At 36.8% G+C, this 72,089-nt stretch overlaps 6 protein-coding genes and 1 pseudogene across 6 annotated transcripts; 5 read left to right on the forward strand and 2 right to left on the reverse strand.

Annotated features, from left to right (window-relative positions):
* Positions 1-2,748: 2,748 nt before the first annotated feature.
* LOC126587802 (9-cis-epoxycarotenoid dioxygenase NCED2, chloroplastic-like) lies at positions 2,749-5,785 on the reverse strand. The gene is made up of 2 exons (XM_050252877.1): positions 3,680-5,785; positions 2,749-2,961 (listed from the first exon to the last, which is right to left on the reverse strand). Exon 1 carries the CDS (start codon positions 5,661-5,663, stop codon positions 3,852-3,854), a length of 1,812 nt encoding a protein of 603 aa, XP_050108834.1. The 5' UTR covers positions 5,664-5,785; the 3' UTR covers positions 2,749-2,961; positions 3,680-3,851.
* A 13,293-nt stretch (positions 5,786-19,078) lies between these two features.
* On the forward strand, positions 19,079-21,553 carry LOC126587803 (uncharacterized; annotated as a pseudogene).
* Positions 21,554-21,691: 138 nt separating this feature from the next.
* On the forward strand, positions 21,692-25,087 carry LOC126587808 (uncharacterized). Its single transcript, XM_050252881.1, has 2 exons — positions 21,692-23,601; positions 23,788-25,087. Exons 1-2 carry the CDS (start codon positions 23,544-23,546, stop codon positions 24,624-24,626), a joined length of 897 nt encoding a protein of 298 aa, XP_050108838.1. The 5' UTR covers positions 21,692-23,543; the 3' UTR covers positions 24,627-25,087.
* Positions 25,088-28,702: 3,615 nt separating this feature from the next.
* On the forward strand, positions 28,703-30,863 carry LOC126587804 (F-box/kelch-repeat protein At1g30090-like). The gene has a single exon (XM_050252878.1). It carries the CDS (start codon positions 29,488-29,490, stop codon positions 30,703-30,705), a length of 1,218 nt encoding a protein of 405 aa, XP_050108835.1. The 5' UTR covers positions 28,703-29,487; the 3' UTR covers positions 30,706-30,863.
* A 5,203-nt stretch (positions 30,864-36,066) lies between these two features.
* LOC126587812 (outer envelope membrane protein 7) lies at positions 36,067-36,772 on the forward strand. Its single transcript, XM_050252886.1, has one exon. It carries the CDS (start codon positions 36,349-36,351, stop codon positions 36,616-36,618), a length of 270 nt encoding a protein of 89 aa, XP_050108843.1. The 5' UTR covers positions 36,067-36,348; the 3' UTR covers positions 36,619-36,772.
* Positions 36,773-37,602: 830 nt separating this feature from the next.
* On the reverse strand, positions 37,603-46,050 carry LOC126587800 (cullin-4-like). Its single transcript, XM_050252876.1, has 17 exons — positions 45,581-46,050; positions 44,392-44,507; positions 43,960-44,306; positions 43,118-43,298; positions 42,809-42,931; positions 42,426-42,713; positions 41,957-42,082; positions 41,692-41,793; positions 41,549-41,602; positions 39,747-39,853; positions 39,370-39,430; positions 39,148-39,279; positions 38,892-39,029; positions 38,693-38,773; positions 38,376-38,456; positions 38,187-38,267; positions 37,603-38,045 (listed from the first exon to the last, which is right to left on the reverse strand). Exons 1-17 carry the CDS (start codon positions 45,951-45,953, stop codon positions 37,932-37,934), a joined length of 2,505 nt encoding a protein of 834 aa, XP_050108833.1. The 5' UTR covers positions 45,954-46,050; the 3' UTR covers positions 37,603-37,931.
* Positions 46,051-58,920: 12,870 nt separating this feature from the next.
* LOC126584851 (glucan endo-1,3-beta-glucosidase 14-like) lies at positions 58,921-61,589 on the forward strand. The gene is made up of 3 exons (XM_050249219.1): positions 58,921-59,512; positions 59,617-60,698; positions 61,143-61,589. The coding sequence occupies exons 1-3, from the start codon at positions 59,446-59,448 to the stop codon at positions 61,230-61,232; spliced, it is 1,239 nt and encodes a 412-aa protein (XP_050105176.1). The 5' UTR covers positions 58,921-59,445; the 3' UTR covers positions 61,233-61,589.
* The last annotated feature ends 10,500 nt before the right edge of the window (positions 61,590-72,089 follow it).

Here is a 72,089-nt window from a genome sequence, read left to right on the forward strand (position 1 = left end):
CTACTAACATAATTTTCTTGTAAATTGAATCATTATTCATCCATATTAGTTATATCATGACTCATTTGGAAGTGTTACTCTATAAAGCGCTTTTATTCACCAACGCTTTTTATTTGTAGCACTTTTCAGTACAACTTTTACAAATTCATCTTTTATTTGATTTTTAAACTTTTTTTGTATGGCGTAGGTCGCAAGAATGCTTTCATGAAACCAATGTCGTATAAAAGCAACATGAAATTCAAGAAATCGAGAATGTTTACTAGTATAGAACAATTAGCCAAGTATTTAAAGTATTTTAAAATATGATAGATCTATCTTGTTTTCATACATGATGCTTTGAAATTAAAAAGTGAAAAAATGTGCGTATATTGACCAAACCTTTACGAGGTGTTCGATGTTATTATGTTCAATGTTACTTTAACTTAACTACATTCTTGATTCTTCCATGCAACAATGTTCAATGTTATTAAGTAAAACCGTAAGGCTATGTTTAGTTAAGAAGTCAATATTAGAAAAATTGTTCAAGAAACATGACGATATTTTTGGATTTTTTTAGTACAAAATGATATTTGACACTAATTTATATATTTTAAAAAAATGAGAAAATTTATACCCAAAATGAGTTTCTTGTATCCTAAATTTGTCACTCTCTTACTAAAGATAAGGCGTCAATTATGTTGGCTTTGACCGTGGTTAATTGGTCATGGCACAGGTTGGGAAAAAGCTTTGCAAGCGACCGTGGATGGGCATATAAGAGCAAGTCCACCCCTCCTTTTCAAGGGGCAACCCAAACAAGCTGAGCTAAGTAAAAAGAAGGAGGTCCGACTGCTCATTTGGGCCAGAATCGCTGAACTCAGCGCCTGAGGGAGTGTCACGTCAGAATGACTCTAAAATTGCACCCACAGTCCCCATTTTTTCGAGTATTATTACTATAGCTAATTGAATTCCAAACTTACAGATTTACGCTATTAGTATGAATTTTCCTTTTGTCAAGGGACATACTCATACTATTGTGTACAAGTAAATCAATCCATAGATGGATAGATTACAATGTTTGTATAAATTATGTTCTTTTTTCCTTGAGGTAATCGAGCCTTTCAATTCTTGATAGCTTTGACAAACTAATGAACCATTCTTCGTGGGCGCAAATAAAGTATGCATGTTGCTTTACCTAGTTTGTACCGAAATTTACTTTAGTTCCTTAGACCATCTCCAATACTTGGGTTAAAATCTAAAATTTTTAGCCCAGAAAATTTAGGATTTTAGGTTTTAGCCCAGAAACAGTCCTAAATTTTTTAGCCTAAAATTATTAAAGAATAAATTTAGGCTAATTTTTTCTTTTAAAGTAATTTTAAAAAAAAATTATGTACAGTATCATAATTTAATTTTATGAACATTTTAACCCAAAAATATTTAAATTCCGATAAATATTGAAAAATCATTAAATTTGGGTGAATTTTGAGTTAAATAATTTTTTTTATTATTTTAGCCATTGGATTTAAATTTGAGCCGTTACATCTTTTTTTTACTATTAGATTTGATTATATTCGATATCAGCCGTTGAATTTAATAAATCTTGGAAGACATGCCCATGTGGGTGAGGTCCTGCTGGTGGTGCCCACACCATTTTTTGGGCTAAATCTTGGGGGAAATTTGGCTTTTGTTTGGCTTTTAGCTTTTAGCCAACACATTTAGCATGGGTTGAGTTGGGGGGGGGGGAATAAAACCTAAAAAATAGCATTTAGCCCAAGTTGGGTTTGGTCTCAGAGACCTCTTACTGATAAAAGAATGTTCGGGAGAACTGGAGAAGTTGTTCATCTTGATAGAGAAGTGGTACAATGTGGTCTACCAAAATGTACTCTACAAACACTTTACTAAAACACAGTAGGAACTTTAAATAACATTTTGTATAACAGCAATGAAAAATAAGGAGAATTGGATTCATATGGCTTGTATGTTGTACATTGAATAGCAATGATTAATTCGTAAGAGTATAAGCATTCAGAGTATATAAAAAGGACATAATTATTTCCACATATTAAAGGAAAAATTGTTTGAGTGTTACTATTTGGACACGTAAAATTAACTTATTTATTATTTATTAACATACTGTCCAACCAAATTATATTAGACAGTGTGTCGACAAAGTGTACGTACATGCTAGTTTATGTTTCTCAATATTCTTTTTGAAATTATTTTAGCTCTTGAATTTTCTTAATTTTTAATGTATGACATTTTTTTTTAAATTTTCACAATTCTTATTTTGAATGTATCACGTTTTTCTTAATTTCCACAATTCTATTTTGAGCTTAGAAAGACACTTAAATAGATTCGAAACTTCCAACATGTTAGTCAACCTAGTTAATTAGTATTGGAAACATTTCCAGAAATAATAGGAATAAGCACGTTAATTAAACTTAATCACTAATTTAATCATTAACAAACATGTCATATGATTTACAAGGTTTAAAAATTTAGTTATCTTAACATTATCCAAACTATAAATGTATATTTATCACATCATTGAGAACAAGAAAGGATCCTCGCCAGATCCCTTTTCTGAGGATCCGAGGATGCTCCAATGACATCCGTTCATATTACATCGTGCAGCCAATTTTTATCAGGTACTGTTTATATTTAATTTTAAATAAAAAAATTACAATGATAACAGTACGATTTATGATAAACATATGTGATTGAAGATCCCCACAGGAAGGATCCTCCTGGATTTAGAACAGAGAGAAGACAAGATAAAACACAGATCGAACTTCTGCATTAAAAATATTTCACAGAGTGAAGAAAGATAGAAGAAACATAAACCAGCTGAGCTCGAAGGGCTACCTACACTCCAAAAGCTACAAGCTGATCTCCGATCATCATCATCATCAAAACCTAATTACCGTACCCAAAGGATGACCGTAAAAAAAAACAAAAACAAAAACAAAAAAAAAAAAAGGGAGACTTTGGATGCGGTCCCTAGTTATGAACAGTCTTTGATTGAAACCTTATTAGTTTTTAATTTTTGATCCAAGTCCCTGAAATTAATTGATAATTTAGTTCTATGTACGTTACTATATTTTTTAAATTAAAAATTAAAATTTATAGTTGTTTATAGTAATGAGATTTTAAATAAAAAACCATAATTTGTGGGATTAAAAATATTAAAATATAAATATACTATTGTGTGTGTGTGTGTGTGTAAACATGGGCACATTCATAAAAATAACCAAAAAATTATTGTATCAAAACATGGGTACATTCTTCAAAATGGGTACATTTAGCAAAAATAAAAATGGGTACAAATAAATAAAAAAATATGGGTACAATACAAATAAAACTTTAAAAAATATGGGCACAAAAAGAAATTAATATATGGGTACAAATTAAAACTGAAAGGAAAATTGGTACAAATTAAAAAAGGGTTGCAAATTAAAAATGGGTACAAACTAAAAATAAAAATATATGATAAAAAATTTAGCCATAAATATAAATATACTAATTGTAATATTTTTAATATTAAATGAATATATTTAGAAATAAAAAATATTTTATTATTGAAATAATTAATGATATTATTAATACAAAGGACCTTGATCAAAAATTGAAAAGTAATAAGGTTTTAATCAATAGAGTAGTAAAAATAAGGATGAAAACCTAATTACTCCAAAAAAAAATCTACCCATCTGCTTAGCAAAACCAAGAAAGTTTTTAGGGTTTAAAAATATTCCAGGAGAAAATCCGGGGACATTGTCTGCTTCTCTACAAATCCCTCTGGTAATGTCTCCCTTCCCTATTTTCACCCATCCCTAACAACACTGTCACCACTTTGCTTCTTTTTTTCACCGTTCTATCTATGCCTGATTTACCAAGTCCTTCGATTCTATAAACGTCCCATGAAACCCGTAGGGTACCCTTGAAGGTAACTTTACCGTAGCCTCCAACTTCATATTTACCGCGTTAACAATCTGAAGCTCCGACTTCCATTTCTTCTCGTCGTGAACGAACGTCAGAATGTAACCTTCGTCCTCCGACGCGCCCTCGGCCGTGCTCGGCACGAAAAACGGCTCACCACCGTACTTCTTATCGCCGTAAAAAAACTTTTTCACCTCCCCGGTGAAAAGATCTACTTTGGCAAAACCCGAAACTTTCGGCCACGGTTCGGCAATTGCGAGGTAAGCGAACCGAGTTTTCCTACCAAGTCGGTTCCTGTTCACCATTCCCGCCTCCAAATTCACGTCGTCCGACTCAGACAAAATCGCCCGCCGAGTCGACTCGCCGGTTTTCAAATTGAGCCGGATTTCGGACAGCACGCTTTTGAGGTTCTCATCGCACTCGTTGAAGATTGAGTCGGGGGGAGTCATGCAGGATCCAATCACAACGACCTCGTCCGACTCGGGCTCCTCCCACGCGTTCCAGAGGTGGAAGCAGAACGTGTCGGGAGAGTCAACCCAGATGATGTCGTCGGCGTTCTCCTCATTCTTCTTAAGAATTCCGAACCGCGACATCTTGGTCTTGTCGTAGATCACAGGAGACCCACCCGTGATCATCTCTCCGAGCTTGAACACCACCTGCTGGTCCGGGATCACGACGTAGTTCTCGGTGATCGCGAAGTCATGCATCATGGTGGGCCCTGCCAATGGGATCTCCACGTCCGGGGATTTCGCGCCATTGGGGGAGAAGTGGAAGTATTTTAAATACGGCTTCTGAACGACGTCGTAGCTGAGGGAGTGGAGAGAGCCGGACTCCGGGTCGACCTTTGGGTGTGCGATCATTGTTGACCCCAGCTGGCTGTCGAAATCGTAACGACCGACCGTTTCGAGGTCCCCGGATTTAGTGACCCGGACCTGGTACGGCAAGTCGTCTTCCGACATGGCTAAGAGGCGGCCGTTGTGGTAGACTAGGCCGGCGTTTGCGACGCCTGTGCCCTGGTTTTTATCGAGGAGGCCTAAAGCCCCACGTGCGAAAAATAAGAGGAGGCGAGCGATGCCGGAGTGGCCGTGGAGCTCGCCGATGGCTTTGGGGAAAACTGGTCGCCCCATTTCCCTTTCTTGGACGAGCCTCTGAGTCTCGGTGAACCGGCAGGCGTAGCTGGCAGAACCGGAATCGATGCTGACGGCGTGAACCATGCCGTCGCCGTCGAAAAGGTGGTGCCCGGCCACGGGCTCGTGTAATGGGTTGGCGCCGTTGCGGACGTAGACGCCGTTAATGCAGTCGGGTATGGTGCCGGTAACGGGTAAGGAGTGGCGGACGGCTTGCTCCGGCACAGGAGCGTAATTTCCGGCCATTTGGACACGTGGGTCTGAGGTTTTGGGAAGTGGGTTTTGGCGCTCACGTGAGACTAATGCTCCTTCGACCACGTCGATCGCCATGGCAGCTGCTTTCTGTAGTAAATTCCACTGTGGAAGCTGACGTGTTTTGGGTTTTGCTGGAGTGGCTTCCTTGGTAATTACTGGTGTGTTGTAGGGTGGTTTTGGGAAGTGAAGAACTGAGGGAGATCGTAAAGCACAGTGAATGATACTCGAATTTCTACGGTTTTTGCTGCTCTTCAAGGAGATGGACCTTTTGGAGAAGCCCATAGGATCCACTACTGATGAAGAAGAAGAGAAAGAGAGATGCATTTGTGCCCAACTATTAGAGTTAGGTGCTTTTGGAAGAGTTGACATAGCTTTGTGTATGCTTACGGAGGTTTTTGTGTTTTTGCTTTCGTTAAAACCTCTGGGTGAAAGCAAAGAGAAGAGAGAGAGAGAGAGAGAGAGAGAGGAAGTGAGAGGTTTGGGGAGAAAGGAAGTAGGAAATGTGGAGTATAAATAGAGTTGGGAGGGGAGGTGAAAAGAGAAGTTGTTTATTTGTGAAGGAGGTGCAGTCCACCTCAGACATCTTGAGAGAAGACCACGTATTGTGTTGGATTGGTGGGAAGGACGTTTGTACCACATTTTTATATCACTTTAGGTGGCATTTGATGTGGATAGCCACATCATTTGAATTAATCAAAATTTTTAATTTAGTTCATTATTTAATAAACTAATAATTAAGAAACTAGTTAATTAAATGATGATTGTGGTATACGAGAAGTCTTTCTCCTTCATTTCCTTGGGTTTTGCAAATTTTTCAAATAATGTGGCTGTTCACATCAGATGCCACCTAAGGTGATATAAAAATGTAGTATGAAAATATGGTATGGATAACATTACTCTTTGGGAATTGACATTTGAATTAAGACTATGAGAGGGTGCAATTCCAATTTTTTCTTCTTTTTCTTCCTCAAACAAAACGAAAATGAAAAAAAATGGGTGATACGACATAATTTTAACCATACATCAAGACGAGAGCAAAACTTACATGATATGAAGCGTTATAGTAGGCGATGCACTATTGTTACTAAAATAATACTAGAGAGACTAAATTTGTAAATAAATTTTTGTAAACTAAATGATATAGAAGTTGATGATTTGATTATTCCTTAAGTATTGATAAATGTTCACATTTCCTATTGGTGACAAATCATTTGATTTGCAAATTTTATCTACAAATTTATCTCCATAGCATTACTCTTGTTATTAAGTTTAGTCTTTTCTTAAAAAGAGAGTCAAACACAAAATATCAGTGAATGTAGATTCTAACAAAATTCTATTCTTACCACACATTTGTATCATCCCTCTAATAGAGATAAGATCCATATGTGCAGGTGAGTCCTACATGTCTTAAATGATACAAATAATGGTACATATATGTAATAAGGGTGGCATTACTTTGATTCTAATAATGAACTGAACTACAAAAGACCAGATGGGTTTTACTTTGAAGCAAAACGAATGAATAATTGGGTTATTTTTTATTGGGTCCTAGAATTAGGGACCAATAAAATAAGAGTAAGAGAGAGGAAACACAATGACACATGCATGCCCACAAAAAAGGAAAGGATGATCAAGGAGATAGGATGGAGTGTGAAGATTACAGAAATCGTGACCATGTCCGGCACCAGTCTCCACCGCAAGTCCAAGTGATGCCCTTTTTTATGCAACTCCGCGTCCCTCCCTCTTCAGGCCCTCATGGTAAGGTCACCCCACCCCACGTGGCCGTTTTTTACTCTCTTTCCACCACTAAAATCGTGGTCAAATCGTTGCCCCCACACCTCCCTCTCATCCCTCCCACTGTCCCACGTCACACGTACATATATTATACCAAAGTAACACATAAGTGATCGCATTTTTAGTTACATAAGTTAATCACAATACATGATAAGTGATATATGATGTAGCAGTTGGTTTATATGACACGAGCTTCTTAAGAATGCACTAAAAAGATACTTATATAACTTACAAACGCTTTCGTCATTGAGAAACATTTTGGTTGTTTTAAAAATATTGTCAAATAGAATTTGAGTGTGATAACTTACAGAGTAGTTGAAAATCAAGCGAAAAAGAACATGTATATGATCTGTTTAGCCATTTCCACTATCCATTTGGTTATGGAAACATCTTCCTTGCAAAGCAAGAGTAAGACTGTGTACAATAGATGTTCAGATTCTCGCAAGCTGAGAACCTTATTGGTTTGAGATCGCACATATTATTATGAAATGAAACCATGTCATGGTCTATATCAACATCCATGGCCCCCCTATGTGACTATAGCACGTTCCCGACCCTTTTTTTTTATTGTAAATGTTGTGTCCAATTGATTTAATTCAAAACTTTCTTTTTGTCTAGATATGGTAATTGTTGCGACCATAGTGTTGTCTTTTTTATTGTCATATTTATACCATATAGGTTGTGTTTCTTTGCATTAAAAATCGCAACCAAATTTTTCCATCATATCTCAACCGCTATCATGGAAAAGCAATAAAAAATAAATAAAAATGGATCGATCTTTCTTGACCTCTTATCATGATACACTGCTTAATCAAGGTTACAAATACTAATTAAATCATGCATGCACTTTTAAGGTTTAGGATGGTATAAACATATATATATATATGTATGTATGTATGTATGTATTTATTGTTCACATCATGTATATAGCTTGACAAGATTGAAGAATGAATGGTTATTTATTTTCTGTTTTATTTGCTTTTTTTTTTTATCACTGTATTTATTTGCTGAAAATTATATATGAAAGAGAGTTGCATCATGCATGAGTTTACATATATAATTATAAATTTTAAGAGACTCCAAACTCAAGTGGTTAAGATGATTTATCATTATATATCCGAGGTGCTGCGTCCCCAAAATGCGAATGGTTATCTTCTTAGTATTGGGAGGTCCCTAGGGATTTGAGTAATGATGGGATCGAAGGTCGAAATTTGGTGTGTGATTTGTAGTTTGGTGAACATATCCAGGACCCCAAGATGGGCTTCTGGTTGCTGTCCAATATCAAAGCTACCGGAGGCACTTGCCAGGGACACCGGAGGCACTTTCGAGGGCCACTGGACAAAGACGGATGATAAAGATGGCTGATGGTGTATGATCTTCATCTCTCCATTATCCATAACATATCTTCAATTTGTTTAAGCAACTGTTCTTGTATTTTGCCTGTTGGAGAAGACTTATAAAAATTCACCTAGGTTAGAGTTGGGACTTCCTTCTTTAATTTTAATTAACAGGATAACCTAACTGAAGTAATGTACTTGATTTTCAAAGTATCTCGAATGCTTCTCCTCTTTTTCGTTGCATGCATAGCAAGAAAAGTCTATTACTCACAATTAACAGCAGTTTACAAGAGTCTATATCATCATTTTTCACTGGATTTATCATTTTTGTCAGACACTTGAAAAAATTAAAAAGAATACAAGGATGATGCATCCAACAACAAGCAGAGACTCAGAGTCATTTTCATTTTACACACGGTAAAAGCTCAAATGAAACAAAAGAAGGAACCACATGTACTGCTTTATTTACTGGGTTCGTTTTAGATCCTATTTCTTAACAAAGTTTGTTACCTTAAAAATCAGTTAGAACCCTATCATGGTTAACCAAAATGCTCTAATTAATAGTAGTTTAATTACCTGATTTTCAAGTGAATATTTCAATATCAGTAACCAATAAATGGCATGACACGTGTATTCACTTTTGAAAATTACGTTGTAAATTAATTGCATGCCTTGTTAAGCTTGGGATAATGCTAGGGTTTGCCAAATTTGATCTCCCTAGCATTAACTTTAAGCTTGAACTCTGCAATCTACGGGCTAGTAATTAGGAGGCAATAATATATTTTCCAGAACAAATATTTATAAAATCTCCTTCCTATTATGACCATAGATTTCGGGAAAAAAAAGCTCATTTCATTTGCAAACAAGAACTATAAACATATAGTTTTTTTTTTTTCTGAGTCGAGTGATAATGTTAGTAAGTTAAATGTTAGATTAACCACCGACAGAGTTCGAACCCACGCTGTCATGCAAAGACACAACATTTTTCCACCATTGTGGTAAAAGAGCCACATTCAACAATAAACATATAGTTAACTTTAACGTAATCAAACGTACATGATTTCTTCCTTATAATTTCAAATAGAGCAGTGCAAAATGATTTTTATTTTTTCTTTTAACTATCAAGTGTTATCAATGTCAAGGACTTCTCTTTCGCATGAGCTACTATGGTAGGAAATAGTCACTCCATTTCCAGCCTTACTACTGTGGACCTTGATAGTAATTTTGTCATGGGTCTTCCTCTGTCCTTGTACTGGACTTAGAGAGTTTTGTAATTCATTCTGTTAAGAAGGATAGAGAGGATAAGATTTAGTTTTAGGTTCTGTTATATTGTTAAGTGTAAAATGATCTCTCTTTCCCTCTCTTCTTTACGAAATCTTTCTCCAAATATTCATCAATGAAAGTCATTTTTTTTCTTCATCTTTTCGCTATAGAGTAATGCTAGAGACCAAATCTTTAAACCAAATTTGCAAATTATATGATATGTCACAAATAATAAATAAACATGTTAATCAACACTTAAGTAATAATTCGATTATCTTTAACCACATCATTTGGTTTTCAAAATTTTGTTTAAAAATTTGGATTGTCTAATATTACCCTTTCGCTATATATCTCAACAACATGGAACATGCGATACACGTTTAATTACTACGTACGTCGACCGCCCATGACAAAAAACATCAAAGTGAGTAGGAAAATTTTGAAGGCGACAAGATCGGATAGCATCATCGACACCATGAGTGCTTGGTGAAATGATGAAAGGGTAATTGCATGGCAATACTAGTAGCATCCAACATACAACTTGCAAAAATCTTTTAGGAAAAATGTTGCAGTCTTAAGCAATTTGTGAAGAGCCATGACACTTCACTGTCCTAGCTCATATGATCTGATTGGCTTTGACAAATGACAATGACAAACCACCCAATTACTTGCTTCACAATTCGGGGACAAATGGTACCAAAGCACAGCATTAAACGGATTTGTAGCTTGCATTGTATGCCGTCCATATATAAGAGCCACCGGATGCCTATAGGAAAATGAAAATTGGGCCAAGTAAGTTAAATGAAAATAATCTCTCATGAAAACCCTAGCACCAACTCCCCGACCAACTTGCAAACTTTGCAGTGCTTAATTTGGTCATTATTTGATAGAATTAAACCCAACATATCGAAAGAAAAAAAACCCAACATAAGTTAGATTCTTTATTTTACAAGAATTGTATTTTAATGTATTTTAAATTTCCTACATTTTAAGGAATTTTAATCCTTAAAGTTCAAGGCTTGTGATGTTTATATGAAGGGATTACCCTATGAATAAAATCACCCATTCAATCTAATATTTCTTCATGATATCAATTTAATATTTCTTAGTTATAATGCATATGATTGGGCGTAAACATATGTAAGTGATTTTTAAGTCCGCTGTCAAATCTCATGACTCGAACATTGTTTCTAAGCAACTTTTTAATTACTTAGGCCAAAAAGTAAAAAAAATAGAATTGGACAATGGTTTTAATCGTTCAAACAACCGAGACTAGTCAAGGAAAATGTTGCAGTCCACTAGTAAAAAGAAAGACACTTAATTTTCGTTGGCCATGCAAATAGATATAGGCCCTGTCCACATCTCATCCGACTGGCTTTGGCATGGACAAACCACACAAATCGCTTCACAATACGTACGGGGACAGAAAGTACTACTACAGGGAAGCACTTATAGTGACAGACACATCTACCTTGGCGGAAATGAATGGTTTGTGCTCAGTTCAAATTTTGCTTCCAGTTTACAGTTATGTTTTCATAACATTCGATTTTGGATTCTCCTTTGACATCCTCACACAAAATTTAGGTGCGGCTATTATTATTATTATTATTATTATTATTAAAAATAGTCTATTTGCAAAGTAAGAATAATCTGAGTACAATAGATGTTTCTCTTCCGATACTCGCAGAGCGAAAAATCTAATTAGCTTATGACGTTTTTATTATAATTATTATTGTCCAATTTAGAAACTTGAGTGCCAACTTTTGTGCGTGGAATTTGAACTCATAGCATCTCAACTCAAAAGTGGGTATTCTTCTTTTGGCCCACTAATTCTGGAATAGTATATAATCAAAACTCGTTTTGTGTGTCGGTTTTGGTTTCTCCGTGTTACTTGTATATAACATTTATTTTTTCGCTATGTTCTTCCCTTTATTTAGTAGTAGTAGATGTATCAATATATTATTAACCTGAAAACGCACCACCTAGCTTGGGTAAGGCCTTAAACGCGTATGTCTTAAAATTAATTATTTAGTAGAGTGGATTACCCAAAATCATGAAAAACTTAGGATAACTAAGTTAGCGCTCCACGAAGCCGGGCAAATCACATGTTAGCACCCAAAAGTTTAATTATTTAAACCATATAAACTAAACCAAAGTACTATAATTATAACATGAACCAATAATGAATTAACGGATGGATTAAAGCACAGAAACCTGATTATTTCAAATGGAGAAGTTGGTTATTGTGGTAGTTAGCAGTTGGCACATGAAAACACAAGAAAGCGAATGACTATAATTTAGAGCAATAATAGTTGATTAGTGCAGTCATTAATTGAGATTTTAGAAAGTGGTTTCTGATGATGACAAATTATTAGCAATATTAATCAAGCTGCAATTAATTGGATTCATGGACGGTACCACCAACTCTTGATAGTTGAAACTATGCAAATATGATCAATACAAATTAAGTAAAAGCAAGTTAAACCATTATTTTAAAAGATAAGAAAAAGGAAAGGTGAGGAACAAATATGTATATATATATGTGTGTGTGTGTGTGTGTGTGTGTGTGTGTGTTTAGATGCTACCAGTTTCAATCGCAGAAGGTATGATGTTCCTTGTGAGGTCTGATAACCAATGAATTTAGTGGTTAAAGATTGGAAAAGATCATATAGGAATTTAATCAAGAACTTGGTTGTAATTGCTGTTATACAAATTTCCATACGAGGGAGAAACAATTGACACCCATGTTTTATGATTAAACATAGCCTGTCAATCGTAGTGTTCAACAACCCTAATGACTGAGACAACATATGCAGTACGTAGTTTATGATACTATATGGCCAAAAAAAAATATTATAATGATTTATATTAGTGATGAATCATATATTGAAGATTTTGGATGCAAATAAGGAACTTAAAACTAATTACTACTATGATGAACTGTTTGAGATAATAGAGGGTTTTTTTATATATTTTTTTATATAGGCGATAGTTTGCATTAAGTTAATTTAAATTACGGAAAAAGATACTTAAACTTGAGTGTCATAAAAGAATATATACATTGGGTTAACTAATTTAACTAAGCCTAATTCTACAAGGATTATATAATATGAATTTTGTTATATTGTATATAACTATATATATTAAGAAGGCAAGAGATCAAAACCCCCACGAATCTACGAGGTTACTAGTCAGTGACCTCCAAGGAAGGGTTGGCTGAAAAGCACATCATGTAGTGTTCGGTTCCATTCTTCCCACGTGCACACACGGTTGCACATGTGCACACGCACATTAGAGAAACCCTAGTCTTTGATTTGTTACACTATTAAAGTGTTCAACTTTGTTGATCCATCGTAACTCTAACTCATTATATGACTTCTGGTTAGAGGTTGTAAGAATGTGGAACTCTTTTTACCTTCGCATGTAGACAATCAAATTGAGTGACGTGAAACACGTGTGGTCGTTGAGCTTCATATGTGAGCCAACCTCCTTTGATATCATGAAGGAAATTGAGGTTCTACCTTAAAACCAATTAGCAATATGGTGAGTAGCCTAACTTTTTATAAGCCCTTTCAAGATTTCACCTTTCACCGATGTGTGAGACTCTTTAACCTTGTTTAGTATTGATGTATAAGAATGCATGATTACATTCTCCATTAGATTAATTAATGTTTGTCATCTTTTTTTTTTTTGTCAAACAATAAATTTGTTAAATTAGATGTTATATTAGAAAGCCAACAGGGTTTGAGCCCACGTCGTAGTGTAAGGGTAATACTCTTCTCCATCACTGTGGTAGAGAACCATTTGCGTTTGTGATACATTTGTTTTAAGCTTTTTTCTATTTTAACCAACGCAATTAAGGAAGACTTATGTGTCCTCTTTCGCTATATCGTTGAATGATATCCCATGTTAATTAGTTATTTTATACAAAAAGTGGGATAATGAAGATTGACTAAAAAGTTTAAAGTAATATCGCACACCAAGTAAGTTTTATAGGTATCAAGAAAAGCCCCTTGCCTTTTGACCCAACCCCTTTAGTTTCCTAATTTTTTTTCTTAATATTTTGGTAGGTCGAGATTATGCATATCAATGTTTAGGTATGTGGAGAACAGTACCCCCGCCAAACTCTCCTTTCCGAGCTTTCTAGTTTTTACGTACCAAACACTGCTCACTGGAGCACAGTGTATGCAGATTGGGATGCGAATCATGTGTTCCGCTTTGTCTTTCTTTTTTCTGATAGAATAATTGACTGCATGGAGAAGGCCCACATGGATGAATTTACAAAACATATTCCCGCAACTGATCTGAATAAACTACCAACTGCCAAGACCTGCCAAACTTTACCACTCTTTGATTAATTAACTAATACTTAATGCCATAGAACAGAATTAATACTTAAGTTCGTTTTCTCTTCTCTCTCTCTCTCTCTCTCTCTCTCTCTAGTAGACTGTTCTATGTCTTGCCCTTTGACCAAGGTCTAACAAGTGGCTTGTGGAATAAGCACTTTGACTACCTTTTTACGCAGAACAAATTTACATACTCGAGAGGGAGGATTGAATTTCGAAGCAGTGAGATGTATGACGAAAAGGAATGTATGACGAAAAGGAATATGAAGGTGAAGTGGTTGGAAATTTTGATATCAAAAAAAGCATCTTATCTTATGTTTGTGGAAATTGACTCTTTCTTAAGAAAAACTCTCATGGTGTGTTTTTCCAGTTAGGACTGATTGCAACACAAAATATTCGAATGATATATGTCAGACTCTTGTTCTGTACGTAGGTGTTTGAGCAAATCACATATTCAATATACAGGACTTGTTACTTTTCCACCGCCCTTTTTCTATGCCTCTCTTAAAAGTTCTTAGCCTTCTCGATCAGTTTGCTAAATTTCCAATTTAATTAACTTTTCCTTTCTGTTTTTTCTTTTGTGCTTGCTTACTTATGTGTATTTCTATATAATCACTAGGACTTGTCAAGGTGCATGAACCAGACCAATGAGATCTGACTATATCTGGGAATGGAAAACGCTAAAGCATCTTAATATTAAAGTTAGGCAGGTGGGGTTAGAAGACATAAATCATGAGTCAAGATATGTAGGGCCGACTGCCCCCCTACACTTTATGCAACCTAACGATGCAACTAACTTTACTTTCTTATTAAAATTAACCTAATTAGTGTAAGAGCATCTTCAAAGGACATCTCAAATGAGTTCTTAGCTAAATTTTAAAGAGAATTTGGAAAAATTCATCTCCAATCACACTCCTTATTCACCTTCTAAATCTAAGGGACAAGACAAGAGCTCCTAGCATTAATTGCTAATTTTAACTAAAAACTCTATTCTTATTAGTCCACAATCATTATGACTCCCTAAACTAAAGAGTATCATTGGAGCATAATTTTTTTAGAGAGCTTCTAAGGTAACTTTCTAGTTTTTAGCTAAAATTGAACTAAAAATAAGAGAGAATGATTAGAGATGCTCTAAGACACTGTTTATACTTCTTTATATAGTTCCGACATATTTGAATATATGTATGCATATCATTAACTTATATACATGTGTGGGTAATATCTCTTGTCAGCATACTTATATTATCGGACAAATGTGTTATATTGTCAATATGTGAATTTGAACCTGTCAATATTTTTTAACAATAGAATGTGGCATGCATGTTTGCTTTGGATCGTATATATGCAAGTAGTTGGCAGAAAATTTTCACCAGAAGAGTGCGACCAATAACTTGCTTGTGCTATTGCCAAGCTGAATGGACAAGGCGTGTTGGTGATTGTATATATTTCCAATTGGATCCGAGCATTCTGGAGCAACCAAGTTGGGGCGTATAAACGTCAAAGAAATCCCACATCAACATCTTAAGTGGCTGCAGCATATAACTGGCAAAAACAGTGACAAAGCACACACCCAACAGGCTGCCTAGCTAGGGCAGGGCAGCCACATATATAATCCTATATAAACACCCATGTCACTTGTCATGCTGTCACCACTCTAGCTGATTAATGAGATCGATAGTCCTCTCCACTTGCACAAAGGAAAATGATTTATGCACTTTCTCTTTTTGATACATTTTATCTATAATTATCTCTTGAATTTTTTATATTTTATTGATATAAAGACCATAATTAAACGCAAATGTCCAAAGAGAGAAAAAAAAATGTGGGAAAATTATTTTCCTTGGTCATGTTGTCACCACACTCGCATCTAGTTGATCATTGAGATTGATAGTCCTCTCTCCACTTGTAGAAACTTCAATTCTTGCAACTTATTTCGACAAAGAAATTCTTTATCCTTTACAAAAATGATGGAACTTTCTACTCCTTTTTTAAGAAATTACACGTACTTTGCCAAATCATTGAACTTAGAGTAAATTACATTTTCATACCTCAGGTTTGGGGTCTATTTCAATTCCTTACAATATCTTTAAAACATTTCACTTTCATACCTTAAGTACTATTTTATTTCAAAATAATACATCCATTACATTTTCCATCCATTGATCTGTTAAATGCTGACATAGCTGCCACATATATGCCACGTGGCTGCCAAATGTCTGCCATGTGGCAAATAAAATAATTTTTAATTTTTTTTTAAAAACTTGAATTTTCTCAAAAAAAAAAAAAAACAAATTTGAAACCCACATCTACAAGAAGAAGAAGAGGAGGGAGGAAGAAAGAAAAAGAAAAAAAAAATAGAAACCCACTGCAAGAAGAAGAAGAAGAGGAAAAAGAGGAAGAGGAAGAAGAGATCGGGGTGGGGGGAGGGTCGCTGGGCGCGGGGGGGACGGGAGGAGGGTCGTTGGAGGAAGAAAATAAAAAATAAAATAAAATAGAAACCCAGATCTGCAAGAAGAAGAAGAAGAAGAAGAAGAGGGAGGAAGGGAGCAGGGTCGGGGTGGGGGGAGGGTTGCTGGGCGCAGGGGGGACGGGAGCAGGGTCGTCGGAGGAAGAAAATAAAAAAAATAAAAAAAAACCCAGATCTGCAAGAAGAAGAAGAAGAAGAAGAAGAAGAAGGAAGGGAGCTGGGTCGGGGTGGGGGGAGGGTTGCTGGGCGCGGGGGGGGGGGGGACTGGAGGGGGGTTCTTCTTCTTTCTTCTTCTGGTCGCTGGGGGAGGGACAAATATTTTTTTTTCTTTTCCTCCTTCTGATCGCTGGTTGTAGATGTGGGTTTCAATTAATTTTTTTTTTGGTTGAGAAAATTCAGGTTTTTTTTTAAAAAATTAAAAAAAAATTTGCCACGTGGCACAAATGTGGCAACCACGTCAGCATTTAACGAATTAATTGATGGAAAATCTAACGGATGTATTATATTGAAATAAAATAGTACTTGAGGTATGAAAGTGAAATGTTTTAAAGTTGTCGTATGGGGTTGTAATAAACCTCAAAACCTGAGAGGCTACTGTGTAATTTACCCTTGAACTTATTACTATATTTTACAGAAGCACTATTTGATGTGATCATGATCATGAATTGCATTATGTAATTGATTCGTTGAAACCCAAAACCCTAAAACAGTGGATAAATTGACCCAATGGTCTCCATTGCAATGACCCTAGCTAGACCCTAATGCCAAAGAGATCCAGAAGGGAATTCGATCTGGTTCTTCTAGGGCTTTGCATACCTAATAGGTTGTATAATCTGCATGCAAGCAGTTTATATCTAATTAATATTAGGAGAAGTTGCTGCTAAAAATGAGTCATTCATGAGTTGCATTTGCCTTGGAATTCAGGGTTAGGACTTGGAGGTATTGGATAGGAGATCTACCGATTCAGGACTCGAAGCAATAAAGGGCAAATCATATAAGGTGAAATTGACTTCCATTTAGCAAGTGACCACTTGCCAGATTTGACAAAATGCAGCAAGTTATGAACAATTATTTAGAGGAGATGTCATAGAGTTTAGCGGAAAGCTAGTTCAGTTGTACCGAATCTGAATTTAGATATTCATAGAGGTACATAATTGACAGAACTTGTCTTTATTGTAAAGTATATTTGACGTATTATATTTTCTGAGTCGGAAAGAAGAACAAATATGGGTTGACAAAACCTCATGCTGGTATTTGTCATCACTAGTTTGAAAGGACGTTTTTGAATTGTTGTAAATATGATTTGGATGCAACAAAAATATATAAATATCCACATAGTGTGGTCTCAGATCGCTTCTCAAATCATTTCAACCAGATTTTGATCTTGGTAAATGATTGCCATAATATTAAGTTAATTATGAAGAACCAACACCTAAACTATCTATTAACAAAATCCTCTTCGTCAATTAAAATAGTGTAAAACAATCAAACAACTCTATCAACAAAATTAAAGAAAAATAACCAAAATAAAAGTTAGGAGCAATATTTCAATTGCTCATAAGAGCATGCATCATTTTATATTCTCTCTTTATAAATTTTATTTATAAAACTTTCATAAGCACATGCATAACACGTGTACAATTGCTAATAATTATTAATTAATTATAGAGCTAACACATATGTATCACATTGAATTGATCACGATAGTATGAGAACACTCGACTACTATGGTGGGCTGACAAGACTGAGCTCTAGGAGTGCAATAGCATCACTTGGGGCCTAGTTTGGTCTTGGAGTAACTGAAACAAACAAACAAAGAATCAACTTGTGTTTCCAATGGCCTACCCAACTGGACAAACCTGGAGCCACTCTCAACCACTTAAAAAAAGCAATTGGTCCTCCACCCAAAATCCTTGTCCTTGAGAGTCCTAAATTCAAGTATTCTTTCAACCCTACACCAACAAAATATGCTAATTATTATTAGAGGGCCTACTCTACATTTGGGGTTGTGTTTGTATGGTTCATGTTTTGGTGATTTGATAAAAAAGGGCAATGGTGGAACTATCAAATTCCTAATAGGCGATTTTTCACTCTTGTTTTCTCTTTCTGTGTGAAAGTCAATCACTTATTTTCTTCAAATCAATCCAACGTTGCGACATCATTTCACAAACAAGAGTACTTTTTCTCAAGTATTTATTTGTACAATCTAAGCCACTAGGATTAGACTATTGGTGAGGAGGGGGAGATTTTTCAATGTACTCGGGACCTAGTCTGGTACATCACTTTGGAGGAACACTTGAAAATAAAAATTTCTCCAATTATTTTATGACGTGGTGTACCAGGTTGTGTTATGGTAACATAGAAAATATGTTGCGAGGATAAGTAGTGTGGTGGACAGGAGTAAGACATAGGGTTCGAAATCCTTTAATATAATAAAATGAAGATTACTTCTACAGTCCAATTGAGGTCGTTTGCACCGATGGAATATAACAAGTAAGCTTTCTAGAGAGAGGGGTGTTGAGTAATTCTATAGGCTTTTATAAATGGGCCTTGAAAGAATTTGTGATCCAATTTCACATGGCCAGGCCCAAGGCCCAAAACCGATACCACCGAGGTTCAATATCCATTTTCAACCACTTATCACCACGCCCGTCGTACAACAGCTTGGTCCATACCCAAAGCTCTCCAAACGACTCCGTTGGCTCCGCCGCGGGCGCCACCGTGCCCATCGTCAGCAACACTCTGTAGCATTCGCCGTTGGTAAAATTCATACTCTTTATTGATTATATCTTGATTTTGTTGGATTAAATTATGCAATTGATTTGCTTTAGCGATTTTGCCCCCTTTCTGCACCAAAACAGATGAAACGCTATGCTGTAGATTCAGTTAGGGTTTAGGGTTTATGACGCAGAAATCACAAGCTACATTGTTTCCAAAGCATCAACTTTGTTTGCAAAAGGTAGCCCATGATGGAAGAACTTACCCGGTTGTAGCCAATGACAATTCTCTCTTTGTTTTTGCACATCTAAGAGCTGGTAGGCCGTTATCGGTAGATTGTTGAACATAAGTCCGCATTCTTTTGTACCCTTGTGCATTGATATTGTGTATTTATTTGTGTGCAACATTTTAATCCCAGTTAGCAACTTATTCATCTACAAATCTTATTACTGTATAGACTAAATGAGTTATGTATTTGGGTTTTGACACTTGCATTGTACTCGTTTTGTTAGGCTGCTGACCAGGCTGATCCTGGCTCAGATTGGTAAAGAGAGCCTTTTAATCACTTAACTGTCCAATCAAATCATAGAATTGTTGAACTGCTTATGGAGTGTTGTTAGATGCCCCTTCGAGTACCTACTAGAACGTAGAAGCCATCTCGAGCACGTAGTTCTGAAAATTGTGTTTTGAAATTGTTTTGTTAAGTATTACTTTTATATGATTGTTAAAGATTGTTTACTTTCAGGAAAATGACTAATTTGACAATTTTGATCAAGTATGATGGGAAGTGGGTGAATTCCTCATATAAGGGTGGCAAAACTAAGGCATTAGTTGTTTCTGAAAAACTTACTTATGAGGAGCTTCGAGATAGACTGTATGGTCTCATGAAGGTCGACCCAAATGAATATGGAATTATAATGAAAGCTGTATATAGTGGAAAGTCTCATCCGTATCCTGCGGAAGTAGTAGATGATAATGACGTGGCTGCATTTATTTGTGAGAGTGTTGCACGGGACTGGAAAATTCCATTGTGCGTTACTCTTGAATGCAGGGTATTAGCTTCTGGAAGTGGAAGTAATCAACAAGCTCCAATCGGCCTTGCAACTCATACTACAAAATCTCATTCATTAGATCCCCACACTCAACATGAAGAACAAAATTCCTTTGACTTCATTTCCAGTCCAATGCCAATGGACTTCAGTTCAGGGACTCAAGCAAATTCGGATTGTGTTGATGGATTGATTCATGATGATTTCGAAAATGATAAGGAGCATGATAATATAGAAGTTGATGTGGAACAAAACAACCTGCAACATGATGATGTGCCTTGTGACAAGCTGCAACTTTCTGAGGTGCCTCAGCCAAACTTGCAATTTGATGATTTGCCTCATGACAGCAGGCAATTTGATAATATGTATCATGAAAATATGCAATTTTGCGATCATCATCTCAATCCTCCTAAATCTCTACCTCGAGCTCGGTCTTGGCGTAAACTCACAGAAGAAATGGTTAATAGGATGCTGAATTCGGGGTTGAAAGCAGGGGGAGATATGGAACTAGGTTCAGTGTACAAGAGCAAAAAGGATTTACAGAAGATGTTAGCCCTTGCTGCAATTAAAAGAAGTTTTGAGTTCAAAGTTAAGAGGTCCACGAGAAAGAGATTTTCTGTTGAATGTGTGAATGACAACTGCGTGTGGAAAGTCCATGCAACCAAGTCGCCAGACTCTGATTATTTCATGATAACAAAATATGATAGTCGCCACTCTTGTTCATCAGATGCTAAAAATCTCAGTTCGTTAGATGCAAAAAATGGCAGTCACCGACAAGCAAGCAGCTTGCTCATTGGTGAGTTTGTAAAGTCAAAATACAAGGGTGTTTTGTGCCAATGCAAGCCGAAAAATATCATTGAGGATGTGCAGAAAGATCTTGGAGTGAATATAAGTTATTCGACAGCTAAGAGGGTTTTGGATTGTGCATTGAAAGATGTTGGGGTATCATCACCAGAACTTTCTTCTAAACAGGGGTCAAGTGAAAGGTGCAAGAAGGAAAGAACTCCGTCTCAACCAAAAAAAAAGTCCCGTGGAGAAGAGCAGTCTACACGGAATTGTGGAAAATGTGGCTCAACTGGTCATTACCGTAAAACCTGCAAGAACCCTATTACTCTTCATCTTAATTCCGAAAGTGAGTTTGCTGCCTAGAACTGGGGCGTGGATAGCCCTAAACTGTAGTAAATTATTATCTAGAGACAATGCATTTTTCATCTTTTCTACTGTTGTAAACTTTTCATGTTTTCATTGACACTTTTTATTAAGCTTTGGAACTAGCTTGACATAACTTCAAGTGATGTAGCTGAAACAAAAAGTTTTGAAGTACTTTACTTGAAGCCTTCTGAGCCTGCTGGAAAAGATTTCAAGTATGGTACATGAAACCATTTGAACATTCAAAATGGTTATGAAAAGACTACTGAAAACAAGTTGAGTCCAACCCAAAATGGTTCAAGCTTAGCATTTTGAACGATGTTGAAGAGAACTACATAAAACCCAACTGCTTGGGCTTGTTATGGTTTGGAGTAAGATTTTGACATCCTTTGTATGTCGTATATTCTTACCCTCAAAAGGAGCAGTGCAGAAAAGGGGTATGATGCTTACTATTCATGTGAAAATGATGTTATTTTGGCTTAATACTCCAGCAGTGAAGAATGGTGTGAAACAAGGGGCTTTATGGCTTCTCTAGATCCACTGGTGAAGCAAAGGTATGTGTAGTTTTTAATTATAATTTACGGGTTTTTAAATTTTTTTACAAGAGTATGGTCTTTATTGTGGCCTTCGGTTTCCACAGATTTTAAAGATTTATCATTTTCAGTTATTTGGCTTAATTGGAAAGCTGCTATCAGTTAGCTTTATGAGTTTCCATAGCAAGGGGGTTTGCAATTTGCAGTTGTCTCGCTGATTTTTTTTTAGTTTTCTTTATGGACGTCTACATGAAGAAGAGTCATTAATGCTTAAGAAAAATAAAATTGATTTGTTAAAAAAAATAAAATAATAAAATAATAAAATTACATGAGCAGCAAACACGTCGCAGAATAACTGTCATAGAACTGCAATTATTACCCTATGTATAACAAGGTCTATGCCATTTATTCTGCACTGAGTTCACTACTCATGTAATTTTATTTTCCTTATGCATTAGAGCGGATGATTTGTCATCTTGGATCTATCTTGCAAAAGAATAGAGAATTAGATGGAGATCTCAACCATAGAATACAAGTTGGATGGATGAAGTGGAAGAGTGCATCGAGTTTGTTGTGCGATCTTCATATGCTGCTAATGCTCTAGGAAATTTTTTACTGGACGATAATAAGGCTAGCAATGCTTTATGACATGGAGTGTTGGGCGGTCTAAAGTCAATATGTGCAAAAGGGTGAGTGTAGTGCATATGAGAATGCTTATGGATGTGTAGGCATGCAAGAAACATAGGATTAAGAATGATGATATCTGAGGTAAAGTAGGAGTGACCGCAATTGAAGATAAGATGAGAGAAAATCGGTTAAGGTGGTTTGGACTCTTGAACCGAAGACCTGTAGATGCTTTGGTTAGAAGATGCGACTATGAGACGGAAGCTTAGGGCAAAAGAGGTAGTAAGACCTAGGAAGACTTGGAAATAGACTTTAAGACAAGATATGGAGTACTTGGAGCTAAAGGGAAGACATGGCGCAAAATCGAGCGCAATAGCATTCTCGAATTCATACAACCGACGCTACTTAGTGGGATTAGGCTTGGTTGTTGGTTTGTTGGGTATTAATGGCTCTCCTTTATATATATCCATGCTGATAGGATTGATTTAATGTTTCCAACGCATGAGCTGTATGTGGCAACTTTTTTTTATTGTATTTGTGTAACGTGTCTTCTATTCTTAAATGAGTTTTATGAGGATTTGTCATTTTCCAAATATCTCCTTTATCAATAGGTTTTGTAGCATCCCGACACACTAATATAACAGAGAAAAGAAGCAAGGCTTCTTCCTCACCGCTTCATTGTTTTTGCTTATACTTCTATCTTCTTCTTCTTCTTCTTCTCAAAGGCCCTGTTAAGGGTTGCCGTTTTCACTTCAACAATGAATTTCCGTTTAACCCCTAAGAAAGAAAAGGCAGAGAAACATGTGGGCGTCCATTGCTTCTATTGCAAAAGGGTGTTACAAAATCGCCAGGCTCTAGGGGGTTCATCTTAAGGTTCATAAGGAAGAGATCAATGCAAAGAGGAGCCAGAGGTATGATAGCCATTTCAGCAACTCAGAAATTACGACTCACAATGCTCGTCCTTTCAGCATGCTTCATCCTGAAATTTTTTCTGGAGTTGCTGGGAGCAATCCAAGTAATCTCATTGGTAAGTTAACCTCTCCTTTGAATTTCTCCAAGAGATTCTACTCCAATCAAAATAGCCAGGTGAATGTGAGGTTTGTGAGCAAGTCCTATGAGAACAATACGAGCACCATGCCTCCAAAATTTTCATCTAGCAGTGGTCATGCCAAAATCCCAGATTCTAAACCTTTATCCTTTATGGCTGCATCAGGTTGTACCGCAGTACCAACTGGTATCCCTTCCGGCCTGTCATTCTCTTTTGTCATAAATGGTGTTTGTGAGCTTAATAATGATCAATTTCAATCTTTTACCAATGGTATGCCATACCTTCGGGCTCACATTGATGGTATAATTTCATATCATGTGAAAGCTGTAACTGATCTTGATTCAGATCTCCGCTCAAATCAGTCAGCTTGCTTCAAGGAACGTAGTACTGGTGGTTCCTTGCCTCCACATCCCAGTCAATCTTCTGGCCAAGGCGAAATCGGTCGGTGTAAGACAGAGACTGTCTTAACCTCTAAGAAAAGGAAGCGGTGCTCCTTACATGAAGCCAGAGGAAGTGCTGAGATGATGAATGCACTAAAAAGGCCTAAGATCAACTCTGAGCTGTCAATGGAAACAGATAAGCCTCCACATCTCAGTCAATCTTCAGGCCAAGGTGAAATTGGTCTGTATAAGACACAAACTGCATTAAACTCTATAGGAGGTAAGAGACACTGCTTTGGTGAAGGAGGTGGAAATGCTGAGATCATGAATGCACCGTCAATGGAAAGAGATAAGCCTCCACATCTCAGTCAATCTTCAGGCCAAGGTGAAATTGGTCTGTATAAGACACAAACTGCATTAAACTCTATAGGAGGTAAAAGACACTGCTTTGGTGAAGGAGGTGGAAATGCTGAGATCATGAATGCACCGTCAATGGAAAGAGATAAGCCTCCAAAGAGAGAGCTTCTTCTTTTTAAAGATTCAGAGAACTGCTTTTCAGGATCAGGAATAGCTTCAAATGTGGAGGAAAACCAAACAAATCTTGATCTCTCTCTACATCTGTAGCTTTGTATGAGCTATATTACAAAACTCTGAGCGAGCATGGACCAGATAAGCCTCCAAAGAGCTTTCTAGAGATGAAACTCCTTTTTCTGGGTCACAAATAACTTTTATGCGAAAGAGGAGGGCCAAATAAGTCTAGACCGGTCTCTAATTTGTAGCTTTATCTATGCAATGTGTTTGTAAGTAGTGAATATTATAAATAGATATGGGTTTGATAAAAGGGCATTAGCTCTCTCTCTCTCTCTCTCTCTCCAAATAAGTCTAGACCGGTCTCTAATTTGTAGCTTTATCTATGCAATGTGTTTGTAAGCAGTGAATATTATAAATAGATATGGGTTTGATAAAAGGGCATTAGCTCTCTCTCTCTCTCCAAATAAGTCTAGACCGGTCTCTAATTTGTATCTTTATCTATGCAATGTGTTTGTAAGCAGTGAATATTATAAATAGATATGGGTTTGATAAAAGGACATTAGCTCTCTCTCTCTCTCTCTCTCTCTCTCTCTGAAAATGAAAAGAAATCTTTTCTGTTTTTATTTTTCATTTATGACTTCATACTTTTCTGATTCTATATCTGCACATCTGGTTGTCTTTCTGTTTCTTTTTCATCCTCGAAGTAAATGTATTGCGTTTAGGAAATAGACTGATATGGTTATTGTGGTGTGCCTCTTTACTTTACTACTATTTATATAAAGTCTACACCTTCAGTTTGGTTTATAAGTTTGGTGGAGTTACCGATCCACTTAAACTTGTTTACGTCTTAAGATCATCTTGGATTATTGTTCTTATACATTATTATCCTGAATACGATAAGGTTTTCAAGTCTTGGTGTCCCTCTTTCTGTACTATCTTTACTATGCATATAATTGTCTGATTTACCTTACATGATTAGTAAGCAACAAAGTTATCACAACAATTTTATTTCTGTTATTCAATAGGGTTGCACAGTAGAGATAAGTACCTTGTCGGTAATTGACATATGGTCCTTGCACTCTCAGAACTACTTGTTATTTTTTATTCTTAAACATTTTGCAGTTGTGTGCGCACAGAGCATTTGGTGCGACTATTACCTGTGATCCTGCCGGTGTAATTGGATCTGTCAGTGATACACATCTATGGGGGACACTTGAAATGTTCACTTTAGCGTTTGCATATGGCCTCTTCTTTGAAGGTGGCAAACGGCCTGGCTCTTGCTGGAGCTTCTGTGGGAAAATTGCTGTATGCCAATTATGGCATTGACCCGTTGAATCTATATTTCATATATTGAGAGAGATTGCAGCAGAGCTCAAAGCATTTGGGAGACATCAGAGTGCCAAGCCAGCTTGTTACTCCTTTTATTGGATTATATGGCCTCAATGCTGGCTAATCCTTAAAGAAAAACACCTGTAGTGTGATAATCTTGAAGGGAGTAGCCTGTTGATCTTCACATGGTATCTGTGGGAGGTTGGCTGGAAGCCAGTTCCCCTATTCTCCAAAACCAACTGGAAGTACAGGTCTTTCTTGCTTAGGAGCCTCCTGAAATGGAATGGCAGAATATGAATGTTGATGGGCCGAGGAGAATGGCATCTGGCGGAATTAGAGCAGGGAAAGTAATTTAAACCAATCTTGGCACGGGATATTGAAGTAGAAATCTGGGGATTACAGTTTAAGCTTGCAGTTTGCAATTTAGAAGAAGGCACTAAAAGATGTATTCAGATTTCAGACGGACTTGGCTATTATTGCAAAATTGATGAAACAAGGTAATGTTATCCACCGTCGCCCCTTTTGAAGTGCAGATTTTTTATGCAGCAATTTGAACACTATACATTACTGCATGTCTATAGAGAGAAGAATGCAGTGGCACACGGGATGGCAAATGGAGCTACAACCCTGATTTGGAGTGACCACGCTAAGCATCTTAGGGCTGTTTGTTTTTCTTCCCCCCCTTTAGAGAATCGTGTTTAGACCTTCGTTGCATTATTTTTATGGAGTCATTGCTGGAAACTTACTGCTGCTTTTCTTTTTCTTTCTTGGTCGATTGGACGTTGTTCTGTTTATGTGCAGATTGCAGATCATGATCAAGGATGTTAATGAGCAGTTGCAGTCATCTGTCAAGAGAAGCTATAGCTTCTTATTGGAAATTTATCCTATGCTGCTGAGTACGGTGAGAAATGGTAAATTATGCTCTCTCTATCTCTCTCGTCGCACGACATGTTAGGTGATGAGAGAGACATAAAACGTGAGTGTTTGAACCCACGAAGCCAAGTTTTTTTCTTGCTAATAAGACTGGTTGCTTTGATAGTTAATTGTTCTTTTCTGACCAAAGCCAGATTATTAACAATGTGGTTTGGGGTTTGGTGACAGTCTCTATCTTTCACTGTTATCTTCCTAAATTCAGCTGAAAAACCCAACTTGTATTTTTCTTTGAAATTGTCTGCAAACTTGGTATAAAGGGATTTTTAAGTAAAATAACACAGCTTTCCCTAATAAAAATTAAAAAAGGAGTTTTGGGGTGGTAGGTGGTAGGTGGAAGGTGTTGTGAGCAAGCACGCTTTGTGTGGATTCGGTTTCATTCCCACTTGTATTTCTTTCGTTTTCAGTATCATCTCTAAAAGAGTAAAGACAAAACGTATCTCTAAAGTTTATTCCTCACCAACATATTTGATATTTGTAGCCTTTTATTTATAGGAAAACTAATGAAAAGAGCTTGAAAACTTTGAGTTTTAACGATAAAGATAAAATAAAGCGTAAAGTAAATAGTATCATGATTGACTTTTTAGTCTAAAAGTGTGGTTTTTTGTTAAAATGAACAGTACCGTAGACTTTTCGTTAAAACTCTCTTTATTTATTGGGTTAGGACTCGGGAACACACGTTTTTGACATGCATTTTTATAGGGTTTACTTCGTAATGTATTTTAATGATCCAAACAATCTCTTTCGTGTTTCTTTATAGAATCGTATTCATTCATTTTTTTTTCATTACAAATGAACGTCCATTGATTTTGGATTTGTCTAATTTTTCGTAAGGATGATCTATGCACGATATACTAAAATATAAATAGTTTAGATCGTTGTAATGCATGACGAAGTAGAACCTTATCATAGCAAATGTATGTAAACACCACTTTTCTATCTCTTTCTTTTTTGGTTAATGAGACATCCTCTTTCTTCCCTTTTTGTTAAAGGAGGATAATGGTATCTTTCTCCTTTAGCATTGTGGTACCTCCAACTCCAAGGCTTAATCACACCAAAATTCTTTTCTTCTTAATAAAGGAGAATATCATATGGGAATGTACATGATAGAGAGTTGACAACTTATTCTATTTTTGCATGAAATCATAACTTTGATTCTGATCTTTATTCGAAAATATGTGTTAACGTGCAAGAGGTAACGATATTTATATCTTATACAAAAAATCGAAAATGAAATATTCAAGCTTTTAAGACTGTACGATCAGTAATGCATTAGGATTATGTTACGTCAAATGTAGTGCTAACTCTACATCTCTTTTTACTTTTCACACTTTTATTAATTTATAACCGTTGAATCGAATAAATTGAGACATCGAATGAAAAAATTAACAAAAAATGTGTGAAGAGTAAAAATGAATGTTTCAGTAAATACCATCCGGTTGCTAGAATTGAACTTAAATTATCAATTAAACACAACACTTGGAGCTAAAACAAACATAGAGTAGGATTCTCTCCCCTCCAAATTCCCTCCCTTCAACTCCTATCTCACTTTCTTCTTTGTTTCTCTTTATAAAAACGTCAATGAAAAATATTAATTTGATTTAATCGTAACCGTTCAAGTAAAATTGGATCTAAAAAAAATAGTGGAGAGGATCGTACTCCAATAAACACATCAGCAAAGGGTTATCATTTATCCTATTCTATAGTCAATCTCCTTTTCAATATTTCTGGGTAACAGTGTACAACTACTTCCACTTTCATCAAGGAGCGTGCAAATCACTCTCCAACTTCTACCAAAATATTCCCCAGTCTTTTGTCCCACGTGTATTCTTACTCGGTCATTGGGCGCGTGGTTATTCCTTAATCTAGCATCAAGGAATTTTGTTTGCCACATAATAAATAATCTTTGTTAATGGAGGAAGAGTAGGCCGATGGGTCACCACCTTCTCTTCCTATTTGGATGCAATTGCAAAAACCACTCCTCTCTAAATCTCATCAAGTCACCATCTTTATATAACAATCTTTCAACCCTTTTCTGGTTGTAAGTTACTGTTCTTCTTGCCACTTTCTCTCTCTTCCTTCTTTATCTCTCCTATGCTGCTTCTGTTCATAAGTTGTACAGCTTGTCTGTGTTCTTCTGGGTTTAGTGTTTGATGGATGTTGAAGCTGAAAAGGTAACAAAAAGTTCGATTCTGTGTGATTTTTCTGAACTGGGTTTTTGTTGGCGGTTGGATTTTTTGTGTACTAAAGGACAAAAGATTGGATTTTGAGCTGCTTTCTGAGGTATTTTTGGTTTATCAGATAGTGCGAGTTTTGGGTGTTTTCTGTTTTTTCATCTTGGGATCAAATTTCATAGCTTTTGGTTTTGAATTTGGTGTTTTAATTGGAGATAGTGGTGATTGTGTGTATAGAAAGAACAAAGTTATGATTTGTTCATACATTTGAGTTAAGTTTGGATGTAGAACAAAGTTATGATTTGTTCATACATTTGAGTTAAGTTTGGATGTTTAGATTATGATCATGTAAAATAATTTGCTGCTGTAATTTTGTGTAAATTTGGATACTGGGATTGCTTTATTTGCACAAAATCTGTGAAAGATAAGTACTTTTCTTAGTAAGATTATCGGAGACAAATATAAGAACTAAGTTGCATGTAAAGTAAGGGTTTTGGTATATTTTGCTCAAACGGTGAAATATGCAACGGGTTAGATTGTCCTCCCAGCAGGCGCCGGTACACAAGCTAGGGGATTCTCAAATTGCATTATCCCCGAAGTTTAGGTTAGCGGTTATCCAGTCTTCGTTGTTGAATCCTTCCCCGGCATTAGAGTTATCTCTTGAGGAAAACTCCCTCATTCCTGGCCTTCCTGATGATGTTGCACTTAACTGCCTCCTTCGGGTTCCAGTCGAAAGCCACACAGCAGGCAAAGCTGTCTGCAAGCGTTGGCATCTATTGTTTGGTAGTAAAGAGCGGTTTTTTACTCGAAGAAAACAATTAGGCTTCAAAGACCCTTGGCTTTTTGTCTTTGCCTTTCACAAGTGCACTGGAAGGATTCAGTGGCAGGTTCTTGATCTCACTAATTTCTCTTGGCACACTATCCCTCCCATGCCCTGCAGAGACAAGGTTTTCCCCCATGGTTTCAGATGTGTTTCGATGCCCCATGAAGGAACTCTCTTTATTTGCGGTGGTATGGTCTCTGATGTGGATTGTCCGCTTGACTTGGTCCTGAAATACGAAGTTCAGAAGAATCGGTGGACTGTAATAAATCAGATGATAAGTGCTAGGTCTTTTTTTGCAAGTGGAGTTATTGATGGGAAGATTTATGTGGCTGGAGGAAACAGTTCAGATCTTTTTGAGCTTGACTCAGCCGAGGTTTTGGATCCTGTTAAAGGGAGTTGGCATCCCATAGCTAGCATGGGAGCAAATATGGCCTCTTATGATGCAGCAGTTCTCAACGGAAAGCTTCTTGTTACAGAAGGCTGGTTGTGGCCTTTCTTTGTCTCTCCCAGGGGTCAGGTTTATGACCCGAGAGCCAATAATTGGGAGAGCATGGCTGTTGGACTGAGAGAAGGCTGGACAGGTTCGAGTGTGGTGATTTATGGCCATTTGTTTGTGGTCTCGGAGCTTGAAAGGATGAAGCTTAAGGTTTATGATGCGGATATTGATTCTTGGGAACCAATAGAAGGACCCCCTTTGCCAGAGCAGATCTGTAAACCCTTTGCTGTTAATGCCTGTGATTGCATGATATATGTTGTGGGTAGGAACCTTCATGTTGCTGTCGGTCAAATCTCAAGGGTTAGCCATAAGGGAACTTGCGAGAAGAAGTGGAGCTTTGGTGTTCGATGGAATGTGGTTGATGCGCCAGATTGTTTCTCTGACTTAACGCCCTCAAGTTCACAGGTCCTGTTTGCTTAGCTGGTCAATCTCTCGTGTCATGTTCTGCCACTTTGTATGTCCTTGAATAAGTTCTGGTTAAATAGAATACCTAAGCTATATAAAGCGCATGGACGTGTGTAAAATGGCTTTGTGTTATTGGAATGTATTCAAGTATATGGTTGTTTTTCCTCTGTTTATATGGTTGTTAATCTTTTGTGTTCTCTTCCTTTCTTTACTTGATTTCTCATTGTGTGTTGCGTATACTATTGTACTCTTGCTTGGATACCCCTGATATTTTCCCCATGTTTTCGGACGAACTTTATATTTGGCACTATTTTTTTCATACATGTATTTGGCACTATTGAATACTATATATCTTTGCAACAGAGAAACTAGTTTATTCAGTACCGAAACCAGTAGTTACTCTTGTATCGACTTCCTCTATTAACTGGTTTGTGCTGTATTCCGTAACTTTGTTTTCAGTAAGTGCCTATTTAGTGACAGTTTGATATTTCGTTTTTGAGAATTCTGATCAAAACCAAAGCATGAAGTCAATGAACTTCAAGCATCGTAAGAACGAGGTCGGCAATGCATTAAGTGGGTAAGTGTGAACCATTGTTCTTTACAAAGTGTTAGCTTAGCATTGATGTATCTTATCTGTTTCTATACTAAGCATGGATCCTTATACTCGGTTCAAGCATCGTGTTCGGTTTGTCTCTTGATTAATTTAATATGCTGCTCCCCTTACTAATGCAGAACGTTAGTCATCTTTCCTTACTGCATCTTCTGCATCAGGCTAAATGTCAAGTTGCAAGTGATTTCTTACCCTCCTGCATATAATCTCCATTTTCCTTAGTAGTTTTTCCTCTGATGTATGCCTAAGATCTTATTCTCGAGACTTTTCTCTATTCGGCCACTATGTGACATACGATTCAGTTGAGCTAGCTACCTTTGCTCCTTATTGGGTGTCGTTCGAACAAATGACTACATAATCATACTCCAAATGGAGTAGATGCTAGGTTTACTTAATCCTCCAAGATTTTCTTTGGTTTACAATGTTCATAGTGTTTTCGTACATGATCTTAGTAAACCCTTGGACAAGTTGCTTTCGTGATAGGGCGCTGCATCAGATTTTTCAGCGCTTTGCAGTTATGGGGATCGACATCTGGATTGATCACAAAGTTGTGCGAGCTTCGAAGAAAAGGGTGAAGGTAGGTATAGCTGTCCTGGAAGGCTGGAACCAAACTGTTGGAGGGCCATGGCCTTAATTGAGTTCCAGGATTGTTCAATAATTGGGAGTTATGGAGCATTTGTGTTATCTGTGGCTGAGAAGAGCTGGATTTGGGGTTGAAAAGGACACCACAACAGAGAGGATGAGGCAACAGCTAGTGCTACCAGAATAACAAACAGCAGCTTGGAGTTGAAGAGTTACGTGAGGGGAGAAACTCCTATATCCCTTGTTTCGTACCGCTCTCCTCTCTCTCATCACATGACTACCCATATGATGAGATAGAGGAAGAGGGTTATGAAACGAGGGATACTAAGTATTGTGCATGTAAGCTATTTACCAAAAGCTGAAAAGTAGAAGAATACATTGCGTTTTATGTGACTCTAATTCACCCATTAAATTCTCTTAAAAAAATTTAGTGCACATCCGATCGTTAAATTAAGCAGTGCATGACATACATTGACGTATTATTGAATCTTCGAAAACTGGATGTATTATGTGGGGCTATTGTTATTGAAAACAGTGTCAATGGTACCTCACAAAACTAGTAAACTGTAAATGGTTACTTCCTTTTGTCATGCCTTGATCCTGACATACGTCTAGGATCAACACATGACGTCATGAAATACTCGTATATCTAACATGCCTTGCCTCCGGAATATGAATAAAGCACCACTCAAGGTCCAAATTGCATAGTAATTTCCGTGTATTTTATGGATGCATCTAACTTTCTCGTTAGACTGCATACATACCCTCAATAGGGATCAAGTCATTCGTAGTTCATCATTCGCTAGAACTCAACATATATCACAGCCCGTTCAAGCCGAAAGGCATAACATTCCTCCATCAAACATATGGACTTGACAAGCATGAATTATTCAATTCAAGCTACATAATGCACCCACATGACAATCAAGGTTTATATTTCATCCATCATATAAACCATTATGTTTCAACATAAAATCGCAATTCATAGCATGTAATATATCAAAGAATTGACAAAGCACAATAGTATCCTCTAGTTGCATTGATCACTGATCTAATTGTATTAATAACAATCATATTCAACATCATTCCACAATCACCTCAAGTAACCCATTCCATGAATCAAGGAGACATGATATTAACATTTAATTACATTAATCAGTCAACCAGATCACATATCAATGCACGAAATTTAATAAAGGAATTCTACATAATTCCATGCTTGGATTCCAAGTAATAACCTGGTAATTCTAATTTATATTCACAAGGTCTGTTGTGAGTAATTCTCATTCACTCGAATCCAGGATTCTAGACTAACCTTATGGAAATGAGCAAGAGTAAGGATTCTAGACCACTTAACGGAATCCAAAATATCAAGCGTTTCTCGTAATCTACCCAAATTTGTCACATATAAAATCAATGCCTACATCATGGAAATGGTACATCAGGCCAATCAGACACTTAGATAAACTGCGAGGCTCGGGTGAGTGACAATAATACAAGTATGTGATATTTAGTAAAAACAAACCATCGATCATAATCTATAAACATCGAGTATAGAATCATACTTTATGAAATCATAATCAAGTCGCTGCAAACTCCGAATGAGTCGCCCAAACATCCAACGACTTTTCTAATTCAACCCACAAGATTCTCAAAACCATCATTCATATGTGCATTAAAAACTAGGGCTAAAGGGACGCAGTTCGGCCAAAGCCTACATAAGTAACCAAACAGGAAGTGGCCCCCCAAAGCGGATTAACCACGCAGAACCACCCCTGAGAAAGTAACCAAGTAGACAGTGACCCCCCAACACGGATTAACCAAGCAGAGTCACTTCTACAGCTGTTAGGAAGTGATCACCCAATGCGGATTAACTAAGCATGATCACTCCTAAGCATACATGGCCATAAGGATCGCCCAACGCGGATTAACCAAGCACGATCCATATATAGTATGATCCCCCAATGCGGATTAACCAAGCTGGGTCAAGATAACCAAGTAGGTAGTGACCCCCCAACGCTGATTAACCAAGTAAAGTCACACATACAGAATTGTTAGGTAGTGGTCACCCAATGCGGATTAACCAAGCATGATCACCCTTACGTATAAATGGTCATAAGCATCGCCCAACACGGATTAACGAAGCAAGACCATCCATGTACCACTGCTACATGGTGCAGTTAGATCAACACACAAACCACTTACCCTTATCTCATCCGCTATGATTTACCTCGTAATCACTTGCACTATCAACTTTTCATGATCACTATCTTATCATACAAGCATAAAAGTTCTACATAATACTTCTCATAAGATTCTGGGTTCACATCATCATAAAAACAATCATACACATCATACATATCTAACCACATTTCATAAACGTTTCCAAGCTACAGTCGATTCACAATTAATAAACATAGATCGATGCTAAAAATAAAAATAACAATTCAATAGAAATCACATTTAATGAACAAGTATAATTCAATATGGTGCCACTAATACATATATCGAGACACACATTAACTGGAAACGATACATCATCGTGATGAGCCAACTAAGCGCTATCAAGCCTCAACAACAAATTAGAGATAAACGACACTCTAGAGTAGAGCACGTTGACTAGAACGTCAACCGTCGATAAGGTAGGTCCATTAAGGTTAACAATCTAAGGTTATTCAATCCGAAAGATCCCCACATCGGACTTCCAATCCGTAAGTTCTCAAAGGTCCAACAGATGATAACTATGGTGCTCACAAAGTTGTACAACGATCCAACGATCGGATTGTCATCAATCATACAAACAAATGGTGGTCCAATTTGATCACCACACCAAACAATTGAATTTCGGGAAACCGAGCTAGACATAGATTCACTAGAAGGTATTTGGTACTTAGACAACACTCGTAGACGGTCCCACGCACCGCCACATGCGATGGTAGCCATGGTGAAGGGTTTGAAAACCCAAATTTTCAACCTTAACAAAAAAGGCTCAAATTTACGTGGTAACTAGAGCTCAACAAGGGAAACATTATTCACAACTAGGCCAACAACAAATTCTAACCGGAAACCATCCAAATTCATCGAGGAAAACCGGGTTTCTAGGGTTCTAAACACCTAACTCTAAAACGAATATGAAAGCACAAACCAAGCATACCAACTTGAAGATTATGAAGAGTAGATGAACTTTAATACCTCACTCGAAAGAAATGGTTGCCGAAATCACTGGAAAAATGACAAAATCGCTGGAAACCCATGGAACTTTGCTGCCTCAAACTGGAAAAATGGATAAGAAAATGGGAAATCTAATACTACAGAGATGTAGGGCTCGTCAAGAACTTTCCATGGTACCAAGATCACCCAAAATAGAGCTCGGATGAAGGAGGTACAAGCGGGTTAAGTTTGTGGGTTAAAGGGTCAAATTCTCCCCCAAAATGGGTTAGCAGTAGCCCTTTTTCTACTTTTTTAGAAACCTTCCCCTTTTTAATTTGATTCCTCCTTCCTCCTTCCAACTGATTGGTCCTCTTATTTTGGCTTAAATCTAATTAGGCTTCTTCCTTGTGGAAGTTTAAATGATTTAAAATCTATAGTTTAGTAAAACAACTTCAAATACCCATAACTATACCGTTATAATCCGGACTTGCAAACGACTTTCACCTATACATTTGTGGTTTCAAGATCTATTCGAAAATATAAATTGTGACATCCAAAGGTCTACAGATTTTAAATAATTAATTTCTAAACTTCAAACTTTGTAACTAGTTTAATTAAAATCTAAATTCAAAAAAATTAAAATAAATTCTCGAGAAATAATATAAAATCTCAATAATACAAATATGTAGATTATAACAATAAAATTTAGGAAAGGGATTTCACACATTTCCTAAATTTTTACCGTATACTGGCTTGTATTGTGTTTCTTAGTCAACGTTGTTCATCTTAGTTAACCCTTTTTTTATGAATTTTTTAGTTAAAATGGTCTTTGAGATTGACATAAGTTCTCCCTTGGTTTTTAGGATTTGAAATCGATAGAAGTTGTTCCTAAGTTTGTTTACCATCAATTATTTTGTTCATTCTGTGAAAAATTCTGTTAAATAAGGACTAAACAATGAGTAAAAAATTGAGAATATTTTTGTCATTTTATTCTTATTTAACGGAGGTTATGAAATGAAATGATTTGCATTATAGCAGTTTCACAACTTACAAAGTATCAAACACAGGACCTCCCGTTATTTTCTTTAGGAAACTGTTGTCTGCACTTTTCCACTGGACCACGATTTTACAAAATGGGCTTTGATGGCTTAAAAAAACGTGGGCTTTGATGAGGGTTAGGTAGTGGTGAGTATAGCCCAATCGGATAGCTTTATCAAATCCACTCTGTGTGGGCGCATGACCGTTGTCTGATGAGACTCTGAGACCGTAGAGAATCGACGAAGCAGAACCAAGGGAGAAGAAAGGAGAAGAAGAAAATGGGGGCAATAACGGCCTCAGTGATTGCGATAGTGGGAGTGGTTCTCGGTTGGATCGCCATCGAGATTGCCTGCAAACCTTGCCTCGAACAGGGCCGCCAAGCCATCGATCGCAGTCTCAATCCCGACTACGATCCCGACGACGACATCAGCGCTCCTCTCAACCCTCCCGCCGTCAACACCACCGCCGTGGATCTCGAGGCGGAGGATCCCAAAAGCGCCGCTGCCATCGCAGCTTCTTCTCATTCCGATGCCATCAAGGCCGTCTGATCGGCTTCCTTTTCCTTTTCCCATCATACAATTACATTGTTGCTTTCAATTTTTATTTTGTATTTTATTATTATTTATTATTTTGGTTAAAATTAAATTAGGGAAAATCAATGTAATTGTCTAATTTTGTATGAAATGGAATTACAATGAGAAATGTGGTTTTTTTTTTTTTTTCTTTTTTTATCTTCGGACTTCAAATTCTGAAATATAATTCAATTGTCTTTTATGCCCTCCGTCAGTGGGACCAGTCTTTAAGCAAAGATCAATTCGCAAGGCTATATTAGACCGTGGATATTTATCAACACAACAATCAAACTTTATTCCATTAAGTAAAATCGGTTGTATGAATTGTGATTGTTTAAATCCGAGTAAGGATTCAGGGTCACACATCGTTAAATTTGAAATCGATGGTCCATAACCATGTAGTTCCTTGTCACATTGTTGTATAAACCGATACAACCAGAAGCTGATTTTCATCAACTTGACATTCAGGTACCGTTTGGTACGTGAGACGGGATAAAACAGAATGGAACGCGACGTTCCGTTTCACGTTTAGTGCACCTAAAACGGATGGAAAGTGTTATTCCACGAGACGAATTTTTTGTGAATTTTCATTCCGCCTCAACCCCCTGAAACGACTCGTTCCACATCTATGGAACACAAAATTATAACCTCTCTGTCTCCTTCTTCCTTGTTTCCATCTGAGGGCATATTTGCTCCCTTTCCGTTCCGTTCCGTTCCACCCGTCCCATTTCGTTTCGTTCCGTCCCGTCTGCATACCAAACGATACCAAGGCATGAGCTTTGGAAAGCTCATGGTGCAATGAAAATTCTACAAAAGATTTTTGGTTGAAAATTGAAATTCACAAAACCGAGTAAAAACAGAGCGAAAAATGCGATTGTTGAAAAGGAAAGGTGTGCCAAAAGACTCGTTTGTCGCACATACAACAACACTCGAACAGAGAAGAAACGAAACTACCAGGCGTGTCAAGATATTCTTCTTCTTTTCTTTGTTACATATTACCCTATTTCATAAGAACAAGGAAAAAATCCGCAGTTCATTCACGCAGTCGACTCTTTTCGCAGGAATACAGATCTGAAAACGGAGACTAAACATTCTTTACAATCAAGTATCGACCGCCAACAAATAATTAAGAGAAAAAGATAAAAACTACAAGTCGCTGTACATGAATCAGACGGGACTGGACCGTACCATCCTGCGTCTTCCCTCCCGAACCCGAAGGGAAGACGGAAGAAGTCTTTCCCGTGTCATTTACAGAGGAGAAAACTTCAAAATCTGCTGGGTTTCCTTTATTATGCTAGGTAGTTGTAAATTTGAGGGTTGTTCTTGTCCCGTTCTAGGTACTCCCGGTCAATCAGGCTTTCAATCCTTTTCTTCAAATCTGCCGGCTTTATCGGAAATTTAAGCTGCTCACCAGAACAAACACCAGCACCACACAATTTCCCTCAATATTTTTCCTTACTCATTCCTTATTTCCAGGCCCGTAAATGCTGATTTATATAACTGAATGGATTTGAATGAAAAAAATCAAATGACTTTTTACTTACCTGTTGGAACAGTTCTGTTATCAGAAGAGTGTGACTCAGCACCTTCCTAGTTTTCATTATCCGAACAATAGCAGCATCAACCTGCAATGCACCAGGTTACACAAAATTTTCAATCTAAAAGACAACAATCATTGGGGTGCGACCAGCACGCGAAATAGGGAAAAATCTGGAACACAAAGAAAGGTTGACCTGATATTGGCGGTCTTGGAATACTCTTTCAGTGGTGCTCGTGTTCTCCTCCACTGTTTCCTTCATTTGGATCGCATTCACCTGCATCCATCAAAATAATGTAAGTAAAATCATGGGAGTGATCAAAATAAGGTCACCCTGCAGTGAACCTAAGTGGTTTTTAAAGCACAGGAGAAAACTGAGAGGACAATACTTTCATATAGACAGATTTACTTTTATAACTTCTCAGATTTAGACGTGTTCTCTGCATATGCAGCTTGAGACCTTTTTGATAACCATTTTTCATTTGGGCTAATGGACATACAAATCAAATTTACCTTTATGCGGTACAGAGGAGCAATGAAAGTGTCATTGAACGTAAATGTATCACCATCATCCACGTCTCTCCCTTTGGGAAACTATAGCACAAATTAGAAAAAGGAAAAGGACAAAGAGTAAGGATATGACCCAACATTTCCAATTATGTTACGGACAGAAATTTTGCATATGAATCTGGAAATTCATCCAAGCACCCACCTTTTGTAGGACACGAACTTTTCCACATGCAAGGGACTGCAGAGTTCTTCTCAGTTCCTTGTCCTCAATGCCAGTTGAATCCTTAATGTCTTCAAGGCTTAGCTTCTCAGCGTCATTAAACAGCATCAAGACAACAGTCTGGCAAACCAAACGATTATAGTTCAATCACTTACACAAGTAGAATTTAAAGAATTCTACTGGATAACAAAGAATTAATGCCAGAAAACAGAAGCATAATGGCCTTGAAGTGACCAACCTGAAACAGAGAAACTGCAAGCTCCTTTTTGCCTTTAGGAAAATCTGCTTTCAAGACACAGTGACCTAATGAATTTTGCCACATTAAACGCCTACCACTGTACTTGCTTAGGTAAAACTCCTTGAAGATATCCTGTTGGACAATGAAAAATGAGAGTCAGAAGATTTACTAAGCACAATAACCTCGCCAGTAATGAAAGCATCTGTTAAGTAGCATGTATACCTGGTATACATTCAATTCATGAGGAAGTCTAACATCCATGGGAGGATACGTTGGCCAGTACCTGTACCAAAGCACCACTTAGAACTCCTAGCAGATATGGAGAAAATAAATAATGTAAGAAAAATAAAAGTCAGGTTATAAGTTAAGTTCTTCGCAATAGGTTCCATATGTTCTCTCACTAAAATGTATATTCTTAATAATAAGGTCTATGCACAAACTAATACGTTTAAATAAATATAGTATAAATCTTGTTTGACAGAACGCAATGAGGAAGAATTAGTTGGATATGACATATAAATCAAATTCACCAAACTTTATAAACAGTTTTAAAGTAGATCCAACTATTATAGGAAATAACAAAATACTTTGAAGCATACCCAGTTGTAAGGACATGAACACTCATCTCAATCCCTGATGGGAGTTTTGTCCTGGCCTGGGATGATTGTCTGAAGGACTCGTTTATCTCTTTTGAGAGTTCAATATCCTGAAAAGATGTACATGCAATGAAAGAATTTAATACCCTTACATATATCTCTGGCCACATGTGAATCACAAATCCATTCCTATATAAAGTAAATATGATTTTGAGAACTGAAGAAAGTAAATGATACATAAAGTGCTTATGAATCCCAAACTAACTACAAGAGCTCATATACAAATGGACTTTGTTGACCTCAGCCCAGTGCTAAATATTTACTTTTCCCCTGTTGCCCACCAAAGAAAAGAAAAAAAAACTACAACCCATAACATGAGGAACTCAACTATATAGAAAGTTCCTTTCCGTTTGTTTTACCATCAATAAATATGGATTTCTTGGAGGGGAGGCTTAGCCTCACAATGGGCTAGCAATAAAGTAAAACATTCAGAATGAGAATCCAATTGTTCCTTCATTTCAACTACCCTTTCCTCCTGTGATGCATACCAAACAACACGAGAGAAGAACACACTCCTCGGGGGGGTGCTTAGCCTCGCAATGGGCTAGCAATAAAGTAAAACATTCAGAATGAGAATCCAATTGTTCCTTCATTTCGACTACCCTTTCCTCCTATGATGCATACCAAACAACACGAGAGAAGAACACTCCTTCGCTGGGCCGAGGGGGGGGGGGAGTGCTTAGCCTCACAATGGGCTAGCAATAAAGTAAAACATTCAGAATGAGAATCCAATTGTTCCTTCATTTCGACTACCCTTTCCTCCTATGATGCATGATGCATACCAAACAACATGACAGAACACACTCCTCTTCATCGTTCCTACTTTTCATTCCTTTCGCAACATACCCTAATCCATCCTCCCTAGTTTCCTTCCCAAGTACTAATCATAGTGTTACACGAGCAAAATGGTTCACTTAAACCCCCTGATGTGGTAACGCATATTGTAATCAACTAATGGCTATCAATGGGCTAGCAATAAAGTAAAACATTCAGAATGAGAATCCAATTGTTCCTTCATTTCGACTACCCTTTCCTCCTATGATGCATGATGCATACCAAACAACATGACAGAACACACTCCTCTCCATCGTTCCTACTTTTCATTCCTTTCGCAACATACCCTAATCCATCCTCCCTAGTTTCCTTCCCAAGTACTAATCATAGTGTTACACGAGCAAAATGGTTCACTTAAACCCCCTGATGTGGTAACGCATATTGTGATCAACTAATGGCTATCACATTTCTTCAAGATACGTGTTTCATGTATCCATGCTTTGCACAGCTAATCAAATCTATAATCTTTAACAAAATCCAGCAAGAGTACTCGCCAAAAGATAACGGTGAAAAAGTAAAGCCTAGAAAATACGTTAATCATGCTGTCAATTACACGACCTTCCAGAATCCAGCATGTAACGTGGAGTAGATTAAATTAATACAAGAATTCATTAAACTTGGCAGTTAAACAAGCCTGTTTGAGATCCTTTTCCATATTTTACATCCTACAGAGATAAGCAACGTTGGGCCTGGAATAAGTTTAAGAACTAATCAACCCAGACAATCTTGACCTCACTTTTTTATGCCTTAAAAATTGCACTCTATAAAAGTTAATCTGATGCATCTTGTCAATCCAAAGAAAAGTAGATCAGCAAGGACAAATTCTGCCACCTCCAATTTTGGCATGAAATACTGGAGGCAATAATAATTAATCACTGCAATTAAACATATGACTTAGAAAATATACATACCTTAAACATTCCTTCGAGTTTGTTTGTAAACTGACTGCCACACTCAGTCTTCAGCTGTACAGAGATGAAATTTGGTCAGTACAATCAAGTGACAGAGATCTCATTTAAATATAAGTCATAGAAAATCAAAATCCATTATTTACCTTGGAAATCATAGACTTCTCTGCGTCAATAGAAGCACTCTTTCCCAAAAGTAGCCTTTTTGCAAGATCTTTCTTATAAAATGCTTCAAACACGTCCTTACCCTGGATTAAGAAAAAAAAAGAACCTTAAATCAGTATCTAGACAGACACAAGCAACAGAGTAACAAGGGTTTGCAAGCATGGATAAGAGAAAACATGTTTACAAGAAATGCTAGTTAACCCAGTAATCAACTCATTAATTTGGACATTAACACTTCAATCTTACCTGTATAAACCTGAATAAAACCAAGACTTTGTCAAGCATTCCCTCCAATTCCTCTTCAGAGGTACCCTTATTCCCAGCACGAAGCTTCTCGTCCAAAAACTTTGCTATCAGCTCAGCAGGTCGGTTCTACAATAGGAAAAAATAAACTCTTGATCAAACATGTCTATTTAGATCTATAATGAGCAGTGCATTAAACTTGAATTCAAAACACACTGGAAAAAAGTGGGGAAGGGGGGAATGTAAATGGAATTAAACTGGCTATATTCAACTGAAAGAAATCTATAGATGGTTATTAAATGTTATAACAAAAACTTATCCAAACTCTTATCATGTATCTAGTATCATTTCTTTGCTAAATTCTGCCTTTCTTATGTCGCATCACTTGAAAACACGTCAAGATTTCCCGTTGTAATATGAAGGAAAAGAAACACAAGAAAACATGGCAAAAGTCAATTAGATAAAAGACTACCTGTCGGAGATTAATTAAATGCTCGAAGGCATCCTTTATGGTGTTGCAGAATACTTCATTCTTGAAAAAGCTTTCTTCCCATATAGTGTCAAGAGAAGCCTTAAATTCCAAAAGAGAAGCAACCATTTCTTTATCTTTCTCTTCATCCATGATAATGCCCTGCCCTGTCCTCCGGATGTATGAGCTAAGTGCTTGCCTTAGTGATTCAAGGGCATTGACTCTGGAAAAAAGAGTGTGCATCCTTTGAAGGTCCTCAATGCGATTCCCATCCATCAGCAATGTGAAACCCTATAAGAGAAACCATAAGTACCTAAATTCAATACATAGGGGTAGAATTCAAAAACTTAAGGACAGAATAATAAAGTTCATGGCAAGATAAAAACCTTGTCGAGAATAGCTGGTATATGGCGATCTAAAAGCTGTTTTTCCGCTGTTGCAACTAATGGCTTTCGTGTACTTGCATCCAGGTAGATTAAACATCTTTCATGTTCTTCATGCAACCTTGTCTGCAACATATTATCCAAATATCTCCAATGGTAGGCATAAGTCATCATAGTGACAAAGAGACAAGCTAGATAGGTGCAAAGTAATTGGAACAAGTCATTATGTTCAAAAAATACAGATGAAAAGAAAAAATTGCTGAAGTAAATAGGCCTCATGAAGACTTGAGAGATGGAGAAAGAAATATGCACCTCCACATGCTTCAAGTAATCCGGAACATCTGCTTGCTGCATATATTTCATGCCTTCAGCAGCATAGAATTCAGAAGTACACTCAAGAAATGGCTTCTCAAAGCTTTCTGAGTAGATTCCTAAAGCTGTAAACATCTTCAAAAGATGGTTAAGCAGAGTCCTAGCCACTGCTTCACCTAATCTGGAAAACCAAGACCACAACATTGTAGATTTTACTAGTTGCAAAAGCAAACCCAACAAATTAATAAAGATTCTTGTACTAGTTAATCAATCAACATTCAAATCTTAGGTTTTAATTAACACCTGGCCACTAAGCTTTTTACTTTTAAGGTGCAAGTGCTCTATGGCACACCACATATCCTATTATTACTCATCGCCTACCCATAAATAAGACAAAAATTTGGTGCTAAAAATGTCTACCCTCACAGACCCAACATCACGGAAGAAAAGGTTATATAAAATTATCATATTATTGTACACAAAGTCAGTTTCTAGGTAAGATGATGAAAGGCACAATCTTGGCTATATATAATGAACTTCAATATGCGAAGTTTCCTTGTGAAACAAGAAAGATCCAAACGCCTACAACATATAACATATGCCTACAAACATTCATCCATCAAAACCTCACTTAATTGACCCCCAATCCAACCATACAGCCTAAAACCCTCACTCACCTTCTAGAAATAGAAGAAATCTGGGAAGTAAGGACTTAAAATTTATGGTCTTGAAAGTTTACGATCATTTTTTGGACCTGCTTTTTTACAAACCAACCCACCACGAAAGTTATCTAATCTGTCCTACAACCTACCATTAATTGAAATTGGCGGAACATAACTTACCTTTCTTTCTCGATCATTCTTAAAAGGCCGGTGACAGTTTTGTGCTCAACTTCTGGAGACAGAGAAAGGTGTTTGCGGAAAAGCTGCAATCCCATGTCCCACAACGAACGCACATTTGGAGTTTGTTTCACGTATGTCCTATCAAGATATAAAGCTATACCACGAATCATTAACATCTGGTCACAAAGGTCCTGCCAGCATCTCTCAACAAGTGATAAAAAAACCACTAAATCTGGGCTTTGGCCAACCAAAGATTGCAGCGCTGCAGCTATGTGCCTTTCACACTCCTTCTCAATTCGTTGATAAAGACTTCCTCCCATCTTGTGCAGGCAGAGATCATTAACAGCCTGAGGAGAACATGTTTTGCTTTCTGTTAACCCTAGTGCATGGAAAATTCATACTGTAAAACAAAGATAAATGTGGTTGTTCTACCTGATAAAGCTTCTCCAAGTCACAAGAATCAGGTTTCTTTAAGAATATAGCAGAAATAGCTGATTTCAGCTTTGCCCATGTTTCCTCTTCAAAATTTGTGGGTAACGTGGGTTTAGCTTCATTGAGACAAGCAAAATGAACATGTAATTAGTCAGTAACCTTTTTCAAAATGCAGTCAACTTGCAAAGCAAAATGAGCATGTATTGGTGAGTAACTCTCTATCTTCATGTTTAAGTGTAGGCATGTCTATGAGTTTGTGTGTGCAGAAGCCAGTACAAGAACTTGCTGCTATGAAACCAGCAAACCAGCCCAAATACCAGCAGTCTGGAACTTATGTCATATCAAGTAGAAACACTGTACATTTGCGAAGTTAACAAGTATTGTGTACTGCAAAATCCACTCTTAACTAGAATTGCAGAAAAAGCTTAAACTCTAGTCCAAACCCAATCATGCTAGGAAGAACATTACCCTATGTTTGAATGGGGAATGTCAAAAGTACCAAGGAACTTTAAACTCAATTGTGAATAATATACTACAAGGACACTACAATGATTCGATGAAATACTCAAGCTATAGGTCATGCAAAACCCTCACTTTGTTCATGCACCAAATACTTCCTAAACAGAGAGCATCTAGGAAAGCAATGACGAAACCTAATTATGACTACTATAAACAGAATTGGAACTTCCATAGTTCAATGACTGACCAGAAAGTGGACAAGGGAGTTCTTGCCATCAAAATCAGCTAGCCAATCACAGTAACCGCAGACGAAACAATTTCATCAGAAGCATGTAAATTGCATGGGACACGCACGAGATTCGAGCACCAATGTCAAACTAAATTTGCAGAAGTACTAGCATGGAAAGAAAATTAAGGGCAAATACACATTCAAAAACATAAAAGAGTTTCTTGATTCGCGCCTTGCAAATGATACAGGTTGAAATTTTGCATAAAACCCACATGAAACTGAAGTATCCAAGTTAAACCCCACCTCTCAATTCCAACTAATTTCACAAATTGCAGACCATCAAACCCAAAACCTAATTTGAGAAATTGCCCTAGTCCTCAAACCCCAAAGCAAAATCAATGATCCTATCCAATACTACAAAACCTAGAAATGACTATCTGAACCCAGTATATCAAAATTAGCCCCAAAATACGACACCGTATCAGGATCGAGAAGGCGTACCTTTGACGAGCTTGATGACAAGCTTCTTGGTAGAGGGCTGAGGGGGCTGCGCCTTTTTGCGGGACAAATTGGCGGCGATGCCTCGGGGAGAGGGGTCGTCGGGCTTGAGATCTTCGTCGAGGGACATGGAAGAGGGGTCGAATACGGCGTCGTTATCGGGGTCCTGGGACGGGTGAGTGTGAGGGTGGTGGTGGTGATGGTGGTGGAGGCCATTTTTGCTGGGATCGAGGGAACCGGCCACCGCCTGCGACTTGGCCTTTTTCATGGGTGGGCCGGCGGAAGAAGGGTTGAGAGAGGAGGAGGAGGAGGAGGAGGAGGTGCCGCTGTGGTTGATCGCTGAGGAGCGTTTGTTGGGGTGAGACATCAAACTCATCAACAGCGCATTGTAAGTGAAAGAGATGAGAGAGAAAGTGAGGAGAGAGAAAGCGAGACGAAGATTTGAGAAGGCAGCAGCTGAGATAGATAGAGCCCGATACGAGACAGAGATAGAGAGAGAAAGAGAAGAGAGAGAGTGTGTGTGTTAATTCATTTTTTTTTTTCTTTTTTCTTGCATTAATGACCAAATACCTTTTCGAAAATAATGACTAAGATTTTTTTTATGAGGTTTTATGATTTTTTTTTGGATAAATGATATCGTTAGATGTTTATTTTTTTAACAAAATATATTATCTACACTTAGAAAATGAAATATTAGTGGGTTAATTGTTAATTATTAGACGGGAGAGTGATTGTGAGAATTGAATTCACATCAAGGTGCATACGCATGATTATTTTTCAAAACAATTAAGCATCATCGGCTAATTTACTTTTTTTTTATCCATAACATTTTGTGTGGTTTATATTTTGTTAATGTTGTTGTTTAGATTGTTAATGTTATTAAATTTAATCTTTTGGTTGTAACTATCTAGAATCATAAATTTTGATAAGAAAACGTATATAGTTATTACGAACGCAATCAAGTGTTTGTTAATGTTTTGAAATTATTCCCGCATCTTTAAATGTGTGATTGAAATCAAGACTTGAATTTAGAGTCCTTCCGTACTCTCCTCACAATGCCAATTTGACATGTTGACTGGTGAGGGTGATGATGAGGGTGAAAGTGTTGGGTGAGACCAAGAGATAAAATTACATTATGTTTAAAGGTCTTGATTTCTTTTAATGTAGCAAGAAAAATGTTGAACGTGATAAAAGGATCAAATTTGTCCAATTCAACTGTTAGATTTGTTATATAGAGGAAATTATAGCAGTTGTTCCTCAATTTTAATCAAATTGGAGTAAAAATCATGATCATTGGTTCTTTAACTTCTTAAAACGTGCAGCTATAGTAATTTTCTTCAATTCAATTAGAATTTCTGTCAAAATGAGTCACATTTCATGCATATGAGTTGAATCCAGGAGCAAATATGAAAAACCAAATGAGAAAAATTGTGGCAGCGGTCCCTTAACTTTAACACAACTGGAGAAATGGTCTCTCAACTTTAACTCAATTGGAGCAATAGTCCCTTAACTTTAACTCAATTGTAGCAATGGTCCTTCCACATAACTCATTTTGACGGAATTCTAACGGAGTTAACGAAAATGATCATAACTACACGATTTTGATGGGTTAAAGGATCAATGATCATAAATTTTTAGCTTATGAACCATTACTCTAATTGGGTTATAGTTAAGTAACCATTGCTCAATTTTCTTAAAGTAAGATGATCCAATTTAATTGAGTTTTCATGAACCAGTCTTGGCCATTGGGCCACAGATTGCAGCCCCAAAGAATTCCGGCACTAAGCAAAGATAAGGGCAAGGCCCGTAGGGTAGCCCTATAGCAAGGTACTGTTCACTTCAAATAGTAAGTACTCTTGTGCAACTTCATTCATTAGGCCAGGATAATGACGGTACTATTCACAAATATATATATATATTAAAGTTTTTAGAGACCCTGCGTAAAGCGGGAGCCTTGTGCACTGGGTACGACATTTTTTTATTAAAGTTTTTAGAGAATAGTTAAGTTATTGGATAATTCGCAGATATGTTAAATTTTTGATGCGGGATGAATAAAGGATGATTGGGTATTTATAGGAAAAAATGTAGGCTTAAATGTTATAATGGTCCTTGTGTTTTAGTTATTGAGTCAATTTAGTCTCTGTGTTTTCAATTTGGCTAATATTAAGGACATTTCCATCTAATATTTCTAAAAAAATTCATAAATGATTATAAACTTAGTTATAAAATTATTTATTTGATTTAAAATATATAATAAAATTTAAAAATAAAAGAAAAAAATATTCTCCTCCCAACTCTCCGACTTCCTTCCTAACGTTACTTCCCTCTCTTTTCTATGTCATAACCTTAAGTTTTTTTTCTCTCATATGTGTTATTTCTTGTTGATTTGCATTTTTTTTTTGTAAAGAGAAAAAATAATTATATCTCTTATAATTTTTCTTATAAATTTTTTAACAAAGATTGAATGAAATGTCCTTAATTGGCTAACATATTTAAACACAAGGACTAAATTGGCCAAATTGAAAACATGGGGACTAAATTGACCATATGACTATAACACAAGGACCATTTTGACATTTAAGCCAAAAATGTATAATCTTTTTTGTATTTTCATAAAGTATAACTTTAATTTTTTTTCCGTATTTTTTCTTTTGTTTTAATTTTGAACTTCGGAAATTATTACACCGGTGAAGATCGGACCACAAGCATTTACCCACGTATCCAGACGTTTGGGAAGTTGCTTTTTGTGCTGATGCAGTCCACGCGACAATAGATGTTGTTGGCACTCTCATCCCTTGCGCGTGTAATACACATGCCAGACACGAAAAGAAAAAAACAAAAAAAACAAACAAACAAACGTGACTAACGTTGATGGAATGCCGAGCCTTAAATTAACGGGCATTTGGACTGGCATAGCTTGACCCACCCCTTGCCCTCCTTTTTCGGCCCGCTGTTGGGCAATTGCTTTGCCCTTGCCCAAAGGTGGAAACGCTCCAAGGATCGAGCCAATTAAGACGGAGGGCAGCCCACTTTTTTTTTTTTTTTGAAATCGGGCAGCCCACTTTAGTTCACTTGTAAACCCTAATGAGCTACCACCAAAGGCCGAAAAGTGCTCGATAAGTTTTAGCATGAATGACAAAGAAATTTTTTTTTTCTTTTTCTTTGTTTATCTTTGATTGGGAAAAATGAGCTAGCCATATACTATGGTTCGAGTTCATTTTTTTACGAGAATCGAACCTAAACCTCTCACTTACAAGTGAAGTGAAGAGAAACATTATCAGACCATAATACTAAGTGACAGCTTAAAAACAATTAGGAGAAAAGTTGAGCTCTTATGCATTTTCGTAATTTCCATATTTGAAAATTTTCAAAACAACCAGTTTAGTTTATTTGGTATTTGGTATTTGGTATGTTGTCATATTTACTAATTGATGATATTCGAATTCATTTTGATACAGATTATTAGAAGTTTTGATTGAAGTTGAAAGGATTTTTGTTAGGAGTTTATTAGACGCAAAGTAAATTGTTAGGAGTTTATCAGTGGATTGATATTTAACACCATCAATCTCCTGAGGATTGCATTGATCAGGGACAAGCTTCTTATGTCCACCCGGTTTCCCCCGTTGATCGGGAAGTTTCCGTGGAGGAGGATGAGTGACCTTATGAGTGAAATTCTTGTTCTACTTTTTCTGCTTTCATTCTTATAGTGTAATGTTGCATTCTGATCGAAATGATCTACTTTCTAGTTTACTATGTGGAAAATCGACAAAAAATATAAATCTTTTAGTCGTTCAAATAACGTTGCAAAAATTTATGTTCAACAAAATGACATGATTAAGTTAGATTTAATAAGCAACTGTTATTTTGCTAGTTTAAAATATATGATTGGTAGTCTATTGGAAGTAGACTGTTGTGATTTTTACGTTAAAATAGCCAAACAAACTGGGATAGCTAGCTTGTCGGAGATGCTGTAATGCATGAATTTAGCACTTACTTTCACTTAATCTCAGTTTACTACTCTTAAGTGTCGTGGTTTTCAACATTTGATATATGAAGTTTTTTTCGTCTCAGAGTCATACATAAAGTGTTAATTTTAGGACAGTCTCGTACATCCGTTAGTTTGGCTGTTAAGTCTTCCATAAACTGCTGACATGGCGTCTATGTATACAATGACTAGATGCCACATGGACATTAAAAAATTAAAAAAAATTAAAAAATAACCCTAAAAACTAAACAGGTCTCCCTGCAGGGAGAGGATCCTCTCCAGATCCTCTTCTTCTTTCTTCTATGCAGATTTTCATCACCCTCATCCATTTTTTCCATGAAATCTCCAAACTCTACGAATCTACCCCCTCCTTATGCTTCTTCAATTTTTGGGAGCTTAATCTCTTTAACTCCTCCACGTATGAAGATTTCAGTTCTTTTTCTTTCATTTTTATCCTCCGTGTGTGTGTGTGTGTGTGTATAGGTTGTGTTGGGAATCAGATGACTGGAAATAATGTGTCAACAGTAAAAAATGGATGAGAGTGATGAAAATCTACAGAAAAGAAAGAAGAAGAAGGAGGATCCGGACGATCCGGTGGGTTTGGGTTCGGAGAGGATCCTCTCCCCTCCCCGCGGCCATTAAACCTTAAAATCTGAAATTCATCTTCTTCGTTTTTTTTTTTTTTTTTTTTTAAATTAAAATTCAATCTAATTTCATACCTAAATGATTTGATTTTTGAATTGGAAGTGACATGGGATGGATTTGATTTTGGATTGGGAGGGTCTAATGTTCTTACCTAAAGGGATTGGCGCCGTCCAACGCCGTTGCTCGCACGCCACACCCTCCCTCCTACTACGCCACACCTACCGTGCCAGCCACATATTCCCACGTGGACCCCTTAATTATTTTTTTGAATTTTGAATTTCCACGTGGACCCCTTAATGACACGTGGTGTCCAGTTATTGTTCACATGGATATCACGTCATCAGTTAACGAGAGACTTAACAGCCAGACTAATGGATGTATGAGACTATCCTAAAATTAACACTTTAGGTGTGACTCTGAGACGGAAAAAACTTCATATACCAAATGTTGAAAATCACGTAACTTGAGGGTAGTAAACTGATATTTACCCTAAAATATATCACCGAATAAAAAGAGCGAGAAATCAACTTTGGCCGTGAATAAAAGGTTAATGGACTTTGTTGTATCATGTTATACAATTGCGTAACATTACTAATTACTTATGTGTTATAATATAGTGGATCACGATTTTATAATTTATACATAGAAATTGTGTAAAACTATATAAAACACAAGTTATGCATTGGTGGATTTTGCATGTTAAGAATTTCCCACTCTATGGAAAGCCATATAACACCAAACAAAAAGAATCAATAGGATGATGAGGATGAGGCTTTTTCTTCTTTAACTAAGTCTCATTGCAGCGCCGACTTGCATGATGACCGGTGACCACCAAAATATGCGACCATGCTAGATGCGTACCACCTGCCTAGCTAAGCTAAAAAAGCAAAAGCTAATATATACACTTGAGAGGTTTTGTTACCCTTATCAAGAAATTCACAACACTATATAACTATAACCCAATAACCATTCTTGCTTTTCAACCTTTTGTGACCAATTCATTTAGCTTATCTTATCATGATAACGTGCTTTGCAAAATTACTGTTGTTTTTCAACATATTTGCATCGCTTTAACAAAAGAAGGAAAAATATATATAATTTGCATGCATGGCTAGGGCCAGGTGACCCCTATATGCAAGTGGTTTAGAAACGAAAAGATAAACTTAATACGTTATACGTCTACAAGCAAGTACTAGGATTCCAAGTCTTTAAATCTAGACTTTGCACTTACCGGATTTCACTACCAGCTAGAGTTCTTAGTCATATACCAAACAAAAATGTTTTGCACTACCAGAAATTGGGGCTTGTCCTACAAGATTTTACCCTGAAGAATTTTCAGTTGGTAAGGTTGGTCAACATTTCGTCGGCCATAGATTTCCTCTCTCGTTGGGCAGAGGCCCACAATGACGTGTAAAATTAACAAATTAAAATGCACGTATGGATATTATATACTATCAAATTGTTACATTTTCCAAACCATGCATCCACCCAGGTCTCGATAATGATATATAGAGGATTGATCGATCCTTTAAAAGAAGCATGTCTTGAGTAAACATACACATGTGCAGCAGTGAGTATTCGTTCGTTCATGCATCACATTTGCACCGCTCTAACTTTTAAGCACCTTTATTTTTTCTTCTTCCATTATGTTTCCCTCTTTAACAAAAGCATTACGTATACAAATCCTTTTGGATCCATGGCGAAAGAAAGGGAAAAAGATAGCATTGATCAACTAATAATTAATTAACTATGGACATGAACATAATTGTCTACGACCATGCATGTATCTTATTTTAATTGACTGAATATTCAAGTTATTTATTTATTTATTTTATCAAATTGGAGCCTCTTATAACATGTTAAAATTACAACACAGGTACAAGTGTCAACTGAGTACAACTTTTCTAGTAACTAAATTCTTGATTTGGAGAGAATAAGTACATGCAAACTTAATTAATCCCCTACGTGGGAATCACGATGAACAAAGAAACACACAAGAACCATCGGTATAGATTGGACACAATAGATCAGAGGTGGCAGCAGATCCAAAGCCTAGGAACACAAAAACCATCGCTAAGAAGTGAGGCCACACAAACCGCTAGACGGCATAAACATACAAAAAAACATAACTAAGTTGAGAAGAAAATCACTGTAGGCTTATCTCCACACAAAAAAGCAGGCCGCGTTGGTCCCAAGCTAGATTCGCAACAGTTATAGCCCTTGGAGAGTGGATTGGACTCGAATCTGAAGCAAGGAAAGCAGCTCAACCACTAATGTCGGGGGGCACACGACCACTATGGAAACTAACCGATAAAAGGCGATTTCAACCCACCACAACCACAAGCCCGAATCAATCGATGAATCTATTACGAAATGAGAACATAGAGATAGTTTTGAGAACGACACTCTATTAAAGCTTGGAAGCTGTTGCTCACAAAATAGTGAATAGAGAGATGGGAAGAGGGAGGCGCTAGGAAAGGGTGGTAGAGAAAAGGAGTAGAAGGAGAAAGAAGGGGGCTGTCGCCGACCTCAAGCCGTCGCAGGAAGCCGGCGGCTAGAAGAACTTGGGTCAGGGTTTGGTATTTGGGTCACAAGGGAGAGAAAAGGCAAGAGCTTTCTTTTTTTCTGACGAACGAAAAAAATGAAGGTATCATTAAATTATAGAATGTTTCATGGTGCGAATAAAAAAAAAACTAAGTTAGATTTAATGATGTTTGCAATAAACGAATAGCTATTGAATAAGTTTTCAATTTTCTTTCTTTCTTTAGATTTTATGGTCTGGCCTAAGCGGTATTTTTCTGCTAACTGGTTCCAAAATGCATGATGCCTTTCAATTTACAGTTCAAGGCAAGTCCAGTTTGGATGTTAGACTACAACTTTCTTTTATTTGTTGGGGAATTAGAACTTTAGATTTTTTACATAAATTGGAATAAAAAAATCACTAAACTGACAGTTAATTGCTTATTTTAACAACTAGGGGCTAACCATTTTTAGACATCTAAAGTCGCACCAAAAATCTTAACAAGAGTCCAAAGAAGAATATCAATAAAAGTTCGGATCAGGATCATCTCCTGAGCAAAGGGTGAGGAACCTTCTGACTAAGTTCATCGGATCGTTGAAATTTTATCCAACGACTATAAACAGGAAGTCCTTCTAAAAATTATAATAATCGTAATCGTTGGATAAAATTTCAACTACTCGATAAGCTTGGTTAAGAAGATTCTCACCCTTTACTCAAGAGAGGATCATGATCCTAAAAGTTCACTCGAATGTAGCAATAGGGACAAGTGCCTACTTTGTAGGGGAGCAATATAAGTCATTGCACAGGGTCTCCAACTGATCAGGTCCCCAATGTTTTTGCACCTCAGAAATATATTATATAATATATAATTTCTTCAATGACAAACAATTAAAACATAGCCTAATAGGAAAAAGAATAATAGATTTTTTCTCTCTCATCAGTCCATAATTCATAATATTGCTCTTAAGTACTTCCCAAATAAATGAGATCATTCAATTACTTGGACTGAATTGCTAATAATTCGATTCTGGTGAGGCATTTGACATGTATCATAAATATGAATTGAATTGGCATATATAGTAAATTTAGTTGTTTTATGTTTTTCCTGCCGTTGAATGTGACTTAAGTGTTTCTTAATTGATCATGCGTTTTAGTTTTAAAGTTTTTGGTAATTTTAATAATTGATTTGTTTATTGGCCGGTGAATTTCACACATAATTTTTAGCTTCTTAGACATCTTTTTCTATTTTAGCCATCGAATTAAATAAATCAAACAAAACTAACAGACAAGACTAAACATAAGTGTCTGAGAGGCTAAAAATGACTTGTTATCATTGCCCTTATACAATGTCTAAAATATAAATTAGCATTTATTTTTAAAAAATATTAGTATTTTCTTAAAGGATTATATTAAGAAGGACCCTATTTAAAATTTCAAAGACGATCACGGGGACAACGTTCGTGATTTTTGAAAAAAAATTTATCAGATTAATAATGCACAAACGTCGGTGGACAAATCAGATAAGTAGTAGAAAGAAGTAAGCAAGAAGATAAAATGGTGCATGCTTTAATTCTTACTAGCTGTTTTCAAAGGTTTGATGACGATTAGAAGCGGTAGCCTTTTAATCAAATTAAAGGGCCCTTCACCTTTGAAACGTAAGCCCTTTCTTTTTACCACTTTTAGCAGTCAGAGACCACATGCTTGGCTGCGGATTCCCAGCCACACTTTGTTTACAAAATGCTAAAGGAGAAATTTCACCGATCAACTTGTCTCTCTTGCAGATCAGATTATACAAAAGTTCATAAAGTATATATACACACTATTGCACTTCATTATCTAGCTTAGGTATCTATCTCTTCAAAGCTGCTTGTCAACTCCAACTTGGATACTCCCAATTCCATCACCACTGTAGCTTGTTCGTTAGGTCGGTTATTAGTGTAAATACAGCAAATTTAATGTCTCGATCATTTATTCATTTACTTTTTTGTTCAATAGATGATTACTTAATAGCCAACTAGCAGAGAATGTGTGAACAATTTCTTTTAAGGAGAAATTAGGTTCATATTTTTCTTTGTGCTACTTTATGGATTAAAATCCTATTCATTTTTAATTTTTGATTAAGGTCCTTGGGTATTAATAACATCATTAATTATTTGAATAATAATTTTTTTTAAATATATTTCTTTAGTGTTAAAAATGTTACAATTAATATATTTATATTTATGGCTAAATTTTTAATCATATATTTTTATTTTTAGTTTGTACCAATTTTTTTTTCATTTTTAATTTGTACCCATATATTAGTTTCTTTTTGTGCCCATATTTTTTAAAGTTTTACTTGTGTTTGCACTCATGTGTATACCGTCACGCGACATTGTATATTTAATCAATGATAGAAAAATTACAAATGGTATATTTATGTTTTATGCCTAAACTTTGTATCATATATTTATATTTTTAGTTTGTACCCACTTTTAATTTGCAAATTCTTTTTTAAATTTGTAGTATTCTATTTTTAGTTTTGTTTTTGTACCCATGTATTAATTTCTTTTAGCGCCTATATTTTTTAAAATTCATTTGTACTCATAATTTTTTAATCTTTTATCTGTACCCTAATTTATTTATAATGTACTCATTCTTCTTTATTAATGTACTACTTTGTTATATGTGAAATGTACCAATTTTTTTAACACTATGGATACATTCTTTTGCCATTTATTATTCTTATTTTTACAAAGTTTTTATCCATTTATTCAATACAAATGTTTGAATTTTTTTATTGTAACCGTTTCTAATAGTATTATAATGAGGGATTTTAAATTTATAGGATTATAAATCTCATAAAATATCAAACAATTAATGTCAAAACTATAAAAATATAAATATTAATTGTAATATAATGAGTTGTACAAAATCAAGAGACTTTGATCAAATTTTGAATATCATTAAGGTTTTAGTCAAAGAATGTTAAGGATTAGGGACCGCATCCAAAGTATCCCTTCTTTTAATAAGTGCATTTTTTTTAATATTACATAATTACTGTTTTGTCCTCCTCATGTCAACATTGTATATTCAAAAGTGAGGGCAAAATTGGAAAAAAGTGGGAAAAAAATTTGACAAGGGCTCTTCTCTTAATAGAATAGATAGATTACGCAAACATAGTATGAGTAATGGTTCTTCTTGTACAGTGACAAAATCAAAATTTTGTGTGAGAGGGCCAGTCCACCTGCAATTGATGAATGGCTCCGCCCCTGGTCATGTAGTATTTACAAAGAAATTGCTCACTTGTAGGATTTACAAAGAAATAAATAGTACCGAAAAATAACAATTGCTCACCCCTAAAGTTGTACCACATTCTAACATTTAAAGTCCCTAAATAATAAACAAATCTAAACCTTGAAACATATACAACATCAGAATATTGTAATTTTGGTTTCTCGGCTCGGTTGATAGGTTGATTTGGTGGTAATTTTGAGTTGGCTTTTTAGCCAAAATAGTCCCTGAGTTTTTTATAACACATAACTTTGGTCCCTGAGATTTAAAATCAATAGAAGTGGTCATTGAGATTGTCGATCATCCATTATTTTAGTCATTCCATTAAAAAAATTCGTTAAATGGTCCTTGAGATTTTTAACGGAAGAACCAACATGATGAATTGTGAACAATCTTAGGGACCAAAGTCATATGTTATGCAAATCTCAAGGACAAAATGATGTGTTATGCAAATCTCAAAGACCAAAGTTATGTGTTATACCCTCAACTTTACGGAGTTTGTTAACGGAATGACCAAAATAATGGATGGTGGACAATCTCAGGGACCACTTCTATTGATTTTACATCTCAGGGACCAAAGTTATGTGTTATGCAAATCTCATGGACCATTTTGACTAAAAACCTATTTTAAACACAAGAAAAATGTGAAAGAAATGTATAAGCAAAGGATTGTATCAATATTAAGCATGTGAAGGACATAGTGTTTGTTATCTCTTGCTATATCAAATTCCTTACCAACCAATACATTAATCTCTGCCGTTGGCAAGGCTCTGATTCTTTCCTACCGTGTAATTTTCTTAATTAACTTTGATCAAATTAAGTTTCGTGATTGCTTTCCTAACAAGAACCCTAATCATAATTTAATCATTAACTTAAAAAAAAATTGAACAAATTACACATAAATATATGATCGATGGTTCTTTCTCCTTTCTTATCTTCATGGCTAATTAAACTTAATTAGCTCCTATTTCTGCACGTGTAGATTTGACGGTCTAAATTGGTGTATTGGATATTGGAGTGAGTCGATCAGATGACAAGAACTTTACATGAATTTTATGCAAAGGCCACCTGGTAAAGTAAGCAAGAAAAGAGAACGAAGAAAAACATAACTACGTAGGACGACACTCATTCGGTCTCCATCATCCCCACGTATTATGATTCAACCCTTATCCACTTAACTAATTTTTGGCTGACCTTTTTTAAGAGAGGTCTATGTTTAGCCTGATTGACACATCCCGGCCCGGGCCCCTACCACATCCCGGGTTCGACTCCACCGTAGCACGATATTGTCCGCTTTGGGCCCCGACCACACCCTCACGGTTTTGTTTCTAGAAACTCACATGAGAACTTCTCAGTGGGTCACCCATCATGGAATTGCTCTCGCTCGAACTCACTTGACTTCGGAGTTCCGATGGAACCCAAAGTCAGTGAGCTCCCAAAAAACCTCGTGCTAGGTAGAGATGAGAATATACATATAAGGCTTACATGATCCACTCTCCTGTGCGATGTGAGATGTTACACTAATCACGTAAATTTTACTTTTGAAAAAAAAAAACAGCAAAATTTGGTTATGTGAAATTACATTTCTGCCCCATATTTCTTATTCATGTTCTGTTTTAATTAGAGAGTTAAACTGATAATTTTATAGGATTTTAGTTGACACTGAGTGTTTTATTAGTTAGTAGAGATAAGAGCAAATAATATTACACCTTGCTTGTCTTCTTCTCGAAAGTAATTAATTTTAGGGTTCCCTTGTATATCCTACTCGACCAACAATTCCACCCAATGCATGCATGGTTAATGTGTTTTCCGTTTAGGGCCAGATTTGACTTTTACCTTTTCGTTACAATTTATTAGGAGGATTACCTGCGGAGCTGTGTGATGTTGTTTGGGTCGATAGGCCACCATCTTCTATGGTTTTTGTTTTAAACAATGATGGTCTTCCATGTCCTCATTAGCTGTAGGCGGTAGTGTAAGGGGTGACGCTTTTGCTTAGTTGAAGTGTCTCTGTCTGTAACTCCTTACACTACCTTGCCACTTTATCTTGTTTGTTGTTTGCCTCTTCGTAGGCTTTCTTGTTTCTTCTCTGGCCTCTGTGCCCTGGAATGCACTTTCCTTGTTCTTCAAAAAAAAAAAAAAAAGGGGGACACACGAGGTTCGAAAGACAATAAATTGTTCCAAGTAAAACACAATTGTTCGTGAATATTTTAAAAAAGTAAAACGTACGTTTCTCTTTCTCTTTCTTCTCTCTTTTTACCTCTAATATGTTTGAGAAGAAGAAGAGAAGAAAAATGGTACGTAATTATGATCCATAAGCCAACAGATCTAGTGTTTGCCAAAGTGTAGAAGGTGGACTCACTTGGGTCGTTTTGATTCACTAGCTTTAACTATGAGCCAGTAATTAGCTAGTATCTGCAAGTGTACGTGGAAAAAAAGAAGAAGATAATTTTGACTCTAAGCAAAATAGCTAGCTTTGACTAAACTTTTCGGCGTTTGGTTAATTCATAAGCATATCAGATGATCTTGTCCCTACATTTTCTTCTATGGGCAAGACGTCAATAAGTAGCAAAATATGTCGACATGTTATCGATGCAAATACCGACATTATCTGGACGCTAATACAAATTTGTATTGATAATTTATGCGTACTTTTATTGGATAAAATTATTCAAAATGTGCATCAAAAGGGGTACAAGTCATGAATCTCAACAGTGTTGCAAACAAAAAAAGAATCCAAAAAGGAGGTTTAATCTACGACATGAAAAAGGAATTTTCGTTTAGGTGCGTCGAATTTGCGTTAATAGACTTTAAGAAAGTTTTCCGATCTTTGTTACTTTTAGGTTTTACTTTTCTAGTTTGGTGGTGGCTATATAAACCTCAGTTTAGCTTTGATATTATTCTCATTGTGGTAGATTCCAATTCTTGAGGCTCTTCTCTCTTGGAACAAATTTGAGTTGTTGTTCTCATATTCTCACTGTTCGATCGGATCACCAAGTTGGTGATCTAATTGCATATATATATATATATATATATATATATATTTAAGTTTAACAGACTTAGTGCGATTTTCCCTTTGCCTTTATTGCAAGTTAGTGTCCGGGGTATTGTGGTCATAAGGAAATATATATAGGGCACTTGGCGGGGGTTGGAAAAGAAACAAGTCTGCCAGACCAAAAGAAACCCATCGAGTCAGAAAATAAAAGAATCATCCCACAAGTCATTTAAAAACCAGTCGAGAGGGTAAAGGGCCAAACCAAAGACAACATTGCCAAGGCAAGCTATAACCAGAAAACCCCAAAATTTCAGCCAAGAAAAGAAAGGAATTCTCTCCTTCTCCCTACACAAAAAATAACAGCTCTATATCTCCTATATCTCTCTCTCCTCTCTCCTCCCTTCCCAATTCTTCATTCTCTCTCTCTCTCACACACATATTTCTCTCTCGAGATGGCAGCATTTTTCAGCAGAATTTCCATTTTCAAGATTTTTCTTGTATTTACTCTATGTTTCTCAGGTACCCTTTTTATTTTTCTTCATATTTTTCTTGTTTTTGTGTGTTTATTTTTTCAAGTTGTTCATGTTTGATCACAAATTCTAATGATTTTTTTTTCCTCACAGATATTGGTTTTCTACAAGGAGCTACATCACTTGGCATCAACTATGGCCAACTTGGCGACAATTTACTTCCGCCAGAGAAAGTCCTGGACCTCTTGAGCTCCCTCAAGATCACGAAAGCGCGAATCTACGACACGAATCCTCAAGTCCTCACGGCATTTGCCAATTCTGGTGTCGAGCTAATGGTGACGATCGAAAATGCAATGTTAGGCCAGTTGAAGAACCCTCAAACAGCCTTCCAATGGGTTAGCTCCCACATCAAGCCTTATTTCCCAGCCACCAAAATCACCAGCATTGCCGTAGGCAACGAGGTCTTCACAGATGATGACACAACAGTACTCTTATCCAATCTTGTCCCGGCCATGGTCAGCATCCAGACGGCACTAACTCAGCTAGGCCTTGATTCCTACATTAAAATCTCCACCCCTTGTTCTCTGGCGGTCCTCGAAGAATCCTACCCGCCTTCGGCCGGGAGTTTCAAACCCGAGGTGGCTCAGGTCATGACACAACTGTTACAGTTCTTGCAAAGCACAAAGGCACCTTTTTGGATCAATGCCTATCCATATTTTGCGTACAAAGGTGATCCAAACAGAGTCTCTTTGGACTATGTACTATTTAACGCCAACCAAGGGATGGTCGACCCTTTCACCAAGCTACACTATGACAACATGTTGTATGCACAAGTAGATGCAGCCATTTATGCCATGGCTAGGTTAGGGTTCAATGGTATTGAGGTCAAGGTTTCGGAAACCGGCTGGCCATCCAGAGGGGACACGAATGAAATCGGTGCAACGCTACAGAATGCTGCCACTTACAACAGGAATCTGTTGAGAAGGCAGCTCCAGAATGAAGGCACTCCTCTGAGGCCTAAAATGAGGCTGGAGGTCTATGTGTTTGCTTTGTTCAATGAGGATATGAAGCCCGGACCAACGTCAGAAAGGAACTACGGGCTATTTCAGCCGGATGGGACTATGGTTTACAATGTTGGATTGTCTGCCATATCAACTAGTAGAACACCAACTTCATCATCGTCATCATCAACAACATCAGCTTCCATTTCTGATGTCTTTTCCTCTGCTACAAAGGTAAAAAAACCACAGGCTCTTTCTCACTTTCCAAAGAATGATTATTTTTTTCCTTAACATATGATTCATCATGGTAGAGAAATGTGTAAAATATATAGGCCAAAAGGCAAAGGTGTAATAGAAATTTGTGTATACATAATACATATATCAATGCAATAAGAGTAATTTCTACATATAAGCACATTAAACATATATTGTGCATGTGATCTCTTTATTAAAGTACAGATACACATCCATAATGTATACATATTTTGAGCATGTATCGGTAACATGTGTGTACAATTTTTTTTTTTTTTTTTTTTGTGCCAGTCAGTTTGTCCTTTAGATGTCCACCGGACTAGTAAATTAAAGTGCTAAATTTGGTGATATGTGACCTGCTTCTTTTGTTTTATTCCTTTATATAATTTGTCTTCCTAATAATTAATGGAATTTATTTTGAAACAGGCAGCAACCATGGAATATCGTCAAAGCTGGGTGTGCTGGATTACCGTTTGCATGGTGACCTTCCATGTTTTTATGGGAAGACCATTTTAAGCAAATGGGGGAGCTTATGTAAATATCACATTTTGGGGTGAGAAAAAAAAAGGGATTAAACTCAAAAGCTCCTATTCTTCAAAAACAAGACTACTTCATCAGGCCATGACCTTTATCAACATTGAGTTGTCATGCAGCAGCTTAGTTAATTAGTATTCTGTTAGAGAAGACACAAAGCCGTTATTTCACTTTAGTAACTGTGACAAAGTCCTCAAGCTCATCATATTGTAAAAACCATTATTCCTCAATTTAATTTCAATGTCATTACTATTTTTACAAAAATATGTATGTACGTTATTCTGTGGTTGCTAGAGAAAAAAAATAGAATATATACAATGGCTTGTCGTTCAAGTAGTTTGGAGCATTTAGGGGTTTTGAACCCTAAAAACTAATACATTTACTCATGCACTTGAAGTCAGAAACCCTAAAACTTAAAACATTTGCTCATGTACCCGAGGTCCTCCGTTCGGGTCTATTCCTCTCTCAGTATTCCTTGTATTCAAAAAAGAAAGAGAAAAAGAATAATAACGAGAGCAATATGTCTCCTGATAGATTGCAAGGAAAAGCTCCTTCCTTTGGAACGTGGAATCCATAACTGTTGCTGCATATATCTATAAATATTCCTCAATTTGCTTTAATTTTCTCTATGACTATAATCTCTTTTTCTCCACCTCAAAAATCAAATGTGACACATAAAGTTCACGTAGAAAAATGGGATAATGAAATCTTAAAGTGTAAAAAAGGGAAAGGCCTCGTTTGGTTCTTTTTATTATCCTGAAGAAGCAGAGAATGGACGGCCAAAGCTATAGCTTTATTCCGCCATGGCCTATTAAAACCGTCAGCATTGGTCATTTCCTTGCCGATTCCTTTTCGCAAAGGAGCTTTTATTTAGCTTTTGCTTGTCTGTTATAAGAGCTGAGAGGGGGAGACAATGTAACCTCAGCCTTAGTTCAACCTGATGAGGATAGTTTCCTCTTGACATCAGCCAACATGCTGCACATGCACTCCAACAAATTCTCACACCTCCACTAAGATTTCCAGATTTTAATTTTTTAAATTAAATCATAAAGAAAAAGGCAATTTTGTTAAGTTTTTTCGTTTTTTGTTTTTTTACCCTTTTAACTGGAAATTAATTAATTCATTATCGAATAGTCTAGACTTCGGCAGAAAATTGTTGTGTCGCTCGGCGTTTTGTTGGCCTTTTTGGCTTAAGACAAATTAAACCAGCCTATATTTTATAAACAAATAAGTATATCCTTGTTTTTGTGACTAGACAGAAGAATTTGTAAGTGTTATATGTACTTTCAATCTACAACGAGTCAGTGAATATATATATATAGACACACACACGTCAAAGGTATATAGTACTACTATAAGTTCAATATATATATAAGGGTAAAAGACTGTTTACTACCCTAATGTTTCGTGATTTTCAACATTTAGTACATCAAGTTTTTTTCGTCTCAGAGTCATACCTAAAGTGTAAATGTTGGGACAGTCTCATACATCCGTTAGTCAAACTGTTAAGTTTTTCGTTAACTGTAACGTGGCGCACTGACTGGGCGCCACGTGTCATCCATGTTTTTTTTTTCTTTTTTCTTTCTTTTCTTTTCTTCCTCCTTCTTCTTCTTCTTCTTCCTCCGACTGCAACTTTCTTTCTTTTTTTTTCTTCTTCCTTCCTTCCTCCTTCTTTTCCCTTTCTTCCCCTTCTTCCTTCTTCTTCCTTCTCATTCTCCTTCTTCTTCCTCCGAAATCTGGGGAAGTTTGTTTTTTTTTTTCTTTCTTCTTCCTTCTTCTTCCTTCTCCTTCTTCTTCTTCTTCTTCTTCCTCCGAAATCTGGGGAAGTTTGGTTTTTTTTTTTTCTTTCTTTCTTCTTCTTCCTCCGACTGCAATTTTTTCTTCCTCCTTCTCCTTCTTCCTTCCCCTTCTTCCTCCTTCTTCTTCTTCTTCCTCAAAAAAAAAAAAAAAAAACACTTTCATCTTCCCCCAAATTCGGAGGAAGAAGAAGAAGAACGAAGAAGGGGAAGGAAGAAGGAGAAGAAGGAGGAAGAAAAAAAAAAAAAAAAAAACTGAATCTGGGTAGATTCGGAGGAAGAAGAAGAAGAAGAAGGAAGGAGGAAAGAGAAAGAAGAAGAAGAAGAAGAGAAAAAAAAAAAAAAAAAAAGCTTCCCCAGATTCGGGAAGAAGAAGGAGAATGAGAAGGAAGAAGAAGGAAGAAGGGGAAGAAAGGGAAGGAAGTAGGAAGGAAGGAAAAAGGAGAAGGAAGAAGGAGAAGAAAAAAGAAAGAAAAGGAAAGTTACAGTCGGAGGAAGAAGAAGAAGAAGAAGAAGAAGAAGAAGGAAGAAGAAAAGAAAAGAAAAGAAAAAAAAAACGTGGATGACACGTAGCGCCCAGTCAGTGCGCCACGTCACAGTTAACGAAAAACTTAACAGTTTGACTAACGGATGTATGAGACTGTCCCAAAATTTACACTTTAGGTATGACTCTGAGACGAAAAAAACATGATGTACTAAATGTTGAAAATCACGAAACATGAGGGTAGTAAACAGTCTTTTACCCTATATATAATTTATCAATATGTATATAGTACTACTATACGTTCAAATATATATGCACAGTACTAAGATATATGTTAAATATATCTATATATATATATATATGTAATTAATTTACCTATATGTAAATTTACGATTAGCAAATAATATATATTTTGTAGGTAAATTAATAATGAATCAAATTACACTCTTTTATTTTGTAGGTAACTTATTTTCATATATTATTACATATATTTGACACATTTTATTATTATAAGATATATGTACAAATAATAGGCAAATTTACTTTGAATCAAATAACATTGCTTTATTTTGTAAGTATCAATATCATATATATATGACACACCTTGACTCGGGATGTTCACTAGGACTCCGAATCGAGTTGTGCTGGACGACACCTCGAAGGTGACGAAGCCATAAAGTGATGATATGGAAAAATGTGAATAAATTTAAACTTAAGAGTGCATAAGAACCAGAGTGCGCTGGTGAGAGGGGATGAACCCACTTCTCACGTGACGTTAAAGTATAAATAAGTATCATAGGGTGGGTTGAGGATCATACCATCGAAAGAAATCTCCAATACTAAGATTTGCCACGAATCCTCATCGATAAGAAAACTTAGCTAATAAACTTGGAGGGTGAAAACAAAACAAGGGTGAGTGGCCCTGTAAATAAAATTTTAATAAAAACCTTCTAAACTATATTACCCCTCGCTACAACACCTGTATAGTTTTCAGAAAATCATACCACGTATCCATGTGAAATCAAAAGTATATCAACAGTAATTCCATAAATATACCACGACACAACATCTTATCAGCAATATAAATAAGCATGTACTCAATAATCTATATTAGCACGTAAGTTGGAGTCACCTAATGTGACCTGTACGACTGCACTCATAACTCATCAATCAATGCTAGCACATAAGTCGGAGTCACCTATAATGACATGTACAACTTATCCATATCTCATCAATCAATGCTAGCACATAAGTCGGAGTCACCTATAGTGACATGTACGACTTACCTATATCTCCTCAATCAATGCTAGCACGTAAGTCGGAGTCACCTATAGTGACCTGTACAACTTACCCATATCTCATCAATCAATGCTAGCACGTAAGTTGGAGTCACCTATATTGACCTGTACGACTTACCCATATCTCATCAATCATTTCCTGCACATGATTAGGAACCACCTAAAGTGGTTTGTACGACAGGCTAGGTGTAAATAAATACGCTCAAGTGCTACGATCACGTGAAGGCTGTGCGAAGTATCGCAAGTCACCTATGAGTCGGAACCACCTAATGTGATATGTACAACAGGCTAGCACCTACTTTGGATCCAAAGTGAGCTTGTGGTGTGGGAGGTGAACAATCACGTGAAGGTTAGGCCCTGTCCTCGGGTGGAACACCAACACCGAGGTGCATGATAATGAGCAATAAATGCATATAAACATAACCATACACATTGCAATCACTATCATCAATATGTACTCACCTGAAGCTTACCTGGAGTTCGCGGCATTATTTGGCATAACCATTTTAACGTCCCAACATTCTCAATCGGAACTATACCCAGTGATAGGCCAGAACAAAATCAAGGTTAATCTTTACGATGTTAACCCTCATAACTTCTTTCTTTAAAGAAATCAAGTACCATGTTAAATTCGGATTGTTTTATGACTGCATCTAACTATCTTGTTAGACTACCTACGTACCCTCAAACTGGATCAAGCCATTCGTAGTTCAACTTAGTACTTCAAAGAATTCACTGTAATTATGTGTAGATAATACGCATAACATAGAATTTTAGAATATATAAATATATATGACAGGGCATAAAATGCATAAATCAATTTAAAAGCATTTGTGGAATTATCAATCATATATATATACGATAAAAGGAAAAGACCCATTCTCCTGAGGTCTGCATTACGACTCCCTAGCACGAACATCGAGATGTCACGAACGATCCTCACCTAGAACAATTATCAAATCACATCTCATAGTTTTTATCGATAGAACACGTAACTTACATAAAACATATCCTTAAGGATGTTCTAGAATGATTTGTAACTCATTGACCAAAAGTCATCCGTCGATCAAAGGTAGGGTCCATAACCCTACATAACTTGATCTGGAGGATCCGCACCTCGGATTTCATATACGTAACTTCCACATATTCACATTATACTTCTAAAACATTATACTAAAGTTTCATTACAATCCAACGGTTGGATCTCCGCCAATTGCCAATTCAAGTGGCGGTCAACGTTTTATTTTACGAAATTACAAATCCAATTCGGAAAGATCCGTATGTCAGATTCCCAATCTGTAAGTTTCTAATATCCTTAAATATTACATACTATAATGTATTAAAGTTTGATGATGATCCAACGGTTGGACCGTTCATTCACACAATGTTCAAGTAGTGGTCTTAATCAAAACTATGTTCAAACGATGAGATTTCATCAATCGGACTTCACCTATGGAATTGGGGTGTCAAACTTAGCTTATAATGGTCAGGGGGTGACTCGGCTCACGCGCCGCCACACACGGCGGTCGGATGCTCCGACTTGCCGGAAAATCCAACTATTTTTAAAAATTCTCAAACTTCATAAAAATGAAGATCTTGAAAAGAGGAACAACTTTCATACCTGCCACAAAGTCCAAAAGTGGACGGAAGGTGGTCAATTTTGCCCACAAAGCCGATGGGTGCCTAAAGCTTTTCGACGTCGATTCGTCGTCTATAGTGGTCCAACGGGGTCAAGGTTGGTTGGGATTTTCTCCTGGGATGATGGGCTACAAAGCCCAAGTGGTGGCATTGGCCATCGCTTTGCCGATTCGCCGGAATATTGAAAAAGTGGCCGGAGCACCGTTGATTTTCGTCGACTTTCGTGGCCTCAAACCGCCACATACCGTGGTTAATCAAGGTGGTTCTTGGGTGGGTTTTGTAGAGAGGAATGAGAGCTTCAAGATGGCGGTGGTGGCGTTAAAAACTCCACCGGAGTTTGCCGAAATCAACCTTGGAAAAAGAGAGGTCGAAATGGGTTGTGTGGTGTGCACGGGCTGATGAAATGGGGATGGATGCTTCTCTCTCCTCTTCCCATTGGTCCTTTTTTCTTTCTCCCCTTGTTTGATTGGTCCTTAAAAGGAATAATATGATTGGTTACTCATTTCCTTGCTGAAAGCTAATTGAGCTTGTTTCCCACAAGATGGGAATTCAAGTTAATTAAAACTAAACTTTGAATAACCAATTTCAAAGGTCCGTAACTATACCGTTATAATCAGGACTCGCAAATGGTTTTTGCCTATGTGTTCGTACCAACGAGTACTACGAGTTGAATTTATAACATTAATGTTTTTTTTTTTTTGTAAAATCATTAATTCTTCCTTACAATTTGCACGCCATTAATTATGTACATCAAACATCCAAATAGGGTTTATCAAAAAATCAAATCAAATCAAATTGGGGTATTTTAGGCATTCAAATTTTTTTTAATGTGTGAAGTCAAGCATAATTAATGAATTTGCTGATGTGAAATCTAGTCAATAGGTTTTACTCAAGTAAAAAACTTATGTCGGGTTTTATGTAGAGAAAATTAAGTTTTAAGGCCTAAAGTTATATTATATATATGGTTTTGTTTAATGATAGAAAGATAATATATGTTTCCCAGATATAACTCTAGATGATCACACGATTAAAGATATAATAACATGAGAATACCAGGATTTGCACATGATGACAAGCAAAAGTTACGGTCACGTGATGAGTGAAATGTTTATGTCATATATATGTGTCATTGTCCATTTTCTTTGACATGCTTAGGTTTCTGTCCGATGTGTTTGACAGCAGACATGCTTATCTGTTAAACACTTAGTTTAGTGTCATTTCATGCCATTTTCTTAATTGTGTTCTTCTTCTTAATACCCTTAACCTTTTAGGTTTGGAAGGCACATAATAAATCCAATAACCAGAGCTATATATATAAGGGAGGATGAAGCTTATTGATTGAAAATGCAGGGTCATTGATTCTGATCCCACTTCCATATATTTAAACACATACATATATGGACGGATATGTGACACCATAAAAAAAATACAAGTTTTGACACAACTCTTAAACCACTAAATCTATATAAATACTTTGAGTGGTTGAGATGCAATCTGACTACTCATTATTATTATTATTATTCTGGTTATTGTTGTTCATTAGAACTCTCTCTTTCCCATTTAACTCTTTCTTCTCCCTTCCTTTTCCTCGCTGTTCATCCTTCCCAGCCATCTTGTTTTCTATGGCATCCCTTGGAATGTGCTGAAAACATACAGAATCTCACCCATATAAGAAGTTGCACAACCTAGTTAGGTAGCGCGAATTCTCTCCCACTTAAAATCATGAGTAGTGCTATTCATACACCTCATTTTACTTTTCATATACACTTGTTAATATTTATCCATTAATCTTCGTCTATTCATTCGATTGAACAACTGAAAATTAAGAAGAATGTGTGAATATAGCACCACCCAAAATTATCTATAATCTAAAGGTACTTGTTAAACTCGATCTAAAATCTTTGTTCTTGGACTATAATTAATTGAAAAAAAGAATGAAATTGTCACGCATCCCATGAATAGCAAACTTATTTGATTGCAGAACACTAACTTAACTAATGTCTAAAATAGCCAATATACTTGTACTTAATTAGCCCTGATTCACAGCGTGGGATATGATTGAAGCCTACTAAAATACAAATTCCATTAAAATGATGCAAAGGCCAGTTTTTTAAGTTCATTAAGCAATATCTATATATTAAGCTTGATGTTTTGCCGATGAAGATAAGTTGATGCCCTTATAGTTTGTTTGTACCATACTTGACCAATCCTGAAACTACCAAGCACCGGTCAACGTTATATCGTCAAGGACCCAGAAGAGTTTCCCTCCAACTAGGAGGCCCGCGACACGTGTCGACATTAGAAGCCAATCATAGCGCGACACATGTCAACATCAGAAAACAATCACAACATGACACATGTCAATGTTAGAACAAAGCTAGAAACTGTCTTCTATAAAAGGAGATCATTCTCCCACAATATTTCCTAATGTTATTTGTACTAAATCATTCACTAGTACTCACTAAAGGAGAGCTTGAACCTATGTACTTGTGTAAACCCTTTACAATTAATGAGAACTCCTCTACTCCGTGGACGTAGCCAATCTAGGTGAACCACATACATCTTGTGTTTGTTTCCCTGTCTCTATCCATTTACATACTTATCCACACTAGTGATCGGAGCAATCTAGCGAATGTCACAAACTTGACACTTTCTATTGTACCAAAGTCCTCACCGATTTTGTGCATCAATATTTGGCGCCGTCTGTGGGAACGACACTTATTCCCACTCTCTTCAGCTTTGTCAAGCTGGTTTCCACCATTTGTACACTCTCTTTTGACCAGGCATCTATTTCCAACATGGGGAGCGAATGAAGCCACAACACACAAAATGACACCCCTATTGCACCTAGTGCGAAGCAACGAAAGAAGGAAGGAAAAATGGTTGCTCTCTAAGCTAAAGTCGATGAGTTAGAAGATCAGAACAACAAGATAACAATGAAGAATGAAGTCCTCCAGGAGCAGAATGAAAAGCTCTTTGAGATTTTCCACGAAACTAGGCGTAATCAAACACGCGAGCTCGTTACCCCTATGGACATCAACCATCATCTGGGTGCCCCCCAACATGGAGGGTCACCTTCATTCGACATGGGTATCCCTGATGAGGAGCGAGCTAATCATCAAAACATTGATCAACATGAGACTTCTCTCAACCCAGCTGCTTCGACTCGAAGTAGGATAAGTGGAGGAAGACACTTCCTTGCAGAAGGGTTGGAAGGATCAAAAACCGTTTATCGTGACTGCCGAGACTTCCTAAAGCAACGTCGAGAGAATCCCCTCCACATATGCTTGAAGATCAATGACCCAAGGGTTTTTGAAAGACTCGGTCCCCTCCCAAGACCTAGGCCAGCTGCCAATCTAGGGAAGGAACGACAGGTTCCAGAGGAACATGAAGGTACAGAGGACTCAGAGGTATTCCGACAGACTCGCCCTAGAAGTCAGTACGACGAGTCCAAGGAAAAACCACACGTTCTTGCTCAAACTTTCCTACTTCCAAAAGGCGATGGAGACTTACGAAAGAAAATTTTAATGGTACATGACTCCACTTAGGACCCCCTTGTCCTACAGCTCGTTGAGGAAGTAAACAAGTTGAAGGCCGAACTTCAGGCCGAGATACTTGACTAGAACCAACCCATGTCTAACCCTCTCATAAGGAGGATCCTTGACACCCCCTTCAAGCGAAGACAAAACAAAAGTTTGGTTTACAACTCTATACTGGAATTGAGGACCCAATTGAACACATTAACCTCTTTGAGTCCACCATGGCATATCAGATGCACACCGATGAAGAGCGATGTCTTTTCTTCCCTTCCACCCTCTCTAGCGGAGCTCTAAACTAATGACTTGTACACTATTAGCCAAAAACCGGACAAGTCACTACGAGAGTATGCCGGTCACTTCAACCATGAGTATTCTCGTTGCGTTGAGGTAGATGACAAGCCCTCAAGACCTTCACGGCAGGCCTACGTGATTGTTTCTTCAAGTACATGATCAATGCCAATACTTGGAGGACTTACTTTGAGGTGATGGCACATGTTTACAACCACGCATCCGCTGAAGCAAGGACATACCAAGGGAACCCCCATATGGTTAACCCCTATTAACCAGTGGGAAGTGGAAGTCAAGTTCTACCAAGTGAGGAAATCTTGACCATTCAGACGCTCATTGCATCATCTCCTGCCTTATTTAGCTACTCGCTAAGTCACCAAACGTATTTGTCTCTTGGTAAGATGAATGATTTTTACTCTCAGCAAGCCCATTACAACAAGTGAGATACAAGTTCGTATCAAGACGACCAGGGATGAACGTACCGTCAACTATTATGACTATAGGGCCAAGCCTCACTCTTTCAAAGTGGAGGACTAGGTACCGAAGGAAATGCTATTATAAGAAAGCATGCATATTACAAATGTTTTGACCTTCAACCGTTTGAGATCTTTTGTCACACAAGTCATTCGGCAAATATTTAAAGAAGAGGGAATTCAGACAACTTCTCTTGAGTCTTTTGCATTCTTAGCACTGGAACGCTTGGTCTATGCTGACCTACCCCTATACTCCAACTCAGAGCTTCAACATGCGTACTTTGACACAAAATATGTGATACTAAATGTTACAACCAATATGGTTCACATATCAAAAACATGGATCCCTTCATGCATAACAAAACATTCATAAACATCACTCATGTCAATCAACATAAACATCATACATTCCAACACATTCATACATAAACATCATACATTCCAACACATCCATACATAAGCCAACTGTGCTTCAAAAAGGTTTAACATACTTTGTGTCATTAGACACTTGCTACAATGTGCCTTGACACCTTGCCCTTATTCTCACCAACCAGGTGATGAAATGTGAAGAATGAACTTATCTTTATGCCACCAACCAGGTGATGAAATGTACAACCCGTACTCTCATTCATGCCACCAACCAAGTGATGAAATGTACAACCCGTACTCTAATATCATTTGGCAACTTGCCATTCATGCCACCAACTAGGTGAAAAATGAACTCATCTTCATACCACCAACCAGGTGATAAAATGTACAACCCATACTCTCTTTCATGCCACCAACCAGGTGATGAAATGTACAACCCGTACTCTAATATCATTTGGCAATTTGCCACTCATGCCACCAACTAGATGAAGAAGAAACTCATCTTCATACCACCAACCAGGTGATAAAATGTACAACCCGTACTCTCCTTCATGCCACCAACCAGGTGATGAAATGTACAACCCGTACTCTAATATCATTTGGCAACTTGCCACTTATGCCACCAACCAGGTGAAGAAGGAACTCATTTTCATGCCACCAACCAGGTGATGAAAGGTGATGAAGGAACTCACCTTCGTACCACCAACCAAGTGATGAAAGCAACTCACCATTCATTCCACCAACCAGAAGACGAGTGGTACAACTTGTACATGTGAAGTCCTAGCATTCACAAATAATCAAAAACCCTCAAGCTTTACAACTCAACCAGGGGAACACTTATGTCTAACAATAGTTATAGTCACCAACAAAGTTTTATTGCAAGCCAACAATGACTTCAGTGCATGGTATACAAAGATCAAGCTCTTCAGTCCTCTTGCATCTGCTTCAGACATT

Source organism: Malus sylvestris, chromosome 10 (assembly GCF_916048215.2).
Source record: "Malus sylvestris chromosome 10, drMalSylv7.2, whole genome shotgun sequence".
In the NCBI taxonomy this organism is placed as follows: Eukaryota; Viridiplantae; Streptophyta; class Magnoliopsida; order Rosales; family Rosaceae; genus Malus; species Malus sylvestris.

Excerpts from the sequence above, each read along its gene's own strand:
- LOC126584851 (XM_050249219.1), top strand. The coding sequence starts at position 59,446 with ATGGCAGCATTTTTCAGCAGAATTTCCATTTTCAAGATTTTTCTTGTA. Across the intron at positions 59,513-59,616 it reads ATTTACTCTATGTTTCTCAG|ATATTGGTTTTCTACAAGGA; the intron begins GTACCCTTTTTA and ends TTTTCCTCACAG. Across the intron at positions 60,699-61,142 it reads TCTTTTCCTCTGCTACAAAG|GCAGCAACCATGGAATATCG; the intron begins GTAAAAAAACCA and ends ATTTTGAAACAG.
- LOC126587808 (XM_050252881.1), top strand. The coding sequence starts at position 23,544 with ATGCTTCATCCTGAAATTTTTTCTGGAGTTGCTGGGAGCAATCCAAGT. Across the intron at positions 23,602-23,787 it reads CAATCCAAGTAATCTCATTG|GTTGTACCGCAGTACCAACT; the intron begins GTAAGTTAACCT and ends TGGCTGCATCAG.
- LOC126587802 (XM_050252877.1), bottom strand. The coding sequence starts at position 5,663 with ATGTCAACTCTTCCAAAAGCACCTAACTCTAATAGTTGGGCACAAATG.
- LOC126587800 (XM_050252876.1), bottom strand. The coding sequence starts at position 45,953 with ATGAGTTTGATGTCTCACCCCAACAAACGCTCCTCAGCGATCAACCAC. Across the intron at positions 41,794-41,956 it reads TTTTATTCAGGTTTATACAG|GGTAAGGACGTGTTTGAAGC; the intron begins GTAAGATTGAAG and ends TTCTTAATCCAG. Across the intron at positions 38,774-38,891 it reads AAGTTCGTGTCCTACAAAAG|TTTCCCAAAGGGAGAGACGT; the intron begins GTGGGTGCTTGG and ends TTTGTGCTATAG.
- LOC126587804 (XM_050252878.1), top strand. The coding sequence starts at position 29,488 with ATGCAACGGGTTAGATTGTCCTCCCAGCAGGCGCCGGTACACAAGCTA.
- LOC126587812 (XM_050252886.1), top strand. The coding sequence starts at position 36,349 with ATGGGGGCAATAACGGCCTCAGTGATTGCGATAGTGGGAGTGGTTCTC.